Raw genomic sequence first — 72,089 nt, 5'->3', positions numbered from 1 at the left:
AAAAGTTCACATCCTCTTGAAAATGTGATCACTCCTCTTGATTTAGGAATTCAAACCAGATCAAAGGCAACAAATGCGCTTTTCTTCTCAGCTTTTCTCTCTCAAATTGAGCCCAAGAATATCAAAGAAGCATTAAAAGATGCCGATTGGATTACAGCTATGCAAGAAGAACTCCATCAATTTGAGAGGAACAGTATATGGCACCTGGTTCCACGACCTGCTGACAGAACTGTTATAGGAACCAGGAGGGTATTCAGAAATAAACTTGATGAGTTTGGAAACACAACAAGGAACAATGGAAGGCTAGTAGTTTAGGGCTATAATCAGGAAGAAAGGATTGACTATGATGAAACTTTTGCTCCAGTTGCTCGAATGGAGGCCATCAGAATTCTTATTGCCTTTGCATCTCATATGGAATTCAAATTGTTCCAAATGGATGTCAAAAGTGCTTTTCTGAATGGCTTTCTAAAAGAAGAAGTCTTCGTCAAGCAGCCACCTGGTTTCAAGTGCCATGAGCATTCCGAACACGTGTTTAAACTTGACAAAGCATTATATGGACTGAAGCAGGCTCCTCGTGCATGGCATGAAAGGTTGTCCAAGTTTATGTTGACTACATCATCTTTAGTGCAACAAATGATTCTCTGTGTGAAGAGTTTGCAACGCTTATGGGAAGCGAGTTTGGAATGAGCATGATGGAAGAATTGAATTTCTTCTTAGGTTTGCAAGTCAAGCAAACTTCTAAGGGCACAATGATAAGTCAGCAGAAGTATATCAAAGAGCTTCTGAAGAGATTTGAGATGGAGAGTTAAAAGATCATTGATACACCTATTGCCACTGCCACTCGCCTAGATATGGAGGAACCCGGTTCTCCTGTAAACGAGACTATGTATAGAGGCATTATTGGGTCACTTCTATATTTCACAGCAAGTAGACCAGACATTGTTTTCTTTGTGGGACTCTGTGCCATGTTTCAATCCAATCCAAAGGAGTCTTATCTGAAGGTTGCAAAGAGAATTTTGAGGTATCTCAAAGGAACGCAGGACCTGGTTCTCTACTATTCCTCATAAGATAACTTTGACTTAATAGGGTATGTTGATGCTGACTATGTTAGTTATCTGGTGGATAGGAAAAGCACTTCTGAAGCTGAGTATGTGGCGGTTGCCTCTTGCTGTGCTAAACTACTGTAGATCAAGCAGCAGCTAGAAAATTTCGAGACAATGTTGAGAAAGGGCTCATCTGCATGAAGTTTTGCAGCACAGAAGATCAAATTGCAGATATTTTCACCAAAGCACTAAGCAGAGAGCACTTTAAAAAGAATCGCTTGGCACTAGGGTTGATGAAGTCTAGCTAGGGACCTGGTCCCTCGATGATTGGCTATGAAATAAATGTATAGGTAAAATAGCAAAAAAGTGTTTTCTGGCAAAGTCTAACTCACCTCTATACCGTTACAGGTAGACAAGCATGACGATTACAGAGTAGATAAGTAGTTAATGCATTGCACGTTGGTCAAAGGATGAGGCTTACATTTTCAAACTCTGCCAGGGAACCTGGTTCCTTTGACACATGTTAGTAGCTCTTTCGTACTCTAATGCACAATTTTTAAACGGCTGAAACGGTGCCACGTCATTATATTATCAGTTTCTTTTTGCTTCTTGAATCAAAGTGTCTCACCCTTTATGAAGCGACCCGACTACCCAAAATTGACACTCAATCGGTCTCTAACTCCTCTCAAATAAATCCATTCACAGTCACTTTCAGAATTGTTCATATCACGAATCCAAAATTCCTTTTTTTTCCTTTTTCAAACTCTCTTCTTCAACTAACTACACTCCATTATGTCTGACAATCAGGAAACATAAAATGTTCCAAGCATTATCTCCACTGTGTCCTCATTCATTGAAACACCAATGATAGAGCTCACACTCCCTGTTCCGACTAGTCCAAACCCTAAGCTAGAGTCACAACCACCCTCTGCTTCCTCTCAAACCCAGTCGAGTTCTGGTTCTCATCGGAGTCGCAAAACATCGACTCCCAGGAAATTTGTGATTGTGACCTCTACTTCTGCCTCACCGGAAAAGATGGTTGATGAAGACATAGTGGATGAAGAAGAAAATCAATAAATTTTTAGTCTACCAGTGGAAAAAAGTTCTGCTAAAGAACAAGGTGTGGGTCATACCAGTGATGAATCGACAGTGGAAGCCCCGGTCTTGGATCCTACAGGGGGAAGATAATGGTACAGAGGCCGAGGGAAGGAAACTGGTGCATGTCAAAAATCTGGCACCAGACAGTACTACTAGGGAACTCCCTGAGGGGCCTGATCCCTCTACACAAGAGGAGCACTATACTCCTACTTGGGATGAAACTCCCCGTTCTTCTAAAGAACCCCAGGTAAGTACTGATCTCGCTCCCTCTCCTTATTTCTATGCTGAGCCATTGGCCATTGTTTCTCCCGAGATGCGATCTCTGTCTGAGGAGGAAAATGAAGGGAGTGAAGATGACTATGATAATGTGGCTCTTGCGAGCTTCATCAGGACTAGGAGTAGTCAGGAAACTCCCCAAGAGTCAACTTCGAAGAGACCTATCACTAGGTTGCAGAAGAAGGAAGAATTTGAGTCAGTTTTAAGGAAAAGCAAAAAGAAAAAGAAGAAGAGGAGATTGGTGAAAGATGGAAAGGTTGTAAATGAGAAGGTAGTGCCTCCTACACTAGTCGTTGATGTTGATGATGAGGTAGAAGAGGAACCTGGTTCCTTGGTTCGTAAGTCCTCATAAGAAACCTATTGTTCCAAAGTCCAGAAGGGAGTCATATGTGAGTGAAATGGACTTGAGAAAGGTTGAGGATGAAAGATCTTGTGAAAAGGTAGTTGAGGAATCTGGGGAACAAGTGACAGAAGAATCAGTTGAAAAAGTGTCTGCGAAAAAGGTGTCTGAGAAATCTGCTAAGAAAGGAAAGAGTGCTCGCACATCAGTAAAAATGAAGGGTGATGCTAGTGAGGAACCTGGTTCCTTCAAAAAGACCAAGATTGATAATACCCAGGATGCTAGCAAGGAAAAATTGAAATATCAAAAGGTGTTGTGGGGCCGTACATTTGCCCCTGATATTCTGGATATGGCTGGCATGCGCCAATTGGTGGAGATCTGTGAATTCCAACAGTGGACACACCTGTTCATAGGTGACTGTCCCAAAGTTTATGAGGACGAAGTGCGCAGTCTTTATGCCGACATCTTTACAGTTAAGGATGATCATATTTGTGTGATGGTGAATGGTGTTGATCTTGTAATGTACTCTACTGTGCTGGGAACTATCTTGGGAGTGCTTGCTGAGGGTTTGTCTTCTGTTCACGGAACCTGCTCTTTGAACTTTAGAAATGCTATCTTGAAGGATAAGGCAGTCCAGCAAGGGGAACGGGTACACAAGAAGGCCCTCCTTTCCATTGTACCAACTGCTGTTTGAATTGGTGAACAAGGAATTGCTCCCTCGTGCAGAATGAAGATCCATTACATCTCGGGCAGACGTGATTCTCATGGAAGTACTAGATGAATACACAACTATCAACCTGCCTGGCATCATGATAGAACACATGCAGAAGGTGGCAGAGTTCAAGGATGGTAATCATGGGCTGCCTTACGGGCTCCCCTTCACTAAAGTTTTTGAGTTCTTCAAAGTCCCTTTGGGAAAATCCAAAGTGGGTACTCGTAAGCAAACCTTCTCCAAGACCACCCTCAAGGAATGTGAGTGCATTGATAAGGTTGGAGGGGTTGGTAGCACTTCTACTATCTCCCAGTTGATCAACGCCCAAAACAGTGCCACTGATGAGATAAGGAAGCTAAAGGCAAGGAATGCCATTCTTGAGGTCAGTAAAGTCAGCTTCAGAAGGAACCTGGTTCCCGCAGCTCTCACAACATAGAGGTTGTCCTTCTGACCAAAGAAAATGCCGACCTCAGGAAACAGGTTGAGGATCTGAAGGAGAAACTGCTCAATGAGCAGATGTCAGCTAATGCTCGCATGAACATCCTTCTTAAAACCCTTGCCTCTTCATCTAAGTCTTCCATCTCCAGTGCTCCCTAGAACGTGTTCCCTTTCCAGTATCAAATCCTACTGTTTGTCCTTTGTTTTAGTTCTGATGTTGTTTATGACTGGTACTTCTATTTTTGTTGTTTTTGTTTTGTGGATGTGTTGGTAACAATGGAACTGCTCCATGCTTAATTTTCAAAAATTAATAGAAGTTTCATCCTTTTATTGTGTATGTCTTGCTCTTTTGTTTTATTTTTAGTCATGATAGTGCACACATGTGGCATGAGTTAACCAAACTAGACTTCTTTTTGCTTATTGCTTGCTACTGATCTTTTTATGATGCCAAAAGGGGGGAAAATAATTGAGAGGGAACAAGTTGGGGAATAGATTCAGGGGGAATACAGGTTATGTGTATGTGCTAGGGAACAGATTTAGAGGGAATACAGGTTGTGTATGTCATTCTGGCTCTTAAGGAAAACTTCAATTATAAGTTTGTCATCATCAAAAGGAGGGAAATTGATAGGTTATACGTATCCCTATTATGTTTTGATAATCTAACAAACTTATTGATAAGAACCAGATAAGGAACCTGTTACACATCCTCAAGTACTTAAAGAATAACAAGTTTTAGTTCAGGGACGTGGTTCAACTCTTCAGAGTCAAAGGAAAAACAGAGGGAATAGATGGCCACCAGTTCCCATTGGTGACTGTACAAGTCAACTCCCCACAACTGTAAAGTTGCTGCCTGCACACGCAACAGTACAAAAATAGTGCAGCGGTCAACTTTATGGGGAATGCCCTTTACCTAACTTTCTTACATCATTCAAGTGATGTCACAAATGAATTATTTACATCAAGCAAAGGTAAAACAAAATATTTGCACATTCAAAAATTTATGAAGCATTTTCTCTCAAGTTTGTGCCAATCTTGCAAGTGATTCTCAAGGGTATCAAAAACTAAGAACAACATAACGAAGGACCAGTTTCATGTATTGAGTCATTACATGTCCTTAGTTATGTTGCTGTTAAAGTTCTTTACTTGTAATTCCTACTTAGCTTAGTTAGAAGTATTGTGTAGGAAATCTTTGTAAATCATAAACCCTTGTGTTTGTGTCTTGCCTAGAGTTAGTCGAGTTGTAAAGTTTTTGTAATAGAGTTATTACAAAGTGGTTTGTAATAGAGTTGTTACAAGTTAGTGAGGGATTAAGAGGTTAATTCATAGGTTACAATAGGTTGTAATCTAAAGTTTGCTCAGTAGTGAAGTTGAAATCCTACAAGAGTAGGTCGTGGTTTTTAATCCCGTGAGTTGGGAGTTTTCCACGTAAAACTTCTTTGTCTCATTTATCTACTGCAGTGTGCGTGTGTTCTGTGGGAACTAATAGAGAACCTGGTTCTCTATATAATTTGGTGGACCCTTAAATTCTATCAAGAATAAAATAGGCAGTCATCATCTATAGAGGCAGAGCTAAGTGCAACCTACACGTTTACGGAACTCAATAGCTTTTGCCTTCAGAAATTTATTAAATAAGTTCCATAAAGTTTGTATTCACATCGAAATAATAATTATGAGACATATGTCATGCGTATATAGACACTTTTTATCACTTAATTTTAGTTAAGTGATATGTATTTTAATATTAATTTATTAATTAATTGTAGGCACTCAATGCCAATAAGAATTTAAAATACTATGGAAATGGAGAAATAACTATGGAATCCCCCTTTGTTCTTATCTTTTCAGTCGAGGCTTAAAAAGACGACCAAATTTTCTGAAGGGAGACGTAATCTAGCTTGGACAAATTTACATGAAATTTTGGACCTTTGAATATTTTCATGCATCACCACTTTGATAATTATGTTGGCATTTTGTCCATTTCTACTACTTGCAATTATCATTTCTTGAACTTGAAGAATTTTCATGTCGCTGTCCACGAATTATGATGGGCCAAATAATTAAGTGTTAGTGGAATAAATAATTAAGTGTTAGTGGAATAACTAGCTAAAGAAGCTATATTGACAATTACCGTCCACCATAACTAGTCTTTCTCAATTGCTACTAGTGGAACCAATACTATTTTGAGATAAATTCAGGATTAAGAGTTAATGATTTTGTCCAACTATTTCAAATTAATTCTATAATAATAATTGAACTTACAATCAACTTTATAGATATCGAATGGAATTCTTAATAAAAATATAAAAACTAGGCAAAAATTATTAAGTTTACGTAAATTTACCTGTAACCGATAAATTATAGAATTCTATTTAAACTTTATGTGCAAATATGTATGAATAGTTTTATATATTAGATTTATTTTTAACGAGTATTACTTTACCCTAGACAAATGAAGAGAGACAAACAAATTTAAATTGAAAACTAATTGAGTTTGCTAATTTCTCAATCACTAGCAAATATTGCCGATTGATTAAATCATCACTTCCCTATGACAAGGGACAAATTTATGATGTCTTCTGTTGCACCCCACATAATAAAGTCATTATTATTTCTCTTTTGTGTGTCCAATGCAAAATCTCACATTTTACCACACCCTTTCCAACTCTCACCCCATCCCACCCTCAAAGAAAATGAGAGAGGAAACCTTGTCTGTCCACAAAATATTCTGTATTTGTGTGGCGTTCGGACAAGGGCTACATCCTAATCAATATGATGTAAATAATCTATCTCAATATAAGTATTAATGACTATTTTTACGGATCGAACTCGTAAAGAAAAAAAAAAGAAGGAGAAAGTAAGAAGAAAAAATGGAAAAAAAATTTACTCAAGAAAGTTTCTTGTATTTCACCGAAAATTTTAAGTATGTCAGCAATAAATGATTGTACTAGTTTTGCAACTGCCGGTTGTTGAATGAAATTCAGTATACTTAGGACAGGTACCTAGTGCTATGGTCTAAGATTTTGTACCATTTAATTTTCTTTCACCCAATATGTCAGATTTCATATGACAGTGTTCGAAATTTGAATGGTGTAGGGTTTAAACATTCATACTTTGAGGATGTTTAACTTTGACCACAAACTCATCAAAACATTATTAGGTGTTTAAACCAATTCAAAAACATCCTGTTATATATATATATATATATATATATATATATATATATATATATATATATATATATATGTGGATCTGAGCGGAGACGGAACTATGATTTGAAGTTTGTGGGTTCTGAACGCGACGCCAAACTCATAGTATATTTTAGTTACTTGGTTCGCAAGTTGTATATTAATAAAAATTTAATAGATTTTCTAGTTCAAATATAACGTCTGCGCAAAAATTATTAAGTTCGGTCGAATCCGTAAATAATACCCTACTTTCGCTGTCGGATTTGAGCCCTCTTTTGGCTAACGTATCAACAATATAAATATACCTTATAAGTTATAAATAATCTCAAAAAATTGTGTACATAATCGTTAGAAACGTTACATAAATCCTTACTAGTAGTATCATTTTTTTCCAGAATACGTTACATAAATATGTATTTTGTGAATATATAGTAACGGATCCAGTTTCATAGCAGTCTAATAAATTAGCATAAAGTGTCGGCTAATCTTAAGGACTGTCAACTGTACGGATTTTGCTAGTTGATTACACTCTTCATGGCATTTAGTCATCTTAATTACACGAATGGCTTTCACTTTCATTATATGGTCTAAACTATTTTTTATAATAGAAAGTTCAATTAACTTTACCCAATATTAAGCTCCGATTTGGATATAGATTTTGACTACTTTTTTTCAAAAAAGTTTGGAAACATTGTTTATTCATGCAATTTGATCAGTTTAAAAAGAAAATAAAGAAAGATTTTTCAAGTTCCAAAAATTAATTTGGGTTGGTTTTTGCGTGAAATTATTTTTTTTCACTCATAAAATTTTAATATTTTCTCAAGTAAAATGCATAGATAAATTATAAGTTGATATCATTAAGAGCATGAAATTTTTGATGTAAATATTTTTGCCCTTTAGGTTGGTACGATGTGATCTTATGATTGTAACCTTTCACCTTCATTTTTGTGCGCATATTTATTGTGATATTTTCACCAATTGTTGCCACAATAGTATTATTATTTATTAGCCCACTAGGTTAGTGCCTCTCGGCTGTCACAAGAAAAAAATTACATAAAAAAAAACAAATAAGCGCCACTCTGTCTAATGTCTTGAATATTATCATCTTATTCTGCATTATGATCAGTCTGGCCATTAGTTTTCTCGGAAATTAATTGCAAACATAATTTGAGCTTTTCATCAATAGAAGATGAAATAAATGCATTGTGTACTTATATGAGTTGAGCACTTGAGCTAAATGAAAAGAATTCAAATATCGCCTACCCGGCTTATTTGGAATTGGCGAATATTTATTATTGTTGTTGTACTGAGGCGTCGTTTGGTATGATTAATAATAGTATTGAATAGAATGTATTAGTAATATTGGATTAATAATGTAGGGATTAGTTATACTGAAATTATTTCTTATAGACTGTATTTGGTTTAGTGTATCGAATAAAACATTTATTGCATAATTTTTTTTAAATTATTTATTTACGAAAATATCATCCACATTCTTTGTAAAGGATTTGAAAAAGGTTTTGAAAGGGCAGTTCTATTTTTATACATGCTTATCCATGTATTAAAAACCATGATATTATTAATACTATGGTTTGTTATGTATAAAAATAATACGGTATATAGTGTATAACTAATACAGATACATATATTAGTTATACATAAGTTAAGAAATATTACCAATCAAGGGATTAATTATCTCAAAATTAATACATATATTATTTTTCTTAATACATCATACCAAACTACCCCTAATAGGACATTACTATCTAAAAATAATACGTTGAGGTGTACATTGAGCTTTTGGTTCTGTAAATTTTCATGAGTTATTGAGGTCAACATCTAAAGAGAAGATCCTAATAAAAGATGCCAAAAACCAGCATGTGCTGTGCCATGTGAATGTAATGCTACAAAACAAAACATAAATGGAAGATTCCCTCCCCCAATAAATCTCATTTAATTTTACATAACAATTTATTCACCCAAAATAGTAACATATTCATTTTTATATTATCAACTTTTTCATAGTCATTGTCGTTATCATTACTATTCTTATTTGCTTATTGCATTCCACTTGCCACAATCATTCATAGCAAGACCAAAAAACAATACAAATATATGTGCGATCAAAGCAATATTAACATAAATGTGACCAAAATCAATTCTAGTATTTGTGTAAAGCAATTAAGTATTATTTCATAATATTTAATCATTATAAAGTTTTGGCACTAAAATATAACAACATTAATTCTTTTCTTGATTTTCTATCCGGTGTTCGATATAGTGAAACTCTATTAAAATCCATATTCGCGCTGGCAAGTCTTACACTAAGGGTATAACATTTCCTAACAAAGCGACTTCATAATCAAGGCTCAAACCCGAGACCTTTCACTACTAGAAATTCGGAAAAACCGAGGCATACCGACCAACGTTGGTCGGTCAACAAAAGCGACCAAAAAATCGTCCAAAGCGGACGGAAACTACCAAAAATACATTTTATATTTTTTTTAAATTACATACCGACTGAAATCGATCGGTATATTGGTCAAATATTTGACCGCAATAGTAAGACTTGCTTAGTCAAAGCACTTCTTTGATTACCGACCAACATCGATCGGTAATGTGGACCCATATTTTTAAATTTTAATAATTATATTATTATTTAAAATATTTTATAAAATTTATAGTTGAATTTACCAACCAAAGTCGGTCGGTTATTACAGGAGAAGATTTTACCGACCAATTTTAGCCGGTAGCTGTAATTTCTAAAAAATAACTAACCAACTTCGGTCAGTCCATAGGTCAAACATGGTCAAACTTTTGAATCACATTAAAATTTACTATCTAAATAATATAAATATAATCCATTAATAATTTATTTTATAATACAAATAAAGAATGCACTAACATATACTATAACAAGTTATATATAATTAAAGTAGTACAACGAAGTGTATACACACACACACACACACATATATATATATATATATATATATATATATATATATATATATATATATATATATATATATATATATATATATATATATAGAGAGAGAGAGAGAGAGAGAGAGAGAGAGAGAGAGAGGTATAGCCGCATCTAAGAACGCGAAGCGCTAGGGCCACACAGTCAGGTTCTTTTGGGGATAGACTTGTGAAGAAGCAATAATCTAATAAGTATATATAATTGATCATCATCAAATATATCTATTTGTACATTGATTTATCGACTTATAACTTATTTAGATGCATCGATGAATATTAAGAACAAAATATCTCGACCTATATAGATGAATATTAAAAATAAAATATCTCGACCTATATCGATTAATCTATGTCATGCAATATTAGTGATGAATGAATGAAATATAGAAGAATACTAAACTTCTTTGACGTGTATATATGTATCACAAATTAAATAAACGAAAAAAGTTATTAGCATTAAGTAAACGAGTTAATATGACAATCGATTAAACATATTTAAAATAGAATAATATTGGCTTACCAATTCATCAATTGATCGAATTTTCGTACGTAGTAATGTATGTGATTGATCATCAATTATAATATAGTGTGTGTGTGTGTGAAATGACTCGTATACTTAATTATAACTTAGAAAATTAACTTAGATAGATGAATACAAAAGGTAAAACAACTTGGCCGATATTTATTAATCTATGTGATTTGTAATTAAGTATAAAACGAATGAATATATAAGACGAAATGTAGAATTCGAATAAAATAAACGTCTCAAATATATACTTTTATTTTTTTTATTATGATTGATTAATTATATATACGTGTGTGAATAAAATATATGCTTATAATTTATTAAAAGTAATAAGTTAATATAATTATTTTTAAAAATTATGCTTATAGTTTATAATTATTTATTAGTAAATATATATATGTGAATAAAATATATGCTTATAGTTTAATTTTTTTTTTTAAGTTTATAATATTTTAAAAAAATAACATAAAATAATTAATTTAGGTTTTTTTTAAAAAAAAAAAATAACCAACCGACTCTGTGGTCAAACACAGTCAATGGCCACTTAAATGTACCGACCGACTTTACCGACTGACGTGGGTCGGTACCTTTAATTCTAGATCTGCAATACGGGGTCTCCCCCTCATTTCTTTTATTCTCTTCTCAAAATTTTCTAACTCCCCACTTTCTTCTTTCTCTCACACACAACACCCTCCCCCCACTCCTTCTCTATTTCCCTCACACAAATCTCATTCCCCACCTCACGTCGCCACTACCCCCGCCGCTGCCGCTGCCGTTGCTACTGCCGCCGCTGCCCCTCCTCCTCCACCTCTTAAAAATTTCAGGTTTCAATTTGAACTTAAATTGTTTGTATAATTTTAATATTTTATTAATTAATTATGAATTAGTTAATTATTGTTTAAATTGATTGTTTTAACTTTGAATTTTATTGAAATCTAGGGTTTAGGTCATGTTAAAATTGAATTGAATTGAATTGAACTGATTACCTAGGGTATAAATTGAATGTTTACGTTTGTATATTGACTTGAGTAGTTTAGTTAGGAATTCAATGTTTAACTTTGAATTGAATTGAGTTTTTTGGATTTGTTCTTGTGAATTGAACTTTTAGGGTATGAATTGAATTTCTAGGGGTAAGTGTTGAACTTTTTGGATATAGCTTATGTTTTGTGGGGTTAATTGAATTATTTAGGGTATTAATTGAATTGTTTAGGGTATGAGTTGAACTTTTAGGATATGAATTGAACTTTTAGGGTTAATAGTTGAAATTTTTTGATATGAATTGAACTTTTAGGGATAAGTGTTGAACCTTTTGTGTATGAATTGAACTTATAGTTTATGTTTAAATTGAATGAATCATAATTAATTATATTTACTATAATTTAATTTTGGTGTAATTAGTAAAAAATAATTTAATTAACTAAAAATAATTTAATTAATTTATAATTGTAGAATAAATTAAGTAGTTCTAATACTTATGGAAATATCTTAATTTATTTTTATTTTATTTGTATAGATAGAACATCGTACTTGGATGTATAATAGGAATTATCCTAATCGACGGAGATTTAGGGACGATTTTGTAGAAGGGGTTGGTGACTTTGTTAGACATGCAATGTCACTTTCATCATACCAAATTGAAGGAATAATTAGGTGCCCTTGTGTCAAGTGCAATTGTGTGAAAGTTTAAAAAATCGGAGGAAGTTAAACTTCATCTTTATAGGAAGGGGTTTATAGAGAATTACTTTGTGTGGACTAATCATGGAGAGATCGATGGTAGCCGTGGAATATTTCATAACATGGTTGTTGGTGAAAGTAGTAGGTCGGTGTATCACAGCCACATGGATCGCATCCAGCTATGTCGCAGTCATAGGGATCGCAACCATCTTCATCATCGACTCTATCTATTTCAGGACTTCGCCTGCGAGACCATAGCTCTGAGCCCCCATCTACACCGTCTACACATGCCTCTGATACACATGTTAAGGATGATGATCCATAGGTATTGCATTATGATCGCTATGGCAGGATCATCATAGTCCCTGAGGGTAACGGGTAAGAGTTATTTGTTATTTTTGCATTTATTATTTTATAATATTTTTTTAAGCAACTATAACACTCGGCAGCACTTGCGTAGTGGCTAATATATAAATAAAATTCCAAAATGGGTCCAAAGCTTACAAGATGTCCAAACCAAAATAGAAGTTGAATGAAGCTACTAGCTATTAAAAGATAGAAACGCTAAAATCTAATGAACTAGCTATTACAACATGATAAGTTGAATGCTTCCTTCTTCTATTAGTGTATGTGAATCCAATTGTCATTGGCAAATACCAAGCAGCACCTATCAAGCTCTCACCAGGCGTCAGGGTATACTGTCCATAGGCTAAAATAAATTCCAAACATCTCCACCACAGAGTTGAAGCCAGCATAGTCTTCCAAGTGTAGCTACTATATGATCTCCATATGCAGTGGACTGATTTTGTCCAAGTATTAATCATGTGCTCACTCATCAAAATTAATGTATAGAAGAGGAGCCTGGCTTTAGGCAGGCTTTGCAAGGCAAAAGCCAGGGTTGAGCTGGCTTTAGGCAGGCTTTACAAGGCAAAAGCCAGGCGTGAGCTGGCTTTAGGCAGGCTTTTCAGGGCAAAAGCCAGGCTTGAGCTGGCTTTAGGCAGGCTTTTCAGGGCAAAAGCCAGGCTTGAGCTGACTTTAGGCAGGCTTTGCAAGGCAACCTGGCTTTAGGCTGGCTTTGCAAGGCAAAAGCCAGGAATGAGCTGGCTTTAAGCAGGCTTTGCAAGGCAAAGGCCAGGCTTTGAAATTGTGCCTTTTGTGATCTTGTAAGCTCAGATCCTTCCCTACTAGAACCTTTAATGTAGACATCATTCTAAACATTGCTAAACCATCCTCAGATTGAGCATGAAAGTATGCTAATACCACTGAGAAATGATTCAACAATCTCCAAAAATACCATATGATGGGTTCAGCATTTTCCTTAGCATTTGGACATATCAGAAGTAGGAAAAATTATACCATCCCACACCTGCTTATCGCATTTACATGCAGGTTTGTGCAGAGTCCAATCCTGTGAAGCCATCAATCTGGGGTTCTTCTCTTTGCTATCCTAACCCTAAGGTTAGGTGATTGAGATTTGTCTAGATTGATCAACCTCCTCCCTGCACTAGGCAGTTCAGAGAATGAATGAAACTCAGATGCACCTGCAAAAGAGAACACAATGTTAGCTATAAAATCCGCCACTGAGTTGCCTTCTCTGAACACATGTTGAAAGATCACATTGAAGTTGTCCTTCATCTCTATAATTTTCTTCACATCCTGTGCAATTACCCAAGGAGGATCCCATTCCCCTTCTATCGCCTTCTTTATCACCAATGAATCAGTCTCCAGTATGAGAGGGTGAAGATCATGCTCCACACAATATTCCAACCCTTGAAGAATAGCCTTAGCTTCAGCTACCACATTATTTGTCACTCCCAGGTCTACTGCCCTAGCGTACACCACATCACCTTCATCATTCCTCACACAAAAGCCTATGGCGCTAGGTTCAGGTTTGCCCTTTGAAGCTCCATCAGTATTACATTTGAACCAACCATGAAAAGGAAGCTGCCATGTTACTCTTGTAGTAATCAATATAGGTTTATATCCTTCAAAGTATTGAATCATGTCTGGCCATAACAATGGAATATTAGGGATCCAAGCATATCTCACCCATGCCAGCTAATGCAATGTCCTATTTATCTCATGAATCACCCTATTTGTGGACACTGAACCACCATGTTTACCTGCATTTCTTCTCTTCAAAAGCTCCTAAGTGATGATAGCTGGTACTGCTTGAAATAGTGGCTTTAATTTTGGACAACACTGAGCATACCACCAATGCCTTATAATCTGCTTCAATTGAATCAATTGCACAGAAATTCCAGCAGCCCCCGTGAACAAGTTCTATACCTTAGAGGCAGTAGGACTTGTGACAAATATATGCTCAATGGATTCCTCTTGGGGCTGCTAACAACACCAACACCTAGACATCACCATTTGCCCTTGCCTCCTCCACATATCTTCGGTGGCTATTTTCTGCCTCCACAATCTCCACAAGAAGAAGGATATCTTGAATGGCAAACCTTTAATCCATATTAACTTGAATTCCTAATTAGGATCAGCCCTATGCCTTAATATTTTCCAAGCACTGCTAACACTGAAATTGCCTGAAGGAGTTGGCATCCAGTATGGCCCATCCCAATATCCCTCACTACCTTCATAATGCATATTTAGCCTTATATGTTCTGCAATTTCCTCATTGAAAGTTTGATCTAGCAGTTGATCATCCCATGCTTCCCCTTGCCGCAGTTCTGCCACCTCCTGAAGATCTTCATTGATTGGAAAATCTTCAGGTAATACGTGATAAAGTAAACCCAATCCAGTCTAATTTTCATGCCAAATATTAGTTGTTCCACTCTTTAATTCCCATACGATCTCATGTTCTACTTCTTCCCTAGCATTCAGCATTTGTCTCCAAACATGAGACCCTCCCCTAAAATGCACCACTGTTGGTAGCTCTTTCTTGCAATACTTATTCCACATGAAATTAGACCACAAAGATTTTGTGGTCCTAAACCTCCACCATAGTTTAGCAAACAGTGCCCTTGAGATATCATTTAAGGACCTAAAACCTAGGGGCCCTTCCTCTTTAGGAAGGCAAAGATTTTTCCATGAAGCCTAGTGTCTGCTTCTTCCTTCTTCCTTTGTGCTCCAAAAGAACCTAGCAAAAGTCTTATGTAGATGCCCCAGGATGTTGTTTGGTAGATCAAGGACTGATAACATGTGAACTGGCATACTTTGCAACACACTAGAGATGAGTGTTGCCTTTCCTCCAAATGACAGCAGCTTTCCTTTCCATGAATGCAATTTAGCCTTCACCTTCTTGATAAGATCCTCATAATAGTCCTTCCTCCTTCTAGTGTAAGAAATAGGACACCCTAGATATGTGAAGGGGAATTTACCTCTTGCAAATTCTGTAGTAGCTCCAACTGCCTGAAACAATCCATTAGCAACCTTTGAATGCATATAGTATGAACTCGTATCTTTGTTGATCATCTGACCTGATATCTTCTCATAGTTCTCCAACATTGCCATAATCTTGCTCAAAGAGGGAGGATGAGAAGATGCAAAGATTATCGTATCATCAGCATATGCCAAGTGGTTTAAAGGATCAGACCACTTAAGCATTCCAAATCCCACAAATAACTTGTCTTCAAAGAGCTTATTCAAAGTCCTGGAAAGAACCTCAGCTGACAAAATGAACAATGCTGGAGATAGGGGATCCCCTTGTTTCACACCCCTTGTCGACTTAAAGAACCCTGAGGACTGCCCATTCACCAATACTGAATACCAGTTATTTGACATCAAGTTCCACACCATGTTGATGAAGTGTTCAGAAAATCCTATCTTCCTTAGCACATGCAATAAGTACTTCCATGAAACCTTATCATAGGCCTTAGTCATATCAAGCTTGATCACCACATTAGCTGGCTTTCCCCTTAACCTTATGTCAGTGATAATTTCTTGAGTCAATAAGATGTTCTCAAATATACTCCTACACTTTACAAATCCGGATTGATTATGAGTTATTAGAGATGGCAAAAAACTCTCCAATCTGTCATGTAACACCCTAGACAAGACCTTATTAATGAAGTTGCTCAGACTAATAGGTCTTAAGTCAGAGAAGGTCTCAACTCTAAGTTTATTGGGTAGCAACACTAGATTGGTGTGAGTGATGGATTTAGGCAATGCAGCTCCTCCATAGAAGTGTAGCACCATGTTGTGTATATCATCACCAATAACATCCTAGCATGTTTGATAAAACAAGCCAGTGAATCTATCAGGACCACTAGCACCCTCCCCACTAAGCTCAAAAACTGCTGCCCTTACTTCTTCAATTGTTGGCAATCTGCTAAGTTCCAAATTCTGATCCATAATGACCATTGCAGGTACATTATTGAGTAAGAAAAATTCAGAAGCATCACCTTCATTTGTGAACTATTTTTGATAGAAGTCCACTGCAGCTGTAGCCAATTGCTCCTGGTCTTCAATCCATACCCCACTGCCACTTTTGATCCTCTTCAGTTGCAATTTCTTTCTTTTTCCATTGATATGATTGTGAAAGAAACTTGTATTCCTATCTCCTTCAGCAAACCAAGTCATCCCAGCTTTTTGTTTCCAATATTGATCCTCAATACTCAAGTATTTCTTCAATTCGGATTGAGCCTTTTGAAGCACAATCCTATTCTCAGTTATAGGCTCTTCTTCAAATAACATCTCCTTCACCCTAACAATGTCCACCAAAATAGCCAATTGCTTGAAGATATCACCAAATGTTTCCCTACTCCATTTTGAGCGTGCTGCCTTCACCCTCTTGATATTCTGCTTGAACATCAAAAACGGATCCCCTGTGAAATCAATTTCCCAATTCTGCCTCACCACATCCATAAATATAGCATCCTTTGTCCAAAAGTTCAAGAATCTGAAAGGCTTGACAAAATTGGTTATCTGCACCCCATATGTCATTAGCAATTATGCATGATCTAATCCAGTTCTGATTAGATGCTCAACTTCAATAGTTGGCAACATGTTCTGAAATGACAAATTCACAAAAATCCTATCCAATCTCTTGAATATACACTCAGCATTGGATCTCCCATTCCACCATGTGAATGGACTTCCTTTATACCCTTGCTCAAACAAACCATAAGAGTTTACACAAAATGCAAAATCCTCATATTCAGGAGGGTGTACTGGAAGTCCCCCTATTTTCTCATCTTCATGCAATATCACATTGAAATCCCCTCTTACCAACCATGGTAATTCCATATCACTTGCTAAGTAATACAAGTGATCCCACAAATCCAACCTCTTCATTGCTGAATATTTTGCATAAATAAATGTCATCATCATGTGCTGCCCCAGGTCATGGTGAAACACTCTCACAGTCACCTGTTGCTCAGTATCCTCCACTAATTCCCATTCCACACTGCATCGAAGAACAACCATATTTGCACATTAATATATGCATAATCAGTCTCCATATTCAACCTCCTTTTATATCTATCAATGAGTCCCTTCTTTTGAAAATGCTCCATCAATGCAACTACGCAAAAATTATGCTCCCTATTCATGTTGATCACCCTAGGAAAGGTCTGTTGTGTATTCACAGACCTTATGTTCCATATTAATGTTTTGATCATCATCATTTAGATAGAGAAGCTGCCCTCCTAGGCATTATTCTTGAAGGTTGTGGTAGATCTTTACTCTGATTATTCTTAGTTTTTTTACCTCCTTTAGCACTAGTTGTGGGTGATAAATCCCCTTCCCTAGCCACTTGTTTGAAGTTTTTTACAGTTGATTCATCATCTCCTTCATCCTCCATTGGATTTTGTCTCAATAAGTCTTCATCAATTGGTGTCACATTGTGTGTAACTAAATCATGTAAATGTTGTAGAGGAGTCTTAAGTGGAACATTAAGATGTAGCTGCATAATTTGATCAGTGCCAGATTCCATAGGCACTTCCTCTATTTCCCCCGATACTCTTGGAACAATTGCCCGCTCATCAGCCTGTTCATACTCCTTGAATTGTAGCTCATAGATACTGCCTTTCCCAAGAGTTACTGTAGCAGTCTACTCTGAAAGCACTGTTCTACTGAGATCACCACCCTTCCCATTGCTTGAAATTTGGTCTGAACCCACTATATCATCCCTAATATTCACATCAACATCTCCATCAAGTTTGTTCTCTGATGCATACACCGAAACACCATCTACATAGGCCAAATTCTCTCCAGTTGCACTAAGGTTGGGGTTTACTGTAGCTGCCTCATCAGGTGAACCCGGCTTTTAGGCCTGGCGTCGCCAGCCTAACGCCTGGGGAGCCTGGCTTTAGGCCTGGCGTCGCCAGCCTAACGCCTGGGGATCCTAGCTTTAGGCCTGGCGTCGCCAGCCTAACGCCTGGGGAACCTGGCTTTAGCCCTGGCGTCGCCAGCCTAACGCCTGGTGAGCCTAACGTCACCTAATATTTTCATGTATTTTTATTATTAAATTGCAGGTTCAGGCCGGGTAAGCAGACTACAAAGATAATCACCAATACGATCAAAAAAGCTTTATGATGACCCCTATGCGACTTGGAGTGATTTTCCATACTCGCTGAAGGAGCAAATTTTCAATCAGTTTAAGGTATAAATGTTCTTTTAAGCAGTTTAATAATTTATATTTATGATGTTTCTATCTAATATTTAAATTTTGAAATGCAGAGCAAGTGTGTATGGGAAGATCGCTATAGCAAGGGAGTTGCTGCAAATTTTCATCATAAAGCCCACAAGAGATTGGCAGATCATTTCTCGGATATTAGAAAGAAGAACAAGAGGCCTGACTGGTCTCTGCACCATTTACGGGATGATTTATTAAGGCAATGACAGACCGAGGAGTTCTTAAATAAGGAGCGAACAAGGAAAGAAAGCTCGCTCATCCGAGAAGGGAGGCTCCTTACACACTAGGGGTGCTATCAGCATCGGGACAATAAGACGAAGATTGGTAATTGCTTAAATTATTACGTCTTTACTTTCTAAGTATATCAATTCTATTTATTAACTAAATTAATTTATTTTCAGGAAAAGAAGTATGGGCGTCCAATGAGCCATGATGAGCTATTCAAGGAGACACATATTTTAAATAAGAAGAAAGAGGGGGATGCATATAGGTGGGTCGAGGACCGGGCAGAGACTACATATGTAAGCTTTAAATTTTCCTTAAGTGTTATAATTTATTTTTATAAGATTTTTTATATACTAATTTAATTTAAAATAACGTTAGGTCGCTACTAAAGTAACGTGGAGGACTTCATTCATAGTCAGCCAGCTGGTGAATCGGGCGAGTCAACCCAACCTTCGGACGAGGATACTGAAAGAATATGGTTGGAGGTTGTTGGCGGTCAAAAAAAGGGGAAGGTATACGGGCTTCCTAAGAAAAACTTCTATCGCTACAGGTGTGGAATGCAAGGAATAGGAACTTCCTCAAAGGGCAAGGCACTTAATAGGGAGAGCCTCTCGGCTATTCAGGAGACAGTGATAAGGCTTACATCCGAGCTAGAAGCGGCCAAGGAAAGAGAAAGGCTTAGAGATGCTTAATTCCTTATTATGCAAGCTCATATCAGAACTCTCATTTCTATTGGAGTTTTTCCATTGCCCCGGTCTCGTGAGTCATCGCCAGAGATTCGACCTTCACGTGATCGTTCCTCTCGTCCTCCCCGTGATCGTTCTTCCCGTCCTCCACAAGACCGTTCTCGATACCATCTTGTAGATAAAATTTCATTAGATGGTGATGATGTTGTAGAAAATACCCATTGACCAATACTTTGATATATTTTAAAATAGACTAATAGAACTAGTTTTGAATTAGATTGAACAATTTTAAACTTGTTGTAATTACTTAGTTTTTGCTTGATTTTGAATTGTGATGTTTAATTGAACTTTGTTAGTTTTAAAGTAATAATTGGATGTTTGGTTGGATTTGTGGTGAATTAGGGGCTGTATGTGGTGAATTAGGGATTTTTGATATGAATTGGGGGTATTGGTATGTTATTTTTATTTGGCAGGTGATGTAGCTACCAAAACATGCATTTTCTGTCAAAATTAATCCTAGAAAACCGACCGACCTTGGTCGGTAACTAATAAAAAAAATTTAAATTATAAATTACCGACCAATGTTGGTCGGTTAATACACATTGAATTCCCAAAAATTCAACATTATCGACCAACTTTGGCCGGTAAGTTGGCTGCCATGTCCAGATTACCGACCAACGTCGGTCGATATTATTAAATTTTAATTATTTATAAAAAATAAAAAAATTCTAATATCGACCAACGTTGGTCGATATATAAAATATTATAGTTTAATTTTTTTCATTACCGACCAAAGTTGGTCGGTAAACAAAAGTAATAAATTTAGAATACCGACCAACGTTGGTCGATAAAATTAAATTATTAAAATAACATTCCGACCAATATTGGTCGGTAATTCAATTAAATTGTCAGATGGTCGTGCAGAGCATACCGACCGAGGTTGGTCGGTAATTTCCGACCGACTTTGGTCGGTATGCTCTTCCGACCTTCAAAATACCGACCACACGTAAATGGTCACGTTTTGGACGGCTATTGGCATTATCAATCGATTTTGATCGGTTTTTCCGACAGTTTTATGCGAATTTTTAGTGATGTTTAAGAATGAATGAGTACTTACCATTCCATCACAACTGTCGTTGGTGTGATTACGACATTTAGATAAGCCGTGGAAGAACACATATTTGACAGTTGCAAAACAGAAAGTATTGGGAATAAAGTGGGAGAATTAATTTCTGCAATATGTTGCCAATATATTCCCTCCCCCTCCCCCTCCCCCTCCCCCCAAAAAAAGTTAAGTTAATTGTATAGCCGTTCTAAAAAATAATTGGCAAAAAACTATATATTTTTCATATTTTAATATATAATATGCATATTTTATACATAATAAGTGTATTTATTTATATATATATTTGACTAACAGATATAATTATTTTTGACCAACCGACTAACTTGTCCATTTAAGTTAATATTTTTTTTATTACTGGGTTTGGGTCATTAAGAACAAGCCACAAAGAACTTATTTTAAAATATTTTTTGAAATTTTCTCCCATTTTTAAGAAGAAAAAAAGGGAAAAAAGAAAACAAAAAGAAGGAAAACAGGCAATGAGACAATGCACATGAATGGTGAATATTTTAATGTCTCATAAAGTTCAGAGTTCAGACAGGGATCAGAACAGACATATCATTGTTGTAGAATAAAGAATAAGAGACTTGTATAAGCCAGCTGTGTATTTCCCTAATCTTTGCTGTTGTGTTGATTATTTAATCAAATGTCCATATTGTTTTCTTCCAATATAAATAAATATGTATGAATGTCATTTTCAAATAGTCCTCCTTGAACCATGTCTTAAGCACATGGGATTACGAAATTAACCCTACCAATTAATGACTTTTCATCTTCTAAAACAAATTTATGTAATTGAAGGGGGAGAAAATTCTCACCTAATTTTCATTCACAGGCAGAATCAGAATTTGAAGTTTATGGGTTACACCGAACTTATAGCTGATCATAGTTACTGGATTCGTAATTAAATATATATATATATATATATATATATATATATATATATATATATATATATATATATATATATATATATATAAATTTTCTAATATAAATACAAAATCTAAACAAAAGTTACTAAATTTATCCGAATTCATAACTGATACTCTCCCTTCAACAACAACAACAACATACCTGATGTGGCCCCCACAAATGAGGTTCGAGGAAGATAATGTGTACGCAGACCTTACCTCTACCTTGTGAAGGTAAATAGACTGTTTTCGATAGACTCTCGGCTCAGGAAAGTCTGATACTCTCCCTTCCTAGTTCCTATGTGTAATCTATACTATATTAAAAGCACGAAGGCCCTTAGCGTAATGTCGTTTGCCTTTTTAACCCTTTAAAAATAGAGTTCACACTAGACAAAATAGTCATTTAATTATATTTTTAGGTATTTTAAATCTACTATGTGTTGTTTACCAAACCCTTCCTTGTTTGAACTATGCACAAAATCATGATATTTAAACTTTAAAATCTATTCGGATTTTATCACTTCAATTAAATACAAACGTAGAATAAATACATAAAATCTATCACTAACATAAATATCTCAACTTTTATGCAAGTTACTTTACATATATAATCAATTGACGATGGGATAATCATTAAAAGGTAACGAATACTTACGTAGGCCTACTTATATGATTAAATAAGAAAGCATATATAAATATTCTAGCTATATATATATAGGAGTCCAAAAATAAAAATACACTCGTGTACAAATTGAAAATAGGAACATATAGCATATGTATAGAAAAATATCATACTTCTTTAGATAGAGTTTCTTATTTTATTGAGTAATTAAATTAATAAGATCGGTAATTATTATTTCTAAAAACTTATATCTTTTTATTTTTTTTTCTTTTACGATAACTCGAACATAATTTTTAATATAAAATTTATGTAATTCTTTTATAATTTTCTATTCATTAACACGAAGTATACGCGTACCCTAAAGACTAATTAAAAATGATGTTCTCTCTTATTTCTTTTAAACGAAAATATTATATTTAGTTGGTCCCTTCCTTTGTGTAGGGCTGAAGTAGTTCTGTTTACTTGATCAGGCTTTGAATACAAGAGTAGAAGTGTAGAATAGGTAGGAAAGTTCTATTTCTTGTCATTTTTGCATAGAAGTTGTGCTCTACTTCAGATACTGTGACAATATTGTGTTCTTTATCAAAAAAAATTTGGGATTTTTAATAATTTAGACCACACCTGTGACCAATCTAAAGTTAAAGAAAAATGGGTATCCACTTCTCTTTAGAAAGACAGATAGCACCAATTTTAGATTCTGATTTTATTCGAATAAATTTATAGCCTTCTTGTCTTTTCTACTTTACTAATGGGAAAAAGAGAAGTGAACAAAGGGCAGCTTACGAAACATTTCACATTCAAGCAGAGTTTGGGGTAGGGTTGCATTTTAAGGGTGTTATATAACTTACACTAATACTAGTATTTGTGACTGTTTTCACGACTCGAACCCGTGACCACAAAGATAACTTTATTGTTGCTTCAATCTTCCCTTCAATGAATGAACAACCGTACTAAATGAATTACTGTTCAATTATCACTTCACTCTTGTAGAAAACACTCTAAAAATTATCAATTTAATTTTTTAGATTATGTTGATGTTTTATAGTAAAGTACTTGTCTTCATTTTTTAGTTTTTCTAAATGTTGTGCTTTCCATAGATGAAAAGTTATGATACAATTTGTATTTATTTTTTTAAATTGAACTGCCACAAGCGAGTTTTTCTTCGTTGTTTCAAGTAGAATATTCGTAATTTTTACATTTACTTATGTAATTTCAAATATGCTTTCAGCGCAAATTATTCTTTATCATTTATCCCAATCATCCTTTTACAACATGATGTGTCCATAAACTGCAAATGCCCCAATAAAGCAGTTAAATTAAACATGTTTCACATTTTAAAATAAATAAATAACAAAAAGAAAGCAATAAAGTCACCATTCTTTCTCTTAATGATGAAATGAAAGGGAGAAATAAATCAATTAAGAGGTGTGGTGGAATAGTCGTAATCCTTTCACCTTTAATCAAAAGTCTTAGTTTCAAGTTTTGAAAATAAATAACTTCTTAATAGGGAGCGGTTTGCCTTCCCATCATGAATCTGGATTAGTCTGATCAATGAATTCTGAATAATCAATTTCGAATACCGAATGATTAAAAAAAAAAAGAACGGAAAAGATAGAAATACAACTTAAGTGAATAAGGGGATTAATTGGGTACAAGTTAAGGTGAACATTCCGGCAGTTCGAATTTGATTACAAATTTCGATTGAATTTTCGATTTTCAAATTGAAAAAATGACAATCCAAATTCAATCCAAAAAAGTTTCTGGATCAATTTTTTGAAGTTTGATTTCAGATTAATCGGTCTGGATATTTCAGATTTATGATTTTGAGTCTCTAAGTTGAGCTTCTTCTTCTTCTTACAAAATAAATATCCAAATGATGTATGCATGTTAAATTGCTTTAATAATTCCTCATTCTTACTGCAGTCATCCAAACAAAGTATTCATCCAAATAATAAAATAATTATCAAGGAAATACAACAGAGACATCAATAAGGCAGATATGAACGAACAATAGTAAAATTAAGTTCAGATAGAAAGTATTTTAATAGTTACTTACCATCAATATTGAATATATGAGTTAATGTCTAATGGATAGTGTATTAGACTTATAGTATTGAGCATACGGATAATGGATTAATGTCTATCCAAAAATTCAAAGTACCAAATCTAACATTCAATCCAAAATCCAAAACTTTTAGAAATTAAATCAGAATTCCACTCCATAATCCGAAAATCCAAACAAAAATTTTAAAAAATTAAATATCGATTTAAATTTCGGATTTGTCGGAACTATGCCCAACCCCTAATTACAAGTACATTGAACAATAAGTGCACGCGTGATTGGGTAATTCATGTCACTACTTCATTGTCCTTTTGAATGAGAAGGACTTTAAAGAGAAGATACTCTTTTATCCACATATATTGTTCCATTAGGAGATGGAACCTTTAAAAAAGTTAGTGTGGGGGTGGGGATATATATGGATCTTTGATTATTTATTTTTTGGGTAAAAGGTTATGGATCTGCTTATAATAATGCAATCGAATATAAAGTGAATGATAAAAGGCAAGAGGTAAGAGGATCTATGATTTAATGTACAATGTACAACCCTACAACTTAAATGTAATCCGCTACACAAAATATATTCCGTATTCATGCGGGGTTAGCAAAAATAATGTGCACGTAGAAGTATGATATAGACAACCTACCTTAATACAAATATAAATGACTGTTTCATTGATTTGAATCCGTAACTTATAGGCACATAACTACGGTGTACCATTATTTTATTTATTCATTCTTCTTTTTTGCAGACTCCAACTCAAAACTTCACATCAAAGGTATCTATCTCTGAAAAAGGGAAATTTTAGTTATTTTTTAGAAACGAATATGCTTCATACGTTTTATTTTTTGGCTTCAAGAATATGCTTTATACGTAATAAAGAATTTCTGATTCTTTTTGAAAATTAAGAAGTTTCAATGAGGATTCCAGTTCGTTCCCTATATATTTAACAGCTTAAAGAATCCTTGATTGATTCGACCGACTTACTTAATGGTAAGCTTTACACTCAGTTAGATACGAAGATTTAATTAGAATCCAAGCTAAGAGAAGCTCTTAAGTTTTATTGTCATTACTATTCCCTCCCTTCCACTTTAAGTGATTTTTTGACCTTTTTTTTTATGGTCTACAATATTTGATTTTTTCAAACACCAAGAAATAATTAACTTCTTCTTTCCAAAGTTGCTCTCGGAGTAAAGAGCTTAAGAATAGTAATCGTTTACCTGTAACTATTAAATATCCCTACGAAAAATTGATCACATCGGGACGTTTCCGAGGCCAAATCCACTTTGAATTTGATAAATGCATTGCTTGTGAAGTATGTGTGCGTTTATGTCCTATAGATTTACCCGGTGTTGATTGGAAGTTGGAAACTAATATTCGGAAGAAATGATTGCTTAATTACAATATTGATTTTGGAATATGTATATTTTGTGGTAATTGCATTGAGTATTGTCCGACAAATTATTTATCAATGACCAAAGGAATGGGCCAGACCGGGTCATTTCTCAAGAACAATAGTTAAGGGGTCTGATACTACCACTTGGATCTGGAACCTATATGTTGATGCTCACGATTTCGATGTTATATGTTTCAATGAGCAAATTAAGTTTAATATGGTCAATTTCATTGTTAATTAATGTTAAAAGGTGAATTTCTTAATATGTGTAAAAAGAGCCAAAAAATCACTAAAAGTGGACCAAAGGGAGTATTTATTAGTTGGAATTTCCCTATTATCCTATATAGTTACAACAACAACAACACACCTAGTACAATCCCACATAGTGGCATCTGGGGAGGGTAGTGTATAGGGCTGTTCAAAATCGAACCAGAACCGTTAACTGAACCGAACCGATAACTTATTGGTATCGGATTATCGGGATAATGGATGGTAAACAGATTGATATTTTATAATTAACGGCTTAACGGTTTGGGGACGGATTACTCAATTTTCTTATCGGGTAAACTGTTAACCCATTAAGAATTTTTATATTTTCACTTTTACCCCTATGTATATAAAGTACTATTGAAACCCTAAATGGCTAAATCCCTAATTTCTATTTTCTAATTCTCAATTGTGTGCAGCCACTAGAGGCAGAGAAGTCGTCAGTCTCGTCTCTCTCTTGAAATAAAAACTGAGAAGTCGAAAAATCGAAATCTCAATGATTAATACATATATGTCTGTATGAGTAGTCTTGATGGTATTAAAAATTTGGTTAATACGTGTATGACAGTATGAGTAGTCTTAAAGATTCTTCAATTTAAAAAAATAACGTTTGGTTAGATCTTAGATGATATTAAAATTTTGGTATTGATTGAATGATTGTTCAAAAAATTTCTATTTGGTTTAGCCGATAAGCCGCCCGATAATTGTTAATCTGATACCAATCCGCACGTTATCTTATTGGATGGCTAGCGGATTACTACATTTATAATCCGATAACCGTTAAGCCGAACCGTTAAACGTATTATCCGCCCGATCCGTCCGATAAGCACCCCTAATAGTGTATACGCAGACCTTACCCCTACCTTGTACGTCCTATATAATTATTATGTAAAAAAAATTAAAATAAAAGTGTATGTGATATATTATCCCCCATAAACTTTTATTTATTCTACCACACTCAGGGGTGGATGCACTATATAAGCAAATGATTCACGTGAATATAATAGTTTTTGGCACAAATTTTATATAGTATGTATTAAGAAACATAGTAAATATTTATAAATATTTGATTGTAAATTTAGTTATTATTGTATACGTACTAAATTAAGGTTATTGTAGTAACCCATAATAATGGATCTGTCGCTGATCACACTATTGTTAATATTCCACCTCTTAATCTAAATGATCTCATAATATAAAGTAGTTTAATAAGGTAACTTGAAAATTCTACATGATCACATTAAACAAACATACAAGCACTTATCCTGTTATCCACAATAGGAGAAGTAAAAAAGTCTAAGGGCTATTGAGAAAATAACACTGCTAAAGTTCATGTTTCTTAATAAAGTCTTTTTTCTTCTTTTTCTATTTTCAACCAAAGGTAGACGGTGAGTTAAAAAATCTTTATTGTATACTTGGAGAAAATATTATTTAATGGTAAATAAATTCAATATTACTGCTTTTAATAATACTTATTATAATGATAATGATAATGATAATGCTAATGCTAATAATAGTATCACTAATTGGAATAATTTGAAAATTATCAAACGTACAAAAGTTAACCATCCAATCAGTCTTCTTTTACGTCACAAGTCATTAATTTCTTTTAAAAATTAATTTTTACCACAATGATATATATAAAATTAAAGTGTACCATTTAGATGAGCGGCGAGAGTGAAAACACCAACAAATAGGGGCGGAGTTAGGTGGGCGGAAGCGTTCAGCCGAAATCCTTTTATCGAGAATTATATTGTATATATAAAATTAATTTTTTAATATCGAGAGAATTCTTTTATATATTAGTCTGTTGACTTTTGACTCCTCGTGAATTATTTTAATTCCAAAAAAGCAAAGAATAAACAGAAACCTAAAAATTTTGGTTAATCAACAACCTATGTACTGATAGCTACATTAATTATAGGAAAATGGACGCTCCTAAATAACACCTTTTGAAAGGGAAAGATAATGCTTTTTTCAGCTATAATTACAATGAATTAACCAATTGAGGTGTTCTGTCCCTTTCGCGCTTACTCGCTTGGTGATTTGAGACGTCTAAAAAACTTATTTCTCGGTATTTACGTCAAATTAATAAATAGAGTATATTATGAATATTTTATTCAGTTTACTTTAATTATTATTATTTTTAATTATTTTCATACAAATTAAAAAATTTAACTTTTAACATTCATTAATAATAAACTTGACTCTTTAATTTTTTTATTATTGAAAATATAACTGGTAATCCAAGACTCTTTGGGCAACTTTGAAAAAAAAGAAGTTAAATTACTTTTTGATATCTAAAATAATTAAATATTATGTATCACAAAAAAAGTAAAAAAATTAATTAAAATGGACCAAAGGATATATATTTTATACATAATTTGTAATTAATTATAGTAAAATAATGCATCATTTCGATTTTATTTAATCATGATAAATATTATATCTTCGAGAAAAAATAATATTAAAAACACAAAAGTAATACTTAGAAAACTTCATATAAAATAAGAGACATATAAAACTAGAAGGGTCTCAAAATTTGAGTGTCCCGTAAATCTTATCCTCCGTGGTAGTGCGTTGAGATATAGATGTCACTTTTTGGTACTAGAACATTTCAAGTTCCTTAAATCAATGAATAATCAAATACAGTGAAAAATTATGATCGAAAAAGGTTCTTCTATTTTTTCCTTTTCTTTTTTACTTGAAGTTAGAATAATTAATTTCAGCATAAAATTACTCATAAAATAATATCGTTTTTGCCTGATCTTATAAGAAAATAACAATTGTCGCATAATTAATACAGTATACGGTATTAAATAATACATATATTAAGTTATACAAGAGGTCCAATATATTTCCAATAGGTGGGACATACATTAAGTTATATGAGGATATATTTATTATTTTATATGAGATAGGATATAAAATAAGAAAATATGTATTAATAATGTGTACATTGAACTATTTATAGATAAAAATAATTTTTTCTTTTTGTTACTAAGCAAACGATATCAATAATTTATGTATTACTTCCTCCTCTTCTTTAATTACTGCATAACAATTCCTTCCGTATAAATTCCAACCCTACAAAGAGAATTCAGCCTTTCAAATTCCAAATGCGTCTCAACTTCCATTGTAACCCAAAAATGACTACCAAACCAACTAATCCCCCCCCCCCCCCCCTTCTCCCCCGCACCCCAAAACCAGGAAAAAGAAATTAACCTTGGGTGGTATTTTAGGAAACTTTTGCTTTTGTTTCTGTCACTATTTTGAATCTGAAGAGATATACCAGACTTTGACAGGCCCCTACCACTTTCAAGTTTCAACCAAAAAATACTCATCCCCTCCACCAAAATTTCACACTCCCCCCGCCCCCTCCCCCAACCAACCCCTCCTCCTCTTCCCTTCTTTTCCAATATCTCTCCCACCGCCTACCATTCTTCTCCATCCCTGTTCTCCTTTTCCTTCAATTCTACTCTTTACACCCCCCTCCCCACCAACTAGGGGACTAAAAAGAACACTTTTTTTTCCTCTACCGACCAAAATTTGTTGATTATTTTCTACTCTTTAACAAAACCAAAGAAGCAAACTTTATTGGTTTTGATGGCTAAGTTAATAGTAGAAGTTCTTGATGCAAGTGATCTGATGCCTAAAGATGGGCAAGGCTCAGCAAGTCCTTTTGTCGAAGTAGATTTTGATGAGCAACGCCAAAGAACTCAAACTAAAACTAAAGATCTCAACCCACAATGGAACGAAAAACTTGTGTTCAATATCAAGAATCCGAGAGACTTTGAAAACCAGACAATCTCTGTCTATGTTTATAATGACCAAAAACATGGTCACCACAAGAATTTCCTTGGTCGTGTCAGGATTTCTGGTTCTTCTGTTCCTTTTAATGAGTCTGAAGCTTTAGTTCAAAGATACCCTCTTGATAAAAGAGGTATCTTTTCACATATTAAAGGTGATATTGCCTTAAAAATCTTTGCTTTTCTTGGTTCTGCTGATGCTAGTGTTGGTGGTGATAATGGGATTCTGCCGCCGGAGAATTTTCAAACTGAGGAGCAGAATGTGAATACTGGTGAAAATAGAACAACCCCATTTGCTCCATTTCAAGAAATTAACACGACCACCAACAACTACTTTGAAGAACAACAGTATATGAAGGAGACTGAAATCAAGAAGATGAAGAAGAAAAAGGAACCAGAGGTAAGGACTTTTCATTCTATTCCGGCACCGGCACCGGTGTCGGCGGGTCCTCCGCCTCCTCCGGCGGAGAGACCTGTGGTGGTTGAGTCAAGGGCTGATTTTGCAAAGGGTGGTGGACCTATGGCTAGTAATGTAATGCACATGCAAATGCCTGGTGGTCCAAGGCCTGAATTTGGGTTGGTTGAAACTAGGCCACCTTTGGCTGCTAGAATGGGGTATTGGGGTAGAGATAAGACTGCTAGTACTTATGATTTGGTTGAACAAATGCATTTTTTGTATATTAATGTTGTAAAAGCTAGGGATCTTCCTGTTATGGATATATCAGGGAGTCTTGATCCTTATGTTGAGGTGAAAGTTGGGAATTACAGAGGTGTTACAAGGCATTATGAGAAGAATCAATATCCTATTTGGAACAGTGTTTTTGCCTTCTCAAAAGAAAGATTGCAGTCTAATTTGATTGAAGTTACTGTGAAGGATAAGGATTTTGGGAAGGATGACATTGTTGGAAAAGTTGTGTTTGATATTGTTGAAGTCCCTCTGCGTGTTCCCCCCGATAGTCCTTTAGCGCCGCAGTGGTATAGGTTGGTGAATAAGAAAGGGGAGAAGGTTTCACAAGGTGAAATCATGCTTGCTGTTTGGATGGGAACTCAAGCTGATGAGGCTTTCCCCGAGGCTTGGCATTCTGATGCTCATCTGGCTAGTCAACAAAGTTTGACTAACACACGGTCCAAAGTGTATTTTTCGCCTAAATTGTATTATCTAAGGGTTCATATTATTGAAGCTCAGGATCTTCTGCCATCAGATAGAAGCCGAATGCCTGAGGCTTATGTGAAGTTACAGCTTGGGCATCAGGGTAGGACTACGAAGCCTTCACCGATGAGACACATTAATCCGGTGTGGAATGAGGAGCTTATGTTTGTTGCATCTGAGCCTTTTGAGGAGTATCTGATCATGGATGTTGTGGATAGAGTTGGACCGGGAAAAGATGAAGTGATTGGCAGGGCTATGATATCGGTTAGAAATATTCCTACCAGAGTGGATAACGCTAAGCTACCAGATGCTATATGGTTCAATCTTCTTAAGCCTTCTCATGCAGCAGATGATGATGAGAAGAAGAAAGAAGTGAAGTTCTCTAGCAAGATTCACCTCCGGATTTGGATAGATGCTGGTTACCATGTTCTTGATGAGTCCACACATTTTAGCAGTGATCTTCAACCATCATCGAAGCACTTGAGAAAGGCGAGTATTGGAATTCTTGAATTAGGTATTCTCAGCGCCAAGAATCTGCTGCCGATGAAGGGTAAAGATGGTCGAATGACAGATGCATATTGTGTAGCTAAGTATGGGAACAAATGGGTTCGAACAAGAACACTTATCGACACTCTGGCTCCTCGATGGAACGAGCAGTTCTCTTGGGAAGTGTTTGATCCGTGTACCGTGGTCACCATTGGGGTTTTCGACAATTGCCACATCAATGGTAATCATGAAGCTAGAGATCAGAGAATTGGTAAGGTGAGAGTTAGGTTATCGACTCTGGAAACTGATCGGATCTATACACATTTTTACCCATTGCTGGTTCTTACACCCTCTGGTTTAAGGAAACATGGGGAGCTTCATTTGGCAATAAGGTTCACTTGTACAGCTTGGGTGAACATGGTAGCACAATACGGGAGGCCGTTGCTGCCGAAGATGCATTATGTACAGCCCATTTCTGTTAGGCACATTGATTGGTTGCGGCACCAGGCAATGCAGATAGTGGCTGCAAGATTGGCCAGGGCAGAGCCACCTCTCAGAAGGGAGGTTGTTGAGTATATGCTGGATGTGGATTACCATATGTTCAGCCTCAGAAGAAGCAAAGCTAATTTCTTTCGTATAATGTCACTTCTTTCTGGGATATCAGCAGTTTGTCGATGGTTTGAGGGCATTTGCAATTGGAGAAACCCTTTGACAACTATCCTTGTCCATGTGCTCTTCTTGATATTGGTTTGCTACCCAGAACTCATTTTGCCAACAATTTTCCTCTACCTGTTTGTAATTGGCTTGTGGAACTACAGGTTTAGGCCTAGAGCTCCACCCCACATGGATGCTCGCCTTTCACAAGCTGAAAATGCACACCCGGATGAACTGGATGAAGAATTCGATACATTCCCAACTTCCCGACCTACGGACACGGTGAGAATGAGGTATGATCGGCTGAGGAGCGTGGCCGGGAGGGTGCAAACTGTGGTTGGAGATTTGGCAACACAAGGTGAAAGGGCTCTTGCCATACTAAGCTGGCGGGATCCAAGGGGTACTGCTATATTTATAATCCTTGCATTGATCTGGGCTGTGTTTCTGTATGTTACTCCATTCCAAGTAGTGGCGGTGCTCGCAGGCCTTTACTGGTTGCGCCATCCACGATTCAGGAGCAAGCTGCCATCTGTACCTGTCAACTTCTTCAAGAGATTACCATCCAAATCTGATATGCTTTTGTGAGATGCTGGTAATGTTTCACCTTATCTATTTATTCAAGTGTAAAATAGAGACATGAGTTCAGTGAATAAGTAGAATAAAGCAGTTTCCTTGCATCCTGTATTATTAGATAACAAGTCATTTTCTTGCTTTTTGGCTGATATTGGAAATCATTCTATGAGGTTGTAGAATATAATTGTTTGTCTCGTTTGGATGTAAAAAAGAAATGCATATTCATAGCTGATAACAAGTGTTCCTCGTTTCCAATTCTCAAATTACTTTCATTGCTAGTCTCAATTAAACTGGTTACAGAAAAAAAAAAGCACAGAGAAATTACTATTATTATATAGCAAAGTGTATATAGCACATAGTTTACACAAAAGCCATCACACATTAGTCGTCCCTACAACATACCACAATGTCAAACTCTTGCACGATTAAGCGCATTTTACCCTGGTCTCTCTGTATGGCAAAAATCAAGGATACAAAACTGATTTACTTAGATGACAAACTCCTAGATCCAAGATTCAAAAATAGAGCTACTATTGTGAACAAGCTCAATAATACTCCACTAAGAAGAGCTATATCAACAGAACCCCACGCGCTCTGGCGACCTAAATCCTGTATTTGCTTCTTCTCCTTGGACTCTAACCCGGCCAAGTCCATCTTTTTGGAAGAATGATTCTTACGATTCCTTAGAAACCATCCAATTAAGTTTCTGCTACCTTGATCATCTAGCTTCGGTTCATTCTTCAGCAGTGTTGTTGTTTCCTGCATTGGACTTTGACTGCAGCAACTAGTTGTTGCATAAGAAGAACCAGGTTCTTGCTCTTTTGAACAGGCACAAGCTTCTTCTGAATTGGCGCACGGGGAGCACTTTTCATCAACTCTCTCATGTGAACCAACTTCCTTATTGTTTTGGCTGATGATCTCGATCACTTCTCCGAAGACTGACCATCTACCTACGGATGTAATCTTCACCATAGCTGAGGCACCCAGCATGCTTTCTGGACCAATCACCAGCACCTGAATGTATCCCTTAGTGTGACCCACCTAGACAAACCATTGGGGAAAAGAAGAAAGTTACAATGAAGCTATTTGCACCTAACATTACAAAATCATACTATGATGAAAGTCATTCAAGAAATGAAATGCAGTTTATTTTTGACATGGAGTATGAAATGTATATTAGATATGAGCACCCTTCTTTAATTATTCGTGGGGCAACTTACGAATAATTTGGGAATACATTATTAAACTCTCACCAAGTAGGAGTATTAACAACAACAAAAAATCCATGTGAAAGGAAAAAGATAGAGAGGTTGTTTTTGATAGTGTAAAGTGTACACGAAAAATCCTCTGGGAAGGGTTAAGTGTACGCAAATCTTACCCCTACCATGTGAAGGTAGATAGGTTGTTTTTGATAGGAATATTATACTTCAAAATAAAGAAAAAGAAATGAATTCACCAAAAATACAGGAAATATTATCATGTCTCAGCAAACAACTGCATCTAGATTGTGAAGGATTTAGAAGAGTAAAAAATTGCAGTTATCCAGATCACTGGCTTCTATGATGCTTACCAAATGAATTCCATCTGAAGCTATGTCAGTAATCCATATCCTCTCTACTTTGCCTTCCATTCCAGTATATGGAGTAAAGGACTCGAATACAGCAGTTAATTCACGGCTTCGTTGCTTCACCACATTACTAGGAACCTTCTTCATTCTTGCAGCAGGAGTGCCTGACAGAGATTTGTGATACAGACATTAATCCATTAAGCAGGTTATGAAATATCAGTCTTAAGCAATAGCGTGACACTTTGGATACATCTATATAGTTCCAAATTATTGTATATGCTGAAGCACACTTTGCAAGTATAGTTATATCCAGAATGAACTGGCTGAAGAAAAAGCTTGAACATCTCTCGCTTGTGCAATAGCTAGAGCCTTTTTTGCTGTAATTTTCTTCAAACTGGATAAAGAGAAGTAAGAAATCTTTTTCCTTTATTATGCTATATCAAGACAAATACTAACTGCTGAAAAACTGAAAAGCAACATACCAGGCCTAGGGTAGAACTGTGATATATGAACTTGAGCTAACTTGTAGTCCTTAATAAGGTCAACGGTCTGAGCAAAATCTTCATCAGTTTCACCTGCAATGCCAGGGTAAAAGGCATCAAACTGTGTGCAAGATTTTCAGGCAGCAGAATTGATCAAACATCTCCAGGTTTTAACGCTGAACTCTTGATGAAGCTGAACCATTGAAAATATCAAAAAGTTCAGTTGGACAGTCTGAAGGATGTATCATTTCCTTATTCAGAAAGAATCCTCTCTTCTAAAAATCAAGTTATTTGATTTCAAAACTCACTACAGGGATGCGCAGACACATACCAGGAAATCCACAAATAATATCCGTCGCAATCTGCATCCCAGGGACCAATTCCATTAATGTATCCACCACCTTCCTGAACTCACCCACAGTGTATTCACGATTCATTGCCTAAATTTGGTGGACAGAGAAAAAAGATGATAGTTTTATTATGAACAACTAACTCCCTTAGCAATAACATTATAAGGGCTATTTCACATAGGTTGTTCAAAACCAAACAAAGTTAATAAATATTATGTAATTCAAACTTACACTCAAGACTGAATCACTACCCGACTGAACTGGCACATGAAGAAAAGTATACACACATGGATGTCGTAAGACATCAGCTATCTCCTTCAGGTGCTCAAGAATATAAGGAGGGTTGGTCATCCCAATTCGGAGCATTGTACTTCCATCCAAAGGAAGCTCTGCAACTATAGCAATCAATAGGATAGGAAGATTAACTCCAATGTCACGACCTGCAAAATTCAGAAAGACATACCAAGTCTGTTATGCTTGTGCCCTACACTCTAAATATGTCATAACACTATCGCCAACTGCAGCTTGTCTACCGTTCACAGCTTGAGTTTATTGCCAATACTACTCTACTAACCAAATCAAGATAATAAACACTAGAGACAGTAAGCATTAAGGACAAGTTTTAGTATATTTTGGGTTACATATTTTAAGGTAAAAGGGCAAATTTACCATAAGCTCCAGTGTCTTCACTACTCAGCCAGATTTCTCTCACTCCATCAGCAATGACATTTTTGACTCGGCCCACCTAAATTTTGATTCTGAATAAAAAAGCTGGAAAATTCAAAATATACAGTTTTCTGCTCATATAAATGGTACTTACAAGGCTGTCAACTGTGTAACTTCCTAAATGACCACGGGCATGCTTCGTCTTGCAATACGTACAAGCACCTAAACAACCAACATTTATTGGAAGAATCTCAACAAACTTGTTCTTTCGGACCTGTAAGATAACTTCCAAATGGTTTAGATAGAAAATTGAGTTGAATCAATATATCGGAACTGATTGTTATGGTAATAAATCAAGCAGGTCCTACGCGCAAATAAATACAGTTTTTTTTTGGTTTGGTAAATGAATAGAAAATTATTTAGAATCTGCACCTTTGGAAGATCAAGAGCTGGTAATGTCTTCCGGGTTAGAAGCCGAACTTCATGACCTTTCAAAGTCTCTTCCACAACTTCAACCACACGGTCAATCTGCTGAACTCCTACTATACTAACTCCTTCTAGCTCCTTCAGATTACGGCTTCCTTGAGGGACGCAACCTGCTACAACCAATGGCTTTTTCGCACTTCTGCCTTTACTTATAAGAGTATCCATGGCAGATTGACTAGGAGATTTGACTGTGCAGCTGGTATTATATGAGAAGTATTAGCTGAAATTAACTAGCTTTAATACAGAAAGTTCCTTTAGAGAAGCTTGAGCTACATAAGCCAGATGTTACTAGCAGCCCAGCAATAACCTGCTGAGCTTATGCACACAAGCAAAAAACCTACTTGAAAATAATTTGTTTAACTTTTGTGTATAATGCACTAGCATCTTGATTCAAAGTGTTGGAAGCAAGCCTAGGATTCATTAAAACCACAAAACATGAACTAAAATACGTGGATAAGACGCAGTGCATTCATTTGCTTTGACATGAAAAGAATATGACAAAAATCAAACCAAAGACATGGGTAGACCCTATATCCGAGGAAAAACATCAATAACATGATCTTCTTCTTCTTCCTTTTTTTTTATATCGTCACCCTCCAAATCTCTGTCTCAAGGAGTCAACAATTGCATTCTTCTCCCACTTTGCTCCATTTGTGACTCGAACCCCCAACCTCTTGGTTGGAAGTGAATTGCTCTAGCCACTAGAGCAACTTCACTTGTCAACACCAATAACATGACTCGGGTACCAAAAAACTGAGTCAACTCCATCGTTATTAAAAGCGATGGAGCAATGCAAAGAAAGGAGTCATATCTTCTCATGGGTAACGCAAAGCAATGTCAAAGAGGCGTGCACTTCATGCAGTAAAGCACAAAACAATTCGAGCAAGAATTAACGCTTCTTCGTTTTTCTTTTTTTGATAAGGTAAGATTTTATTAGAGAAAACAGTATCAAGCTGATACTGGGAAATTTCAAAAAAAAGGAAGCTACACTTGACTACATCAAATTCCTATATATTCTAGCAAGTCTAGCACATCATGCAGATTAAAGATAGTATTCTATCCTTCCAGGAATACAAGTGATATAGGCAGTTAAATTTCAAATATTCACATACGATAGTAGATTAGGGAAAAAAGAAGAAAAGGAGGATAACAATAGAACCTTTTGTCCTACGTATTGGGAATTCAACTCTCTACTTTTCTTGTCTATTATCTATTAAGGTTTCTATTCTCCAACTCTTTATTTATAGTCTAATTCTTTATTTCTAAGCTGATATTAGGGAAATAAAAAATACACTTGCAAGTAAAACTAATTATAGGATTTTGGAAAAGTTCCTAAAACAATTAAATACGAAAGTTATTGATGTAAATTAATTCCTTTCTATGGATTATAAAAACTAGAAATAAGTTTTTTTAAGTACACATATCTTCCTATGGGTTGATATTTAATTTGAGTTGTTGGGATTATGTTATCATTGCTGTCTATTTTTTAAAATTAGTGAAGTAATATCAACTTTGATGTTATAGAACTAAATTCCCTTTTTTTTTATAAGGTAGAACTAAATTCCCTTTTTTTGGGTAATGGTTGTACCTTTTTTTGGGGAAATTATGTGCTTTATTTCAAGTGTGTGCTTTGTTTTCACTTCTCACTTAAAGCACCGGAAGGCTTGTTGCATTTTGCACTTTTTCTTCTTAAGAGTAAGACCCTAGCCAACTCCTAAAGAAAATTTCCTGACTCTATTGATCCACCAACTTCCAAAAAGGTCGCAACTTTTTACATTTAAATGCAATATCCACATCAAATCAATTCGTTATAATGAGAAAATGCCACCCCTAATTTTAAATTGATAAAAAGATGCAATCTCCAATTAGGTGGTGAGGATGAAATAGATGCAGGGTACCAGAGAAAACAAGAATGCATACTGAAAAAAGAAAAGGAAAAAAGTCTCACGTATTTATCATCCACAGGTCTGCCTCATCAGGGTTATCACTCAGAGCATAACCAAAAGCTGAAAGCTGACCGGCCATATACTCGGAATCACTCTGCCAGAAGAAGCAGGATATAAGATAATCAAAACAAATGCAAAAGGAACTTAAATTCATTTGACAATAGCTGAGCAAAATAGATGCAGGGGTCTTGAGATTGGTGGTTCACATAATGATTGTTTTAACAATGATAGGTAAGTTAATTTAAGTCTTGGACTACTAGAGACAACTTAAGCTAGATTGCTAGCGATTTCTTCTCCATCTTTGGTAGATCAACTTGGTGGGGAAGATATAATAACGCTGAGGAAACCCATTCATTCTATGCAATTTGACCAAGCTTTAGCGGCGAATTACTTGTTCTATGACGTCAAAGACTCAAAGATTTTCTGGTTTTTAATCCAGCCAAAAGTAGAAAGAGAAAACTGACAACTCTCACCCTACTCAAAAATTATATAGAACTTATACTCCTATTTTCTGGTTCCAGCTACCTGTGCTATCTAGCATAGCCAAGATCTGTGATTTAGTACATCAAACTTTCACCAATGCTTTCTAAAACACTCTTTGACTCAACCATCAGTAACGATTTTGAATCATAAGACTATTTTCTGCTAGTTCGTCTGACATTTATTTGCTTACTACAAATACAGTCAATAATTCAGTCAAAAAGAAAAAATACTCCTAGCAGAAAAAGAGAAAGTAAAAAGAAGATCCCACTAAGCTCCTTTCAAACTACCATACTCAAGTTCTACCCTGAGGTGATAAGGTTTTACATAAAACATAAAAAGCCTAACAACAGTGCTAAGGTTCTCTTTTTTTTTTCTTTTTTTTTTTGTCTGTATATATATATACATATATATATACAACCAGGGACCTCTGGGTTGTCTTTCCTCATCCAAAAAGCAGATCGAAAGTAAATCCCAAGCCTTTCTTGCTAAGAGAATCACAACCAGCAATTTACAACTAGTCTTGCTGAAATTTCAAAGCAAATGTGGAGCTTAATGGATGAAGAGAAGTATGAAAACCATTATAAATATATTGTTAGTCTTCCTGAGCATTTTATTTCCTCACAACAAAAGTGGCCACTTAAATTTTTTTCCTAACTAACAAATCCAAACTCCACAGTAAGTGAAATTTTTGATCAATAATACTCCTAGGAAATATCAGAAAATTCATATTTTTATCAACATGGGAATAATTAAGTGAACAAGCAAATTACCTGGTTATGAGAACATCCAAATGTCTTGATGTAAATAGTCTGTAAAACATTCATATTCAAACAAATAAATTATAATCAAACAAGAATACACAGTACTAGCAACAAAAGCAACTTATGAAAAAAAAGGGGTTCTTCGAAAGGACGAAAAATGTTACCTGAGTGCCAGGTAATTTGGGTGCAGGAGAGTCTTGCACTACTGTTAGCTTATTCTTTACACCGTTCTTTTTCCTTTGCTTTGGATTGACTCCAACGGCCGCCGGAACTGGTAACCGGAAACCTGGAGGCACTCCGGCGCCGGCACCCGCAAGCAAATCTTCAATGTCTTCCATTTGATCGCACAGCAGCGCGCGTGTGTGTGGGAGAGAGATTGGTGTACAAGACGAGAAGCTCAAAGGGTTCGGACGTCACCCTTTTTGGGTTGAACCAAATGTTTTGGGCCCAAGGAAAAACTACTCATACAAAAAAATAAAAATTACCCTACACATCAAACATTTATGATGTATTATCATCGGTAGCTATATTTTTAGTAAATTTATTATTCGTAGCTATATTTTTAGTAAATTTATCATTCGTAACTATATTTGATGTGTATAAAAAATCATGAAATAAGAGAATAATTATTTTGAACTGAAATAAGATAGCAACAAGCTCTCGTACCTCAGTTGCTTAAAGCGTCCACTTAGTTAGTGGAGGTCTTGAGTTCGACTCTCAACAACAATATTTTATTTTTTTGTATTTATGTATTTTGCCTTAGTTATATTCGTTGCTTGAACAAATACAATCGATACATGGTGTATCCTTTGTATACACCCTTGTATTTCATGTTAGTTACAATTGATACATATTGTGTTCGTTGCAAGAATGAATACAATTATGCGAACAAATATAATTGATACACGTTGTATGCTCAACGAATAGAGTTGACACATGCTGTATTTGTTGCGCATTTGAATACAAGTGATACAAGTTAGTAACAATTAAATAGTAGCTACGAATGGTAATTAAGTAAACTATAGTTACTAGGCTCTAAACAATAGTGGTTTATGAAAATTCCTCATGAAATCCTAAAAATATTACGGAGCGCCTTATTTGGTTACCCCGATTTAGCACGTACCACCTTTTAAAAAAAATGGTTTAACACGCTTTTTCTTCTTCTTCGTTGCTGCTTTAGGGTTTCTTCTTCCTCTTAGTTGCAAGATGGGGTTGTTAGATTTGTTATTTTTTTGACAAATTGATAATGGATTTGAGCTCATTTGGAGTAGATTTGGGTGTTGAAACGCGTGTTGTATTTTTAAAATTCGAAAAATAAGTTTATGTTTCTGGGCAATTTGTACCTCGGTCTAAAAAAGCGTTAAGTGCATGCAAAAATTATTGTATTTCAGGCTAAACAATCTTAACTTCAGCCACAAATTTTTTCAAGTTCAAACGTGCTAAGTTTGAAGTTGAGCCTAAAATGAATAAACTTATAAATTTTATGCAATACGGGAATAACTTCAATAATAACCCAAAACTGGGTATATATGTAAATCTTCCGTTAGAAGTGTTGTATAACTAGCCGAAGAAACAAATATTTATTCAACTGAAAGATATTGGGCTTCAGTAGTTGGGCCTATTGAGTGACTTGTAAAGGTGTAAGCACACTTGCTCTAATAGCCCAGCTCAACTAATAATAAAATCTATACCTTCTACGGGTGTGTTTGGTATGAAGGAAAATGTTTTCCTAAAAAATATTTTTATGGAAAATGAGTGGTTTAATCACTTATTTTTTCTTATTTAGTTGGTGAGTGAAAACTTTATTACGGAAAATACTTTCTTGTGTTTGGTTAGAGAATAAAAAATATTTTTTAGGAAAATAATTTTTTATGCTACTCTCCTCAACCCCTTCCCCAAAGTTCCCTATGTTTCTTGTGCTCCCCCTCCCCTCCCCCCCCCCCCAAATACTCAATATTTTTATTACTCTATTTTCTTTAAAAATTTAATTATTCTTCTAAAAATTCGCACAAACCCAAAGGAACTAATGTGTTGCTTTACTTTTTTACGCAAAAATAACGTTGAAATTTGTGCTCCATTACTAAAAAAATGCTTTTTTTTTTTGTTGAAAAAGAAAGTACTATTTTCTACAACATGAAAATAAAGTACTCATTTTGTTGAAATGAAAGAAAATACTTTTTCTATATCATGAAAAGAAAATACTCATTTTGTTGAAATAAAAGAAAATACTTTTTCTATGTCACGAAAAGAAAATATTCTTTTTGTTGCAATAAAAGAAAATGCTTTTTATTACATCATTTTGTTGAAATGAAAGAAAATACTTTTTACTATATTATTTTGTTGAAATGAAAGAAAATATTTTTTCTACATCATGAAAAGAAATTACTTTTTTTATTAAAATAAAAACAAACCTTTTTTATATCGTGAAAAGAAAATACTTATTTATTAACATAAAAAAAATTACTTTATCTATAACATGAAAAGAAAGTACTATTAATAACATCTCTATTTAGGGTAGGGTGGGGCGAGGGTGAGTTGGGGTTGGGGTGGGGTGGTAGGGGTTGGTGGGGATGGGAAATGGGGGAAAGTTGAAAAAGAGTTTTAAAAAATATTTTCCGGCTAATTGAAGAAAAATAAATTCCCGAAAAAAATATTTTTCAAAACATTTAAGTCAACCAAGAAAATTTGGAAATATGTGATCCTTCGTACCAAACACACTCTACGTCTATCCCGTATTTTTTCCAAATCCATTTGGTATTTTTTCCTAAATCCCTAACATAGATAGAAGAAAGAAAAGAAAACTTAGCAGCGGCGAGCAGGTATGTTCAAGATCTCGCTTTTCTTCCTGGAAAAATTCTAACCTTTTATTAACACATTGCCATCTTTATGGACTGGGATTTTTATACTCGGCCATCTTTATTTTTGGGTTTATGTTCTGGTTGTTGATTTTTATCTTCTATTGCCAATTAAACTTGTTGGTATGCAGCAAAGAGTTATTAATCATGATAAATCAACATCAAATGAGGGCTTAACTATTTACGATCTAATTCAAAAATCTCTATCTCCTATCTATCAGTTGACATATCCGGAACTAAATTAGGTGAAAGGACATTGACGGCATAAAGTGGCTTGACGTATTTTTGTGGTTTATGAATTGTAACAATACTGAAACTCCTCACTATATTAATAATGACTGGAACACTTATTACAACTTTGAGATAACAATTGCAACTTTCAAACTACTGAATTATAATGGAAACCACTGAAGTAACAAGTAACTAAGGATAGAAATAAGAAGGGAGATGAGAAGCTAGACCTGGATCCCAAATTAACCTGATCATATTGCTTGTATTCGGCCCAATAGTTCTTTTCAGCCCAATAACTACTTGTGTGAGATTTGGCTGGTGCCGATTCATAACAATACTCCCGTCCTCAATAAAAACCTTGTCCTCAAGGTTCGAGTCAAGAATAGTAATGCTCGCAAGCTCCCAACCAATTATCTCAAAACCACGGCATGCTTTATGACTTGAGGAAAATATATGATATGATACACCTGTTATGAACCGATTAAAACTTTGGTAATTGTAGCTCTTAATAGATAGTACCAGATGTATTAACTGAAGTGCCATCATAACCTGCCATGTAAATTTACATGTCTTTGCTTGCTCTCTTAGCCGTAAGCTAAATGAGAGAACCAAGGCAAACATTCCAGTAGCGAACCTCCACAAAAGCATGAACTCGATGAAATGGAAACTGACTTTTTGCGGCACTTGAAACTCTTCCACCAAGTTGTTGTAAACTTCACAATCAGTCTAAGCATTTAACAGTAATGAATTATAAGAAGAGGATAAGCATGGATTACCACCTAATGTAATGCATACATATGCAAACATCCTCAGATAGCTTATCAAAATGGTGATAATATCTGCAATGTCCCTTGTTATCCATTCTTCTTCATCATCATTTCCTGATGAAAAGGAAAGAGCAACTGTGTTAGCTTGCACTAGTGGAAAGGAGTCCGCAGTGAAATCCGTCGTGGTCGCAGTAGAGTCATTTCCTTCTTTGCCAAGAGAAATATTCACACGATACGCCACAATGTAAGGAATAGCCTCGGATAACTGGATGCCGAAAACTCCATCAAGAGTACTGCTAGGATCAAAAGGAATTTGGAAAGCTCTACAATACAGACAACACCCCTTAAAATGTTCAGACCCGACGACGCTAGAGTTATCCATCTTGAAGTTCTGATAAATAGTATTAGAAGCTCGTTCTCCACCAAATCTCTCGATTGCACCTGCTACGGGATGCGTCTTCATGTGATATTGGGTGGCGTCATAATATTCTATAGTGAAGTCTTTCACTAATCTAACCAGCACAATAGTGAAAACAACCAGTCCCACTTGAAAGTTGTAAAACTTCATTCATGACACCACATGGAACCTTCAAATCGATGTTTATGATAGTACATTCCACCTCCTTCCATGTGTCATAAAAGATTAGGATAGAAGAAACAAAAGCCAACCTGATAATAGTCCTAAAAGAGATGCTACACACATGCATATGTCCAATTTTCCTAAGAGTTCCATCACCAATAGCAACTTCTATTAGAATATTTTTGCCTGCACTCTTTGCTGCTGCCCCTTCATATGCATCAACAGTATAACTCCACTGAATTGTCAAGAGTGTAATGCAGGAGGTCCCCAAGGTTGATCGCTTGAACCTATTAGGCTTTAAATTTCCCAAAGCATCACAAAATACTCAATTTCTTGTGAGTATAAGAGATGTGGTAAGCAAACTAGTTCTAGGGTCAAATGGAAAATCTATTCCAAATTGATCAAGGAAAAATTGATGCGAAGTTATAAGAAGTGCAGCATGACCAAGTGCGTTGTAGGAGTCGAATGTACTTCTGTTTATAAACTGGTCACAATTGCTAGCGGAAAGAGTACAAGGCAACTCCAAGCGTTGAGCAAGCTCGAGTCCATGTTGAGGGTATATCTTTTTGGAGTGTCCAACCAATAATTGATTCCGACAATCATCTAAAACTTTGTGAATATCAAACATGACTAGGTCACAGGGAATAGAGAATATAGAATTAATCCCTAATGAAGGCTTCTTTATAACTGCAACAACACACTATAGAGGTTCATCTCTAGTGACAACAATTTCATTAAACCATAACACCAACGTAAAAGTTAAAGCATGATATAACTCACTTAGCTCAAGAGCCCTTCCACTCAGAAAATACGATCAATAAGGTATTGCTCCTCAATTTGAGTAGTATCATCATCAACAGAACATACAAATGAATTTGCTATAGGCTCTCCCCATAGCTTGTATATTGCACAAGACTTTATATCACCACCATTGTGTTCAATACCCAATTCAACTCTACCTGAAGCAACCTTAAATTCCTGCCCCGTGTCAAACCACTTGTCCACATAACCACAAATTGGTAAGCCAATATCTCTTGCATTAGTGCTATGCTCTGAATATATATATGACAACCCTTTAGTCGTTTTGCAATCAATAACAGTGAATCATGTTGTCCAGTCGCAACCCAATTGCATTTGTGTAAGTCAAAATCATAATGAAGCCACAATATCTTTTGAGTCGCCTCACCAATTGGATATGTTATTCCAGCAAATCTTCCAATAGCATTTGACATGGCAGATCCTTGACTAGCAAAAGGAATCTGATAACCTATTTTATCCCCTAGAGGAGAATTTTCAAACTCCCGAGATACATTGTTTAGTGCATTTCCCTCTTCCTTATGTTTAGATACCAATGGTGGAGTTACATGCTGATTTGTAACCAATTGAAACCACTAAGGAAGTAATGGGAACAAAGTACAAAGAAATACCGGTAACATTGTCGAATGCTGCAGCAGTCACCTCGATTTGCAAGGTCTTACAGCTAGAGTGGAGTAAGCTATCATTCTCGCAAAAATTGTCATTGATCACCTTGTCAATGGTCGTGGTTGAATTTTCTTCATCAGCGACACAAATCGGAGGATCAGGAATTCCTGGGCTAGCTGTTGTAATGAAAGAGTTGTCATCCACCGATTGTCCAGTTTCAAAAGTGGATACCCACTCAGATTTGTTTATGTGAGAGCTTTTATCAGCCACTTGGACTTCCTCCGATTTTGCAATGTTTAAAGCTGATGTTGTTGTATCAGTAAGGACTTTAACATCTGATTGCTCAGTGTCAAACACCTTGGAACAACAGCCATGTGACATTTTGTCGAATACCTGGGCTTCGGTCTCTGTGGAATATTCCTTGATTGCAGCCAAATGACCTTTCGGCGGCTCGAGACGCCGTTTACGAAAGCGAATCAACACTTTCACAGTAAAATATTCCCAATCCGCCAATTGTTTGTTCCGGAAAAGCCATTAGTACCACTTCAAAGCTTCTCTATCGAGATAGGACGAGACGAGAAGTAACTTGTTGTTTTCTGAAATTCCATAGAATTTATAGTATCGTTCAGCCTGAGAAATCCATAATTCCGGATTCTCGCCAGAAAATCATCGGAATTCCAGCCGAGTAGGCTTACTCGTTTCAACGTTTCCCACCAACTCATGTAACAGTGAACGGATTTCAGCCATCATGACCTTAATTGGATCGTTAGTTCGACATATTTGGTCCTCCATTGAAGACCTCTCGATGAAAGCACCAATGTAACAATATCGAAACTCCTCACTATATTAATAACGACTGGAACACTGATTACAACTTTGAGATAACAATTGCAACTCTCAAACTACTGAATTATAATAGAAATTACTAATATAACAAGTAACTAAGGACAAAGATAAGAAGGGAGATGAGAAGCTAGACACAGAATTGGGGATGCGAGGATTCTGACATTTCTCTGGACAATATTCACATAACCCCAAATCACGGACCATTGTCCCTTATAATTACCCCTCTTACTCAACCTGGATCTCAAATTAACCTGGCCCTATTGCTTGTACCCAATAGCTACTTGTGTGAGATTGGACTGGTGCCGGTTCATAACATGAATGGAATTTTGAATTTTAAGCCTATTTGATTAAAAATTCCCTTTATTTTTATTGTGCAGTTGATGAAAGTTGTAACTGCTTGCTGAGGGTGACAGTTTGAAGAAATTTTTGTGATTTTGCGTTATAGACCCTGTTTTCCTTTTATTTGCACATATACTGCTTGTGCTCCTCTTGATAGTGGCGCTTCCTATCATCTCTGGACTGCCAAAACTGATGATGGTTGAGAAGAGTTCATCAGGAGAAAATTCAGTTACATCGCCTCCACCACCAGTAAACAGGGTAAAAAAGTTTATCTTTTACATTTATGTTAATTACTTTATGATGGAGCTTAATATTGTAATTGCAGTAAGATTATCGAAATCATTTTTCTAACCACAAAATCTCTCAACCTTCACTAAATATAATAGTAGGATTTTATCAATTTCCTAAAAATTACCAATTTAGCCCTGAGCTTCAAAGTAGCTGGTATCAGTTATATGTTCAAGAGCAAAGGTTTAAGCTTTAAATACCAACAGGCAACAGGGCATACAAAAAGTTGGCAAGAATGCAAATGTTACGCAGGGTATGAGATCTTCACTTCATACATTATAACATTAGCTCCCGCGCAACTTGAGAAACTTCAACATTCACCCTATAACATTATGACTTTTTTGACTTTTGAATATGGTGTAAAACTTTTTTACTCTATGTAATAATTTAAGGAGCAATTGCAGGTAAATTGGAAAAAGCATACAAATTATTTACCCTGCAACTGAATTATTAATTTATCGTATTGGTCGAAGTAATAAAGAATTTTAAGTCTTTTCTTTTCTGATTGGTGTGCTTTTTCGAAGCAATGGACATAGCTTTTCCCTGATTTATGCACATATAGTGTTAGCTCAGTACGTGTATAATTAGGTCTTGGTAAGTTAATATTGTCCCGTCACCCTGAAATTTTAACCTCTCAACTTCTTAAAATTGCCGAAGATAAAGTTTACAGCTCGTTACGTGTATAATTAGGTCTTGAAATTTGAAAGTCTTTCCATTAGTCTCATTATTAGGCGTGTATATAGTGTATGTATGTATTTTAGGAAATGACAGCTTGTAGTGAAGCAGCAACGGTCAACCATGGTTAATTAGATGAAGCACTGGTGGTCCACAACTTATTTCCCCTGGCATGTGAAACCACTAAGGGGGAGATAACCTTACCGGTGAACACTGCCGGGATCATTCAAGAAGCTAAGTTTTATGTGATCGAAGGAGACATGAGGTACATTGCTTTGTTCGGGAGGCCATGGATCCACAACATGAGGGCAGTACCCCCGACTCTGCACCAAGTGTTAAAATTACCAATACCAGATGGGATTAAAACAATCTACGGTGAACAACCAACCACAAAGGAGATGTTTGCGGTCGAAAGGGCGATTCCGATATCCGCACTTGCAACGACAAAGGGGCGGGTTCGGTCGCAAAGCAAGAAGCTAAATAACAATTACCGACACCAGCCCCGACTCAACCAGAGAAACATGGGGCTGATGAAGACGATGATTACGGGGTCCCCGGATCTTTCATAGCCCCCGATGACTCCGACGCTACAAATTCAACTGTCGGGGAATTGGAACATGTCGCATTGAGTGAACGCTTGCCCGAACGAAAGGTATACCCGGGTACGGGGTTAAGCCCCGAGCTTAGGAAAAAACTCATTCAATTTCTTATGGCTAATGAAGATTGTTTCGCTTGGTCCTACCTTGATATGACAAGGATTCCGCCAGAGATAACCACTCACAAATTGAGCCTGGACCCGAAGTTTCATCCGGTCAAGCAGAAGAGGAGACCCCAGTTCCAGGTCAAACATGCTTTCATCAACGAGGTATCTAAACTCCTTAAAATAGGGTCCATTCGGGAGGTCAAATACCCGGATTGGTTAGCAAATGTAGTGGTAGTCCATAAAAAAGGGAATAAATTAAGAATGTGTGTAGACTATAAGGATTTGAATAAGGAATGTCCTAAGGACTCCTTCCCTTTGCCCAACATCGATCGCATGATCGATGCCACGACCGACCATGAGATCCTCAGTTTTCTCGATGCCTACTCCGGATTCAACCAAATACGGATGAACCCGGATGATCAGGAAAAAACCTCCTTCATCACTAAGTACGACACATACTGCTATAACGTGATTCCATTCGGATTAAAAATCGGTGCCACTTACCAACGCCTAGTAAACCGGATGTTCGAGGAACAAATAAGAAAATCAATGGAGGTTTATATTGACGATATGTTGGTTAAGTCTCTACGAGCAGAGGACCATTTAAAACATTTGCAGGAAACCTTCAACATATTGAAGAAATACAATATGAAGCTGAACCCGGAGAATGTGCGTTTGGAGTCGGATCAGGTAAATTCCTAGGGTTCATGGTATCCAACTGAGGAATCGAGATCAACCCCGGCAAGATCAAAGCCATCGAAGATATCACGGTTGTGGACAATGTGAAGGCCGTGCAAAGATTAACCAGGGTGCATAGCCGCCCTGGGGCGATTCACCTTGAGGTCCTCCGACAAGAGCCACCGGTTCTTCACACTGTTGAAGAAAAAGAATAACTTCTCATAGACCCCGGAGTGCCAACGGGCCTTGGAGGAACTCAAGCGGTATCTATCGAGCTCTCCGCTGCTTCATACGCCGAAGATAGACGAACAACTATACTTGTACTTGGCAGTATCTGAGATAACGGTAAGTGGAGTCCTGGTCCGGGAAGAGCAAGGTACGCAATTACCAATTTACTATGTTAGTAGGACCCTAGGTGAGGCCGAAACAAGGTACCCTCACCTAGAAAAGCTGGCTCTCGCTTTGCTAAGCGCCTCTAGAAAGCTAAAACCATACTTCCAGTGTCACCCCATATGTGTCGTGAATACTTACCCATTGAGGAATGTTATGCATAAGCCTGAGCTCTCGGGCCAATTGGCCAAATGGGCCGTGAAAATCAGTGGGTACGATATTGAATATCGACCCCGGACCGCCGTTAAATCTCAAATTTTGGCAGACTTTGTGGCCGACTTTACACTGCCCCTAATACCCGAGGTCGAAAGAGAGTTATTAATCAACTCAGGGACCTCATCAGGGATCTAGATCCCCTTTACGGACGGCGCCTCGAATGCAAAAGGGTCCGAACTTGGCATCGTATTGAAGCCACCAACAAGCAATGTAGTTAGACAATCTATTAGGACTGTGAAATTGACTAACAACGAGGCCGAATATGAGGCCATGATTGCAGGTCTCGAACTAGCCAAAAGCTTGGGGGCAGAGATGATCGAAGCCAAGTGCGACTCCCTCCTCATGGTGATCCAAGTTAATGGGACGTTCGAGGTCAGAGAAGAAGTAATGCAAAGGTACATGGATAAGTTGCAGGTAACATTACATCGGTTCAAAGAATGAACTTTGCAACATGTACCTCGGGATCAAAACAGTGAGGCCGATGCCCTTGCTAACTTAGGATCATCGGTCGAGGACGGCGAGTTTAACTCGGGGACAGTCATACAACTTATGAGATCGGTAGTGGAAGAAGGCCATGCCGAGATTAACTCAACGAGCCTAACTTGGGACTAGAGAAATAAATATATAGAATATCTGAAGACCGAAAAATTGCCCTCGGATACAAAAGAATCGAGGGCCCAGCGTACGAAGGCAGCCCGGTTTAGTCTGTCCGAAGACGGAACCCTGTTCAGAAGAACATTCAATGGCCCACTCGCGATATGTCTAGGACCAGGGGATACCGAGTACGTTTTGAGGGAAATCCACGAAGGCACCTGTGGAAATCATTCAAGCGCCGAATCATTGGTTCAAATAATAATCAGAGCCGACTACTACTGGATTAATATGGAAAAAGACGCGAAGGAGTTCGTACGAAAATGTGATGAATGTCAAAGACACGCTCCGATGATTCATCAGCCCTGGGAGCTGCTGCATTCGGTTTTGTCACCATGGTTGTTCATGAACTGGGGAATGGATATCGTTGGCCCCCTTCCATGGTTACCCGGTAAGGCTCAATTTATATTGTTTATGACTGACTATTTTTCTAAGTGGGTGGAAGCCCAGGCATACGAAAAGGTCAAGGAGAAAGAAGTCATCGATTTCATTTGGGACCACATCATATGCCGATTCGGAATGCCGGCCGAGATCGTATACGACAACGGGAACCAATTTATCGGCAGCAAAGTAAGCAAGTTTCTCGAAGATCATAATATCAAAAGGATCCTATCGACATCCTACCAACCTAATGGGAACGGGCAAGCAGAATTGACCAACAAAACCGTACTCCAAAACCTCAAAAAGAAGTTGACCGACGCTAAAGAAAAATGGAAGGAAATCCTGTCCGAAGTCTTATGGGCATACCATGCGACATCGAAGTCCAGTACCGGGTCCATCCTGTTCTCACTGGTTTACGGCACCGAAGCTCTGATACCGGAAGAAGTCGGAGAACCAAGTCTAAGGTTCCGATATGCAACCAAGGAATCAAACGACGAGGCTATGAATACGGGCCTAGATCTATTAGACGAAAGACGCGAATTAGCCCTTTTCCGGTTGGCCGCCCAAAATTTGCGGATCGGGAGATATTACAATCGAAGGGCCAACCTTCGACATTTCAATATGGGGACTTGGTGTTAAGGAATGTCACGCTAAATACCCAGAACCAGAACGAAGGGAAGTTGGGACCAAACTGGGAAGGCCCTTATCAAATTATCGAGATCACCGGTAAAATATCGTACAAACTCGGAACAATGAACGGTGAGCAACTACCGAACAACTGGAACATAGCTCACCTGAAGCGATACTACTATTAAGGTACGACCTTGTTCATTTCCTTTTATTTATTTGCATTCCGAACTAACACTTGCAGGCAATCATCAAAGTACGATACAATCTTTAAGCCTGAAAGCACGCGTTGCACTCTTCTTCTCTTAAACCGATTTTGTCCCAAATGGGTTTTCCGACAAGGTTTTTTATGAGGCAATAATAAATCGTGCTAACTTAGAATTGAAGGCCGGTTACGAACCAGTATCGAAGATTACGACAACAATATTCGGGGCCTTTCTATGATCGGCCCCGAACACTGGGGGGCATTACCCTCGGATAACGACTTTAACAAGGAAAGAAATTTTATGATTGTATGGTCTCGGCTCGATCGATAGGATTTACTGTAAGGGCCAAACGGTCAAATGAACCGTGCCTGCATAGACTGCTCGAGCCCTGGCACAAAAATTGTACACATGTGTAACTGTTACGCACAAGAAAAAAAAGAAGTTTCTACCTTGCGGATAAATATCTTATCCCTTAAGAATTTATCTTTTTTCTTTCCTTTTAAGGAATTTCCTACATTCGATCCCCTAAAGGTATCAAGCCTAAGGGCCACCTTTATCCGGGTTCATACGATCACTCTCAATCGGGTACTGCCATCCAGAAACAAACTCGGACGGCTCGGGCTATCGAAGCCCAGGGGCACAAGACCTATTAGGCATTGCTCGAACCTTAAAGGCTACGGCCATCCCCATTCGGGGACTGTTATCTTAGGCAAGCCCGGATAACTCGAGATGATAAGCCCACTGGGCAACACCTGAACTAAAAAGGCTACGTCCATATTAAAATGGTTTGGAGACGTCCGTGACCCGTAATAAAAAACAAGTCCTTGAAAAATTTCTAAACCAGTTCTAAAGGCTACCCTCGGCAAACTATAATCTAAAAAATTATAAGTACCTTCGGGAAAAGTTCTGGTCATACCGAACCCCTACGATACCTTAGACAAAATAATGTCAAAGGAAAGGCCTGTTCGAACCTTTAAACATGACCTAACTAGTTCATGGTAAGATATTTCGATCTTTGCAAATATAAATAATAAAACAAAGTACACAACAAAACTCAGAGATTGTCGAAGGGAAAAACAAGCCTTATATTATATATACAATCTTTACAAAGGCCAAATGGTCTTAACAAAAAGTACAAAAGTACACAAGTACAAAAATACAAAAAATGTACAAGGCACTTAAACGGCCTGGTCTTCATTGGAGCCCGCCTCGTCGCCAGGGTCTTCGGAGTCTCCTCCACCCTCTTATACACTCAAACCCTCGGAGTCCTCCTTGGGATAATCCAACCTCGTGGCCTCGGCTTCGATCCCCTTAGCACTCTCGATTTCGGTCGACAAATCGAAACCCCGAGCATGAATCTCCTCGGGGGCCTCCCTTCGGGATTGCCGCTTCATATGCTCGACGATATCTTTCGTTCGGACCTGGGCCGCCTCGGCATCGGCCTTATATTGGGACACCATTTGTCGGCATCGACTTTAACAACAACGACCACCGACTTGGCCGTTTCTAGCTCCTTGGCAAGATTTCCTCGATCGGAGACGGATACACTTAGCTAAGGCTGGAGCTCCTCAACCCTTTTGGCCTGCACCTCGGCCTTTTCTTTTGCTGCTCAAAGCTGGGCCTCAGCCGAAGCCAGCTGCACCCGAGCAGTCTCCTTTTTCGAGGCCAGGCGGTCCATCCTGCCCCTCCATTCGTCGGTCTCGGCCTTGACAACGTCCATCTCAGCTCGCAGTTGATCGATCCGATCAATTTTTTGTTGGACCTATGGATTCCGACCGTTAGTCACCGAGCCTAGCTCATCGTCACTAACTTCAAATATTTTTACCTGCTCGACCAAATCGGCATGCTCCTTTTGAGCCACCTCCAGCTCAGCTCGGGGGCTCTTAACCTCCCCCCCACGCTGCTCGCTGAGAAGTTTGTAAGAATCTCTTTTCTCAGTGAGCCCTCGGACCTCGACCTCAAGCTGGTTTAGCTCGTCCCGATATCGGAGAAAAGTCTCATGATGAAGCACCGAGGCCTGCAGACACAAAGAAAAATGTTAAGATTATCTACAAATTAGTCTAAGTATGAATTAAAATCATCAAGAGATATTTGAAGTTACCCGGTTTAGTGCCTGTTGTGCTTCATTGAACAGGCAGGGCACGTCTACCTCATTCATCTTAGCTTGGTCCTCCTTGGTCACCAAGCGTCGAAGATAGTTGGCCACCCCTACGGGAGTGGAAAGGATCCGGGCATCCTCCGGAATATATATGACGATCGACCGCTTCCGGTCGGGATCCACACTCGGAGCTGGAAATCGGTTGACCAGCTTCGGGCTTGAAGAAGGCCCGCTTGTTCCCGAAGATGGACTTTTCTTTGGCACCTCCAAGTCACCCAACCCGGTGATGTCCTCCGTGGTGGTAGGATCCACGCCATCAAAAAAACCGCAGAAGGGGTCGTCCGCTCTGAGGACCCTCTCGTTGGGACGTTCCTTCACCGTCTGAGCCTCGTTGTACATGGACTCAGTGAACGAAGGAGACTCGGTGATGTCGATTGCACCGCGTGCTTCCTTTAGGGCGTTGACCACATCCCGAGAAGCTTCGGCCACGGCCTCCTCGTCGGCCTCCCTAACTTGAGGCAGATCGGCCTCATCTCTCTCCGGTTTGGATGACCCTTGCCCTTCGAGTCATGACGACACTCGGGCTACCAGATTGAAGGTTTCTTCTTCATGTTCTTCTTCGGATTCATCCCTCAGCCGATAAAGAGAATCCGAAGATGGTGCTCGAGCGTTGGTGCTTTCTTTGGATTTACGCACCAGCCTTCTCCTTGGCTTCTTCTTCTCCGAGCTCGGAGAACTCGAAGCCCTTTTTCTTTTCTTCTCTTCATCCTGTCTCGGAGAAGGGGACTCGGTGGGGAAATCATTGCTACTGGATGGGGTCCTCATTTTGACATCCTTGGATAAACTTATAAAATGAAATAAAACAAGTGAGGACTTAATGATGCAAAAGGTAAACCAAATATTACTCATGAAAGAGATCTCACCGTGTGAACGGGCCTCCCATCGGCCCTTTGAAAGCTTGCACCACGAACGCTCGGAATAAGGACTTTGTAATACGATGCCCTCAACCCACTCCTTGAGTCGAGGAACTGCATTTGGGACCCGAGCAACAACTGCACCACCACAGAACATCGATAAGAAGGAAGAAAAAAAATGATAAATTAAATTTTGGAAGCAAAATTATACTTACGTGACATGTTCCACTTCTCAGGGAACGACATGTGCTCGACCGGAATCAAGTCCGAGGTCCTCACTCGAACGAAATGGCCTAGCCAACCTTGATCCCTATCTTCATCGATACTCGAAAATGAGGCTTTACTGGCCCGACAGGCGAGCTTGATCAGTTTCCCCGGTAGAGTCAGGGACTGTATCAACGCATGAGGTGGTCGATAGTGAAAGGGCACCCTTCGATCTTGCTTACAAAGAAACGGAGGAGGATTACGATCCTCGAGAAAGAAGGGTGAATTTGACCGAGGGTTACCTCGTATCTTTTGTAAAAGTCGATGATAACCGGGTCCAAGGGGCCCAACGTGAAGGGATAAGTGTAAAAATCCCTCGATGTGGGTGGTGATGGCTTCGTCAGGTTTGGGAACCGCCACATGTTTGTCAACCCAGTTACAATCCTTTTTGATTTCGGAAGGAATATCCTCGGTGATCGAGCAGATGTACCTCGAGACCTCCTCGCACCGGCCTGATACGGAGGAGGGCTTTTTGAACTTAAAATTAGCATTGGCCGGACACCCCCTCGGGATGAACATTTTCAGAGGAGGTTCCGGTACTGGTTTCTCGACAGCAGTACGCGGAACGGTCTCTTCGGTAGCTGGCCGCGAGGTAGAAAGAATTTTTTTTTTGGGAACGATTTTTGAAGTCTTCGCCATTTCTTTGAAAATGAAGGAAAAAGGAGGAAAATGAGGAAGTTAAAAGAGTACACTTGATTGTTTGGGATGAGGATGGAACAAAAGTTCTTATAAAAAGATCTCAAATAACCGAAATATAAGTGCCTGAAAATATTAAGATTGCTAAGGTACGAGGGTAGAAGATTTGAATGTAAAGTTTGAATGAGCAAATGAGGAGGTATTTATAGTTTTTCAACGACGGTTCGCATCCAGGAGTGGCCGACCAGCAAGTGACAAACATTTAATGCCATTAAGACTTGATTGACGAGACGTTTTGACTGTTTTGTCGTTTCTGTCGTGTGGTGTCGAAGAAAGAATCAGAAGCTTATGTTGTTTATCATCGTCTACTCTTCGAAAAACGAGGGGACTATGTGTATGCGGTCGAGATTGATTTCGCCTACGACATGAAAGGACAGGCCCGGAACATGAAAATGCAAGACTGAAGATCGGCCCCGAGTCACACCGAGCTAGAACCCGGGGTCAGAACACTGCCTTCGAGAACATTGAGTCCGAGACCCCGGAGTCGACCCTAGCCCTGAACGAGCTCGAAGAAACATTGTTAGCATAGCCAACAGAAGATCAAAATATCCGTAACCGGGCAGATGTTGCGGCGGAAATCTCGGCGCGTATCAATAAGGAACCGGCAATCAACAAATCAAGAGATTTTTACCTTTTATAGAATTGTACCTAAAGTAGGACTCCTCTACTATATAAAGGGGGTCTGTCTTACAATTCATGGAGAGCATTGTAACACGCATTCCAAAGCAATACATTATTATTATTTCTCTTTAAGCTTTTGGTCTTCTATATCCTGACACCGATCAAAGCGTACCTGGCTCGAGGGTGATTAACCTTCCAAGGCTGAGACTGTTCAACTCGTGTAGTTTGCATTCACATTACCATTGTTTATTTCTAATTTATCGTTTTGTGTCAAGTTTGTCCACGTATCCTTAAAACCACTTATAAATTCAATTATTATCCGATTTTGAGGGTAAACAATTTTTTCCCACCAAAAAATTGTAGATAGTTTATCCAAAAAATGGTACCGCTTCTGGTAAAAAAGAATAATGACATCAGATGCTTAAGAAATAAATTTTATATAGATCTTAACTATGCCGAATTGAAAATTATTTTGAAATTATTTTACCTTTTTAAATAATATCTAAATATATAAATTTATTTTTGAAATTTATGCCTGACTTATCAATTATGGCATTGCCTAGATGGTATAATTTTGGGATAGACAAAATATTATTGTAGTATTATATTTTATTAATTTGGGTTCGACGAATGGGTATAAAATGACGCCAATCTTACTTGGTAGGCGCTACCATATCAGCCATAACAACAATATTTTTGTTCTTGCAATTGTCGGTGGAATATTTTGTCTGACTGTTTTTCTTTTGTTAGCTTATTGTAGTGGCTATGCAGCCCTTCTTTCTCTTTTTGGTCCTAATTATAGTCATATTTTACATTGTACTATATAATTTAGATTGTAAAGGACTTTGTTGATTTCTAATGAATACGGATAAAGCTTCTTGAAATCTTGGCCAACCATATATTGTTACTATAATATTAAGAAAATTATTTTTTAAATTAAAGCCTAACACAAACTACTACTCTATAAAGTACTTTTTCGAATAATACTGTTCAAAAACCTTAATATATTTGTAAAATTTATAATGATACCTAATTCAAAACTATTTTAAAAACTAAAAATTAACAATGTGGTCTCTTTCCTATCCAGTCATTTCATATCAAACTTGCTTTCTTACAAATTAATCTGTTCACACTTCTAAAATTATGTGATAAATGAATTCAAATAAACACCACCTATTCTATTATTAAGAACGCATGAACGCGACAGAAATATAGGATTTAGTCTAATATTTTATATAAATTGAGTAAACTAAATACCCAAGTTGGACAAATTTGTGACGAAAGGGAAGCTGAAAAACATTCTTCAATTACCAAAATACAACCCAATGGTTTGTTATTATGCCATCAATAAAAGATAAAACTACTCTAAAAGCAATGCAAGTGTCACGACCCGAAATTTTTATCTTCGGGATCGTGATGGCGCCTAACATTTCACTTGTTAGGCAAGCCAACGTTAGAATAATTTAAACCATTTTTAACAATTCATCTTAATTAAATAGTAAAGAAACCAACAACCGGAATAATATCTGAATTTAAATGTGCAAACAAAAAATAATACGATGTCGAAATACCATCCCAGAACTGGAGTCACAAGTGCACGAGCTTCTAGAATAATACAAACAAGGGTCTGAATAAAATAAAGTTATCTGAAAGAAAGCACACAACTAAGATAAAGTAGAAGGGGACTTCAGAGCTGCGAACGCCGTGTAGCTATACCTCAAGTCTCCTCTGATAGCTGAATCCGAGCAAATCTACAGTACGCCATTGGGATCAACTCCGGTATTTGCACAAGAAGTGCAGAGTGTAGTATGAGTACAACCGACCCCATGTACTCTGTAAGTGCCGAGCCTAACTTCGACGAAGTAGTGACGAGGCTAAGGCAGATCGCTTACATTAATCTGTACGCAATAATAATAATAATAACAAGAATAAAGGTAAGACAAGTAAATCGTATCAATAATTGAAGTCAATTCAACAGTCATAACCAATTATTTCTTTTATCGTTCTGTTGCGGTGTGCAACCCGTTCCCTCAATATAATCCTTCAATTAGTGTCCGCTGCGGCGTGCAACCCGCTCCAACAATATAATCTTTCAATTAAATTCTGTTGCGGCATGCAACCCGCTCCAATAATATAAACATAAATATAATCCGTTGCGGCGTGCAACCCGATCCAACAATATATTCTTTCAAATAATTTTCGTTGCGGCATGCAACCCGCTCCAACAATATAATTTAACAGCACTCATGTAAAACTACTTCAACAAATTCAGCAATTTAATACGTAAATATGTGGCAACAAAGTATACAATAATTATGATTTATTTAGGAGACAAGTAATGATAGGTAGCAATTAATTGTGGAGATCGAGGAGAAATAGGCAATTTAATATTTAATATGCTAAATGTCAAGTAAAAATTAAGACACATAAGTCAAATAAACATGTAGCAATTAGAGCATGAATTCAAGACATAATATTGGACAAAGAATATGAGAGAAATAGTTATTATAATATTTAAATCATGACTTAAAATAATTAATGATGTTCAGATAAATATGCAAACAATCAATTTGACGACGTATAGGCACTCGTCACCTCGCCTATACGTCGTTACACATGAAATTCATGTAAAAAATAATTCAAGGGATCTATTCCCTCAAGTCAAGATTAACCACGACACTTACCTTGCTTTGTAATTCAAGTGATCACTCGACCACGACTTTTTCTTTCGAATTATTCTCCAAACCAATCAAACCTAGCAAATTATTTACCAACAATTCAATTTGAGCTTTAGAAATTATTCACATTTCAAAAGAGACTTAATTTAAGTCATTTTCAGAAAAGTCAACCAAAAGTCAACATGGGGGCCACTTTTCGGAACCCGACGAAAAATAACGGAATCCAAAAACCCATTCCGAATCGAGTTCAACCATACAAAAATTATCTAATTTCGTCATCAGATTGCCTTTCAAATCTTCATTTTACATTTTTGGAAGATTTTATAAAAATCTATTTTTCTTCAATTAAATTCTCGGATTTATGATGTAAATGAGTATAGAATCATAAAATTTAATCAATATAGGATAAGGAACACTTAACTAGTTCGAATTTGCGAAATCCCATCTGAAAATTGCCCAAACGAGCTCTAAATTGCCGATAATGAAAAATGGGACGAAATTCCATTTTCAGAACTTAAGTTCTGCTGTCCAGGTGTTTCTTCTTCGCGAACGCGACAGGTTCCTCGCGTTTGCGAAGCACAAAAATTATGCTACCCAAAATTACTCTTCACGAACGCGAAGGCAGCCTCGCGAACGTGATGCCTTACCAAGCTTGGTCTTCACGAACACGATCTCCCCTTCGCGAACGCGAAGCTTTAATTCCCATTACCTAGCCTGGCCTCGCCCTTCTACATGAACGCGAACGCCTTCATGCGTTCGCGATGAACACTGCCATCAACCCTTCACGAACGCGGTCTCTTCGTCGCGAACGCGAAGAACAAAACTTGCCTGCCTCCAGTTCCCCTTCGCGAACGTGAGGCCTCTCTCGCGAACGCGAAGAAGGAAACTAGACAGTGCATTAAAAAAATTCCAGCAAAGTTCAAATCCAAAATTCATTCCGTTAACCATCCGAAACCCACCCGAGGCCCCCAGGACCTCGACCAAATACACCAACAAGTCCTAAAACATCATACAAATTTAGTCGAAACCTCAAATCATATCAAATAACGCTAAAACCACGAATCATATCCCAATTCAAGCTTAATGAAACTTAAGAATTTTCAACTTCTACATTCGATGCCGAATCCAATCAAATCAAGTCCGATTGACCTCAAATTTTGCACGCAAGTCATAAATGACACATCAGACCTATTCAAATTTTCAGAATCGGATTTCGACCCCGATATCAAAAAGTCAACTCCCCAGTCAAACCTCTAAACTTAAATTTCTATTTTAGCCATTTCAAGCCTAATTGAACTACGGACTTCCAAATAATTTTACGGACACACTCCTATGTCCAAAATCACCATATAGAGCTATTGGAATAATTAGAACACTGATTCGGGTCCGTTTTCTCAAAATGTTGACCTAAGTCAACTTAAGTGAGTTTCAAAGCATTATTTCACATTTTTATCAAATTTTCACATAAAATTTCCGAAAAAATATATGGACTGCGCACACAAGTCGAGGAATGCTGAAAGGTGCTATTCGAGGTCTCAGAATACAGAAATGGATGTTTAAAATTAAAGATGACATATTGAGTCATCACATTCTCCACCTCTAAAATAAACATTCATCCTCTAACGGAATTAGAAAAATACCCGAGCTGGTAAAAAGGTGTGGATATCTACTCCGCATGTACGACTCGAACTCCCAAGTAGCTGCCTCAATCTTTTGACCTCTCCATTGCACCCAAATTGAAGGATAATTCTTAGACCTTAACTGTCGGACCTGCCGGGCTAGAATAGCTACCGACTCCTCTTCATAAGTCAAATATTTGTCCAATTGGACTGAGCTGAAATCTAATACATGGGATGGATCACCATGGTATCTCCGGAGCATGGATACATGGAACAACGGATGAACTGCTAATAAATTAGGTGGTAGTGCAAGCCTGTAGGCTACTTCACCCACCCTTTCAAGAATTTCAAAGGGTCCGATATACCTAGGGCTCAACTTGACCTTCTTTCCGAATCTCATTACACCTTTCATAGGTGAAACCCGGAGCAATATTCTTTCTCCTGCCATGAATGCAACGTCACGAACTTTACGGTCGACAAAACTCTTTTGCCTAGACTGAGCTGTGCGAAGTCGATCTTGAATAACTTTGACCTTATCCAAGGCATCCTGTACCAAATCGGTACCCAACAACCGAGCCTCTCCCGGTTCAAACCAGCCAACTGGCGAAGGACATTGCCTCCCATATAGTGCTTTATACGGAGCCATCTGAATGCTTGACTGGTAGCTGTTATTATAGGCAAACTCCGCAAGTGGCAAGAACTGATCCCAAGAACCTCCCAAGTCTATAACACAAGCGCGAAGCATATCTTCCAACATCTGAATAGTGCGCTCTGACTGTTAGTCTGTCTGTGGACGAACTGTTGTACTCAAATCCACTCAGGAATTTCCAATTTCTGAAGCAAACCACCAGGTCTCTGATGCTCGTACTTAACTTGCTGAAAATTCAGACACCGAGCTACATATACAACTATATCCTTTTTCATTCTCCTCCACCAGTAATGTTGCCGCAAATCTTGATACATTTTGGCGGTTCCCGGATGAATAGAATACCGAGAATTATGGGCCTCCTCAAGAATTAATTCACGAAGCCCATTCACTTTAGGCACACAAATACGACCCTGCAACCGCAAAACTCCATTTCCCCCTACAACAACCTGTTTGGCACCACCGTGCCGCACCGTGTCCTTAAGGACAAGCAAATAAGGATCATCATACTATCGCTCTTTGATACGCTCATACAAGGAAGACCGAGCGACTGTGTAAGCTAGAATCCGACTAGACTCTGAAACATCTAATCTTACGAACTGATTGGCCAAAGTTTGAACATTTGCAGCTAACGGCCTCTCACCAACCGGAATATACGCAAGGCTGACCATACTCACAACCTTTCTACTCAAAGCATTGGCCATCACATTGGCCTTTCCGGGGTGATACAAAATGGTGATATCATAGTCTTTCAATAGCTCGAACCATCATCTCTGCCTCAAATTGAGATCTTTTTGTTTGAACATATATTGAAGACTACGATAATAAGTGAATACCTCAATAGAGACACCGTAAAGGTAGTGCCTCCAAATCTTCAGCGCATGAACAATGGCTGCCAACTCTAAGTCATGAACAAGGTAATTTTTCTCATGAACTTTCAACTGCCGCGATGTATATGCAATCACTCTGCCATCTTGCATTAATACTGCACCAAGACCAATGCGAGATGCATCACAATACACCGTATAAGATCCTGAACCTGTGGGTCATACCAACACTGGCGCCGTAGTCAAAGCAGTCTTGAGCTTCTGAAAGCTCGACTCACACTCGTCTGACCATCTGAATGGGGCACCCTTCTGGGTCAATTTGGTCAGTGGGGATGCTATGTATGAAAATCCCTCCACAAATCGGCGATAATAACCTGCCAAACCCAGGAAACTCCGGATCTCTGTAGTTGAAGTAGGTCTAGGTCAATTTGAACGGCCTCAATCTTCTTTGGATCCGATTTTATGCCTTCTGCTGATACAACATGCCCCCAAAAGGCAATTGAGTCTAACCAAAATTCACATTTCGAAAATTTGGCATATAACTGATTATTCTTCAAAGTCTGAAGTACAACTCGAAGATGCTGCTCATGCTCCTTTCGACTACTGGAGTAAAATAAGCTATCATCAATGAATACTACCACAAATGAATCCAAATAGGGCTTGAATACCCGGTTCATCAAATCCATAAATGCTACTGGGGCATTTGTCAGCCCAAATGACATCACTAGGAGTTCATTATGCCCATACCGAGTTCAAAAAGATGTCTTAGGAACATCAGATGCCCTAATATTCAACTGATGGTAACCATACCTCAAGTCAATCTTTGAAAACACCTTGGCACCCTGAATCTGATCGAATAAGTCATTAATTCTTGGCAACTGATACTTGTTCTTGATAGTAGCCTTGTTCAACTGCCGATAATCTATACACATCCGCATTGAACAATCTTTCTTCTTTAAAAATAACACTGGTGCACCTCAGGGCGAGACGCTAGGTCTAATGAATCCTGGTCAAGCAAGTCTTGTAGCTGTTCCTTCAATTCCTTTAGTTCCGGCGGAGCCATACGGTATGGTGGAATAGAAATGGGCTGGGTTCCCGGAGCCAAATCAATACAGAAATCAATATCTCTGTCATGTGGCATCCCCGACAAATATGCAGGAAATACATCTGGAAACTCATGGACAACTGGGACTGAATCCATAGAAGGAACATCCGCACTGGGATCGCGAATATAAGCCAAATAAGCTAGACACCCCTTCTCGACCATACACCGAGCTTTCACGTAAGAGATAACCTTGCTGGTAGAATGGCCAAGAGTCCCTTTCCACTCTATTCAAGGTAATCCCGACATGGCTAAGGTCACCGTTTTGGCGTGATAGTCCAATACAGCATGATAGGGTGACATTCAATCCATATCCAAGATAACATCAAAATCTACCATATCAAGAAGTAGAAGATCCACGCCAATCTCAAGACTCCCAATAGTAACCACACATGAATGATAGACATGATCTACAATAATAGAATCCCCCATCGGCGTGGGCACGTGCACATAAGCATTCAAAGAATCACGAGGCATAACCAAATATGAAGAAAAGTAGGAGGACACATAGGAATAAGTAGATCCTGGATCAAATAGAACTGAAGCATCTCTATGGCAAACTGGAACAATACCTGTGATCACGACATCGGATGACTCGGCCTTAGGCCTAGCTAGAAAAGCATAAAATCGGGGATGGGCCCCACCACTCGAAGCTACATCTCTGGGAAGGCCCCTAACTGGCTGGCCTCTACCTCTAACAACCTGACCTCCATCTCTAGCTGTCTGTCCCCTGCCTTTAGTTGGCTGGGCGGGCGGTAGAGCAACCGATGCTGGTATGATGGCACGAGAATCGTGCTGAGATTTGTTGCTCGACAACCTAGGGTAATACCTCCTGATGTGACCAATGTTCCCACACTCATAACACCCATCCTGCTGCCGTGGCTGCTGAAGCTGAAGCTGACCCGAATGGGCCGGATAACCGCTGTAGTGACTCTGGAGCGGTGGTGCACTGATAGGAGCTGAATGTACAATAAATTCTGGCTGCCTAGAGTAAGGCATAGTAGGACCGTGACTCCCTAAAGCACCGTGAGATGCCTGAAGTGCTGAATAAAATGGCCCGGGAGGATGACCCCTACCATAAGTACCCCTGCCTCCAGATGAGGCGCCTCTGAAATTACCGGAATGACGGGGCCTCTTATCTGACACTGGCCCTCTCTCTTGAGCACGAACTAACTCGATCTGCCTAGCAATATTCACAGTTGTCTGGAAATAAATATCAATCCCTGTCTCCTTGGCCATCTGAAGCCTGATAGTATAAGTGAGTCCATCAATGAATCTCCTCACTCTCTTTTTCAGTAGGAATCAAGACGATGTCATGACGTGCTAAGTCCACAAATCGGGTCTCACACTGGGTAACAGTCATACTACCCTGCTGGAGACGCTCAAACTGCCTGCGGTATTCCTCTCTTAGTGTAATAGGAACAAACTTCTCTAGAAATAGCTGTGAGAACTGCTCCCAGGTAAGTGCAGGAGAATTTGCTGGTCTAGAAAATACATAATCTCTCCACCACCTCTTGGCGGAACCAGTCATCTAAAACACATCAAAATCGACCCCGTTGCTTTCAACTATTCCCATATTCTGCAACACCTCATGGAAGCGGTCAAGATAATCCTGTGGGTCCTCAGAAGATGTACCACTGAAGTGAACTAGAAAGAGCTTAGTAAACTTGTCCAATCTCAATAAGGCCTCAGAAGACATGGCGGGCCTATCACCATCCTGTTCCGCAACAACTGGCTGAACTACGCCAACTGGCGGGACTGCTGCAGCCTGATGCTGGGGAGCTATCTGCTTCGGAGCGGGAGTAGTGGGAGTTTGTGCTCCTCCACCAACGTGTGAGACGGCTGGTACCACTGGAAATGTACCATTATGGGTCACACCCTCCATTATGCTCACTAAACGGACTAGAGCGTCCCGAAGTACTAGAGTAGCTATGAATCCTCCCGGGACCTGGACTGGTCCAACAGGTACTGTCTGAGCTGGAACCTCTGCTTCCAAATCCACCCGAGGTTCTACAATAGGTGTTGCTGCTCGAGCTCTAGACTGAGCTCTACCTCTGCCTCTACTTCAGCCTCTGGCGCGACCTCGGCCTCGACCTCTACCCCTGGTCATAGTTTCTACCAAGGGTTCTGGCTCCTGTCCGGTGGTAGATGTAATATGTGTTCTCGCCATCTGCGAGAGAACAAGAATAGAATGGTTCAATCATCGATGATAGAACAAAATCGCACGACAGATTAAGAAAGAAGTGATATTGTTCCTAAACTTCATAGCCTCTGGAAGATAAGTACAGACGTCACCGTACTGATCTTTCAGACTCTACTAAGCCTGCTCGTGACTCGTGAGATCTAAGTAACCTAGTGCTCTGATATCAATTTGTCACGACCCGAAATTCCCACCTTCGGGACCGTGATGGCGCCTAACATTTCACTTGCTAGGTAAGCCAACATTAGAATAATTTTAACCATTTTTAACAATTCATCTTAATTAAATAGTAAAGAAACCAACAACCGGAATAATATCTGAATTTAAATGTGCAAACCAAAAATAATACGATATCTAAATACCATCTTAGAACTGGAGTCACAAGTGCACGAGCTTCTAGAATAATACAAACAAGGGTCTGAATAAAATAAAGCTATCAGAAAGAAAGCACACAACTAAGATAAAGTAGAAGGGGACTTCAGAGCTGCGAACGCCATGAAGCTATACCTCAAGTCTCCTCTGATAGCTGAATCCGAGCAAATCTACAATACGTCACTGGGACCAACTCCGGTATCTGCACAAAAAGTGCAGAGTGTAGTATGAGTACAACCGACCCCATGTACTCTGTAAGTGCCGAGCCTAATCTCGACGAAGTAGTGACGAGGCTAAGGCAGGTCGTTTATATTAAGTTGTACGCAATAATAATAATAATAATAACATGAATAAAGGTAAGACAAGTAAATCGTATCAATAATTGAAGTCAATTCAGCAGTCATAACCAATTATTTCTTTTATCGTTCTGTTGCGGCGTGCAACCCGTTCCCTCAATATAATCCCTCAATTAATTTCCGTTGCAGCGTGCAACCCGCTACAATAATATAATCTTTCAATTAAATTCCGTTGCGGCATGCAACCTGCTCCAACAATATAAACATAAATATAATCCGTTGCGGCGTGCAACCTGATCCAATAATATATTCTTTCAAATAATTTCCGCTACGGCGTGCAACCCGCTCCAACAATATAATTTAACAATACTCATGTAAAACTACTTCAACAAATTCAGCAATTAATACGTAAATATGTGGCAACAAAGCATACAATAATTATGATTTATTTAGGAGACAAGTAATGACAGGTAGCAATTAATTATGGAGATCGGGGAGAAATAGGCAATTTAATATTTAATATTCTAAATGTCAAGTAGCAATTAAGACACATAAGTCAAATAAACATGTAGCAATTAGAGTATGAATTCAAGACATAATATTGGACAAAGAATATGAGAGAAATAATTATTATAATATTAACTCATGACTTAAAATAATTAATGATGTTCAAATAAATATGCAAACAATCAATTTGACGACGTATAGGCACTCGTCACCTCGCCTATACGTTGTTACACATGAAATTCACGTAAAACATAATTCAAGGGTTCTATTCTATCAAGTCAAGGTTAACCATGACACTTACCTTACTTTGCAATTCAAGTGATCACTCGACCACGACTTTTCCTTTTGAATTATTCTCCAAACCAATCAAACCTAGCAAATTATTTACCAACAATTCAATTTGAGCTTTAGAAATTATTCACATTTCAAAAGAGACTTAATTTAAGTCATTTTCGAAAAAGTTAACCAAAAGTCAATGTGGGACCCATTTTTCGGAACCCCACGAAAAATCACGGGATCCAAAAACCCATTCCGATACGAGTTCAACCATACAAAAATTATCGAATTCCGACATTAGATTGCCTTTCAAATCTTTATTTTATATTTTTGGAAGATTTTATAATAATCTGTTTTTCTTCAATTAAATTTAGGGATTTATGATGTAAATGAGCATGGAATCATGAAATTTAATCAATATAGGATAAGGAACACTTACCAAGTTCGAATTTGTGAAAACCCCTATGAAAATTGCCCAAACCGAGCTCTAAATCGCGGAAATTAAAAAATGGGACGAAATCCCATTTCCTGAACTTAAGTTCTTCTGTCCAGGGATTTCTTCTTCGCGAACGCGACAGGTCTCTCGCGTTCGCGAAGCACAAAAATTATGCTGCCCAAAATTACTCTTCGTGAACGTGAAGGCAACCTCATGAACGCTATGCCTTACCAAGGTTGGCCTTCGGGAACGCGATCTCCCCTTCGCGAACGCGAAGCTTTAATGCCCATTACCCAGCCTGGACTCTCCCTTCTACGCGAACGCGAACGCCTTCACGCGTTCGCGATGAACACTGCCATCAACCCTTCGTGAACGCGGTCCCATCTTCGCGAACGCAAAGAACAAAACTCGCCTGATGTTTGGCATATTTTCGATATGTGTTGATGTTACTTTACTCATGTTTTAACCGCTTCTTGATGTTATTTGATCTTTAAAATGCCCAACATGGTTTAATTATTGGTTTTATGACTAATTGAGTTGTGTGTGGTGAATTAGGGTGTTTGGAGTGCAAAAATATGAATAAAAGGTGCTCTAGGTAGAGGAAGAGAGATTGGATGCGTCGCATCCAATCTAGAAAAAGATCAGATTTCGTGCACCCTTAGCAGTGAAGTCGGCCCATAGCATCCACCGTAGCATCCGAAGCTGAGAAGTGGAGGACGAGGTGGATGCGAAGCATCCACCTTAGCATCAATCCCTGAAGCCGAATTGGACTAGGAATAGGAGAGCTTTGGCCCACGACTTTTGTACGCAATATATAAGCCAAAAATGCCTCTTTTAGGTCATCTAACATATTGGGAAGGGGGAAAAAGCCACGAAAAAGCTGTGGAGGCCGGAATTCATCAAGTTTCATCTTTCTCCCACCAAACTTAGTAATTTTTATGTTTCTTTATATGATTTGTTGTTTGGCTACCATGTCTATGTGGAGCTAAACTTCACGTTCTAGGGTTGTGGTTCTTCCATGACTATTGTTATTCGGATATTGATTTTGACTACTTGATTTATCATATTAGTTTATTTATTCAATCTTGCACTTAATTATTTAATTGCTTGATCACCAATTGAATATTATCTACGAATCTAGAATTGAACTCGAAAGTGAGAATTCTATATTGCATATAGGATTGAGTAGGGCAAGTTCTTGAACTCGGGCATCGGGGAACGGATTCGTGGTTAGGATAGACATATACCTAATTGCCTTGCTTGGTTGATTTACAGGAATTATAAATGCGTTCTTGTTGATTCTAACTCCATAGACATATAGGCGTTAGGTTAGCTTGAATAGGCGAGTAAGAACTCGACAGATTCTTATGAGCAATATTAACCCTGTCAACCAATAAGCTAGATAAATTAGTCGGTCAATTCAATTGAAGAATACAATAGGATTGTTAGATAGCCCATAACCCTAGATCGTTTTCATTACATTGAGATCCTTAAAATCTGCTCTTTCTCTGTTCAAAGTTTATTATTTATATTTTTCTTATTTAATTAGTTAGAATAAAATATTTTTAGATTTAATTCTTGTTTAGATAATTAAGATAGGCTAATTTAGTTAATAGCTAATCATAAGTCCTCGTGGGTTCGACATCCGACTTTTAGTCACTTTATTACTTGACGACCGCGTATACTTGCGTGAGTGTGTTTGGTCGCAACAAGTTTTTGGCGCCGTTGCCGGGGACTTAGAAATTTGCTATTTTTCTAGATTAGACATTTTTTTATCTATTCATGTTTTTTTTTATTATTTTATTTTAGTTAGTATTTTTTATTTATTTTAGCATGGCATCTTGGAATAAAAATTATTCGAATGATAGTTATTCTTATTTTGATGATCCTTGTCCATATTGTGGAGGACCCCACTGGTGGAAAAATTGTCAGAATGTTCCCAGGAGCGAGTTGTGCGCACAATCTCAATCCTTTGAGTGGAATATTTGTAATATGTGTGGTGGTCAAGATGGCCATTGGGATGGTTGTCCTAATTTTGTTCATCCTTCTCTGAGCCCTTATTATGATCTTTCTAATGATATTTCTGAGTTTGATAGGGGCAATGAAGTGCAGGATATGGAGCCTGATGCATATATTAGGGATATTCTGAGGCAAGTAGCAGAGCAACAGGATGAACTCAAAAAAGATATGAAAAGAATGAGGGCAGCAATCACAAGAATGAAGGCCAATATGGAAGAATTGAATGAAGAGAGCGAGTACCAGCAAGAGAAAATTTTTGAAAAAGAGGAGATTTTGAGCCAAACTTGGCTGGCAGAACAGGCTGAAAAGTTAGAAATATATGAAGCTCAACATGAGGAACTTACTGATGGGATGAGACACTTTATAGAGGGAAGATCTAAACTGGGACAAGGGATCTATAAATTTGTCACTACTATTCACGACTTGCAAGATAAATTAAATGCAAAGGTTGTTGCGTCTATCGCCCAACAAAATAGTAATGAGTTGTCAGAAGCTGAAAAGGAGCTTATACGCCAAATTGAGGAGCTAAAAGTGGAGAGCCAATCATTCGAGCATATTTCTGTTGATGATGCCCATGTTGAGAAAAGTACACTAGAGCCATGCGAGGTAGCAGATAATGTTATATTTGAAGACTCTAATGTGTGCACATATGAGGATATAAATAGTAATACAATTCTAAAGTTGGGGCGTGTTGGTCCTCATTCTAAACATTTTTCGACATTGTATTTGGATGATGACATGGAAATCGAGTCATCTAAGCCTTTGGAGGAGTCAATGGAAGAGGAACATGATGCCTATATTTTTGAATTTGTCATGCCAAAAAGCAAAAAATACATTCCTCATCTAAAGGCCGAGAAGTGTAGAGTGAAAAATTTATTACTTGGCCTGGTTATCTTTGTAGCCCCACCACTGGAGCATAGCCGCAAACTGGATGCCATGTTAGGGGCTCAATTCATAAGTTCGAGGTGGAGGCAAAAAGTGGTTCACGTCGTGCCGCTACGTTAAATCAGGCGCTTGTTGGGAGGCAACCCAGCGTTACTGCTTTCTTTTATTTTTGTTTACTTTTTATTTTATTTTATTTTTATTATTTTGTAGTATTTATTTTTGTTTTGTAGGATTATGAGCATAGGAAGCAAAGCCATTAGAAGAGTGCAAAAGCGAGCTAGATGGTGAGGACTAAGTGTGGGGTGCCCACACAAAGGACGATGCCTGGGGAAGTCTGAGTACCTCGTGAGCCGCTATTGCTTCGGCCTTTGGCCTACCAGGGAGTCTCGTTTACCCTCTTATTATTTATAATGTGCATTGAGGACATTGTAAAATTTTAAGTGTGGGGTGAGGAGATCGTTTGGATAAGTTTCTGTGCTATTTTAGCTTAGTTGTAGTACTCATTCTTAAGTGTAGTAGCTTTTGTGAAGGAAAAAAAATGAAAAATTAGAAAAATTGGACTTTTCCCGACGATTGATCTCCTAGACAGTTTTCTTGAGGGATTAAAGTCTAAACAAAAATCCAAAATATATCTTTTAGCTTTCTTTAGGTAGTAATAATCCCCTGTGATTTTTCTTTGTGCCTCGGTTCTTTTCCATGGGATGTAGTTTGAACTGGGTATTTTTTCTTTCCGAGTAGATTAGGAATTTAGGGAATAAAAGGAGCAAGAATGATGAACCTAGGCGCCCTTGACTTGTTTGATAGTAACATATTTATACTTTCGCATGTGTAGTATCTTCTGTATGATTTGAATTTATTGATGATGCCTTGTTAAATTGGATAGCATGTTTTGTGGCGCCTATGTCTCGTTTACATGACTTATGTTCACCTTGTGTTTAATACTTAATATCTCGTGGCTCCGTGAATACTTGCATTGTTTGAGAGTCGGAATGTGATCGTCCTTAGTGAGTCATGTGCCATGTGTGGTGAGGTTTTTTGTGTTGTCCATGTATTGTACTTGTGTCTAGAACTTGCCCGGTATGTGAGTTGAAGCGAAATTTTAGGTGATGCTCGGTTTGAAAAATGATTTTAGGATTTCTTTGATCTTTTTGAGCTTATTGCTTATCACAAATAAAATCTATCCCTAGTTAACCCTTTTGAGCCTGTAGACCTTTTATTTGGTACCCACATTACAAGCCTATACCCTTTTTATTCTTAATTGACATTGTTTTGATCATTTTACCTCTTAAAGCACTTTAATTGTTAGATGAGCGCTAAAAGAAGTAAGAAGGGACTAAGTGTGGGGTGACTTTTGAGTGGAACCAATGAAAGAAAGAAGGGTGCACTTATTTTGTAAAATAATACACCACTAGCGGAAATTGAAAGAGAAAAAAAAAAGAAAAAAAAAAGAAAGAAAAATATAAATGAATAAATTGTTATCTTGTTCTTGCTAGTGGGTATGAACTAAAGTAGTGCTTAAAGAAAAAGGGACTGTTTTGGGGGTGATATTGTTTGTGAAATTGAAGTGGGGTTGAAGAAAAAAAATGCTTAAAGTAATTTTGTGATGTATTAAAGTGCTTAGGAGGGTGAGTCACTATTCCTTAAATATATCCTACCCGTCCCTTAGCCCACATTACAACCATGAAAAAGTCCTAATTGATTTTAGATCGAGCGAGCTTACATTAGTAGAGATTTACATTAAGGGCAAGCCTATGGTACTAATTTCATGCATGTGACCTCTTTGTGAGAGTGGGCGATTTTCTTTGATATATGTGAGTCATTAAAATATATTTGATCATGAGATTCGAATGTGTGGATTGAACTCGCTCTCTTGTTCTTGTTGTGAGGGCACATGATTTCACGAGGGATAGGTAACGTTATTAGACTTCTCTATGATGTTGGGTGTTCAAGCCATGAGTGTATTGTGACATTGAGTCGATTTTTGAGGTTAGGATTGTTATGAGCATGTTGTCTTTGTTCGAATATGTTTAAAGAAGGGCCTAAGAAAAGGGAAGTGTGTTGATGCATAGTCTAGAGCCTAATTGTAGCAAATAACCATGGTCATAGATGTAGTGTGCTTTGAATGATCAGAGCTTAATTTTATTTTGTTTACTATAGTGATGGTTTGTTCGAGGACGAACAAAGGTTTAAGTGTGGGGTA

At 37.6% G+C, this 72,089-nt stretch overlaps 3 protein-coding genes and 1 long non-coding RNA gene across 4 annotated transcripts; 2 read left to right on the top strand and 2 right to left on the bottom strand.

Annotated features, from left to right (window-relative positions):
- Positions 1–16,654: 16,654 nt before the first annotated feature.
- Positions 16,655–17,182, bottom strand: LOC138907292 (uncharacterized). The gene has a single exon (XM_070197885.1). The coding sequence runs from the start codon at positions 17,180–17,182 to the stop codon at positions 16,655–16,657; it is 528 nt and encodes a 175-aa protein (XP_070053986.1).
- Positions 17,183–29,620: 12,438 nt separating this feature from the next.
- On the top strand, positions 29,621–33,100 carry LOC104085087 (multiple C2 domain and transmembrane region protein 6). The gene has a single exon (XM_009589039.4). It carries the CDS (start codon positions 29,772–29,774, stop codon positions 32,847–32,849), a length of 3,078 nt encoding a protein of 1,025 aa, XP_009587334.1. The 5' UTR covers positions 29,621–29,771; the 3' UTR covers positions 32,850–33,100.
- Positions 33,101–33,148: 48 nt separating this feature from the next.
- LOC104085088 (uncharacterized) lies at positions 33,149–40,022 on the bottom strand. The gene is made up of 11 exons (XM_009589041.4): positions 39,743–40,022; positions 39,588–39,626; positions 38,337–38,428; positions 36,335–36,584; positions 36,057–36,176; positions 35,906–35,981; positions 35,468–35,676; positions 35,218–35,326; positions 34,887–34,979; positions 34,408–34,568; positions 33,149–33,878 (listed from the first exon to the last, which is right to left on the bottom strand). Exons 1-11 carry the CDS (start codon positions 39,914–39,916, stop codon positions 33,321–33,323), a joined length of 1,881 nt encoding a protein of 626 aa, XP_009587336.1. The 5' UTR covers positions 39,917–40,022; the 3' UTR covers positions 33,149–33,320.
- A 2,285-nt stretch (positions 40,023–42,307) lies between these two features.
- On the top strand, positions 42,308–47,389 carry LOC138906958 (uncharacterized). Its single transcript, XR_011414562.1, has 2 exons — positions 42,308–42,397; positions 46,657–47,389. It is a non-coding gene; the product is annotated as an uncharacterized lncRNA (long non-coding RNA).
- Positions 47,390–72,089: the final 24,700 nt, after the last annotated feature.

The sequence above is a fragment of the Nicotiana tomentosiformis genome, chromosome 3, assembly GCF_000390325.3.
Source record: "Nicotiana tomentosiformis chromosome 3, ASM39032v3, whole genome shotgun sequence".
NCBI lineage: Eukaryota > Viridiplantae > Streptophyta > Magnoliopsida > Solanales > Solanaceae > Nicotiana > Nicotiana tomentosiformis.
The sequence above is the reverse complement of the archived record's forward strand: the minus strand, read 5'-3'. Positions and strand labels throughout refer to the sequence as shown.

Excerpts from the sequence above, each read along its gene's own strand:
- LOC138907292 (XM_070197885.1), bottom strand. The coding sequence starts at position 17,182 with ATGACATATGGGGTGCAGATAACCAATTTTGTCAAGCCTTTCAGATTC.
- LOC104085087 (XM_009589039.4), top strand. The coding sequence starts at position 29,772 with ATGGCTAAGTTAATAGTAGAAGTTCTTGATGCAAGTGATCTGATGCCT.
- LOC104085088 (XM_009589041.4), bottom strand. The coding sequence starts at position 39,916 with ATGGAAGACATTGAAGATTTGCTTGCGGGTGCCGGCGCCGGAGTGCCT. Across the intron at positions 38,429-39,587 it reads TTGGATGTTCTCATAACCAG|AGTGATTCCGAGTATATGGC; the intron begins GTAATTTGCTTG and ends TTCTTCTGGCAG. Across the intron at positions 33,879-34,407 it reads CTTCAGATGGAATTCATTTG|GTGGGTCACACTAAGGGATA; the intron begins GTAAGCATCATA and ends TGGTTTGTCTAG.